A 58,244-nucleotide genomic window follows, 5' to 3' on the forward strand; every position below is an offset into this window, starting at 1 on the left:
ACAAGCCCTAAAGTGTCTTAAGCCACACAAAAGTGTCAGTATTTGCAATAAATACAAGATATCAAACCCAAGAACCATCTGCAAAAACATGTCATATTTCTCAAAAAATAACTTAACTGAGACATATTGGTGATGGTTTTCAACCAGCTTGTCCCAAGGTTAATTACAGCTGATGTATGAAGTCATTCTCCCTCTTTGACAAGCAGAAAATGTCTTGATTGAACAATAAAAATAAAATTTCTGTTCTATGAAATGAAACCTAACACACTTCCTTTGTGAGAATTTTGCTTTCATTTTTTTCAATCCCATTTGTTTCAATAATTTGGTTCATGAAGTTTGTCTCAAGTGTCCAAATATATGTGACTCTCGCTACAGAGGCTGTACCTGGCAGCATTCGCACTGCAGAGCACTTTGTGGGCTTCATGAAGCGCTTTCTTGAATACCTGAAGGCACGTTTGCGGATCCATCATGTGGTGCAGGAGAGCGCTCCTCAGTTCCTCAAAGACATCCATGAGAAGGTCTGCATTGACCGCAAACCTCTGAGGTGAATAAAAGAAAGCCGTTTCTTCTGCCGTCCCATACAGGAAGTACTGATGGTCATTAATAAATGATAAAGCATCATGTTCACCTGAGCCTAAATGTATATTTAATCCACTTCTAGATTTTGTGCCGAGAGGCTGCGCTCACTGCTGAGGACGCTAGAGATTGCAGACATTGCTGACTTCTCAGCCGTTACCCTGATCTCACACTTTGCCACACTTGTCAGCACCTACAGCAAAGGTAACAAAGCCTCGTCCTGCCCTCCTCCCACCATAAAGCTGTGGTCACATTAAATATTGTTCTGCAAATTTGCACAAGAGAAATCCAGTAATTCCGAAGAGATTCCATGTGACTGGGAATTTTGCATAAGGGCAAACAGTTTTGCAGTGGGTTGAAGTTGGTCTCAAGTATTTGCCATTGGATCTTTTTTTGGCCCGTGAAATGTTTCTGAAATTATGCTAACGTGACCACACTGAAACACCGCTAATATCTCAAACTCTTCTCAGTCTAATAATGATTTCCAACAAGAGTGAGTTTTTATGTGTAATCATTCTCTTTTAGGCTTCACCATCATCATTGAGCCCTTTGAAGATAGAACGCCAACTATAGCAAATCCTGTTCTTCACTTCAGGTGCATTAATTATGCTCTAATACAATTTGTCATGTTTTTTATGAAATGTCTTCATCATTAACTTTGGATTTGTTTCTATGCAGTTGCATGGACCCCTCTATCGCCATAAAGCCAGTGTTTGGGCGATTTCAATCAGTCATTATTACATCAGGGGTAAGCAATCCATATGCCTCATCTTTCCTTGAATATTAGATTACACACCCTGCTCACTAATCTCTTCATTATAATCCCTCTGTTAACACTCATGCCATCTGTGTAAGACACACTCCACTTTCACCTTAAGTTCAAGTCACATTTTAAATGGGTTTGCTTTAGCTTGTTTATTGGTTTAAAATGGGGAACTTTTCATTCAACATCAGTAGCCTACACATCTAGTGTTATTGCGAAACACAAATATTAGTTCAATCTTCTGCAGTTATTTGTTTTAGAAACTAGGTCATTGTTGTTTCTCTCTCTAAATAGACTCTCTCTCCGCTGGACATCTATCCACGCATCCTTGATTTCCGCCCAGTCACTATGGCATCTTTCACCATGACACTGGCACGAACCTGCCTGTGCCCTCTTGTGAGTTATGACTGGGAATGCCATCCAGCAGTGTGTAGTTCACCATTTGAAGAAAGCAGTTATGCAAATATTTGCATATTAGAGTTTTAAATGAATTTATTCTGGATTGTTATCTTTTAAAGACATTAAATCAGTGGCTTTTTTAGTCTTTTTGACTCCAAAACCCCCTGTTGTTTGGCACGATATTGGAAGCCCTGCATAAAGATTTGTTTGATATTTCTGCTGAAAGTTGCTTGTTCTTTTTTATAAACATAAACTGAGAATATTTATATGTACTTAGTGATTGTAATCATTTTATTTACTGTATTTCATGTAATAATAACAATATTGTATTAATATTGTTCTTCTTGATTATTTATTTTTTTGTTAACAAGCTTAGACAATGTTATTTTTTTCCAACTTTCAGATTGTTGGCCGAGGGAATGATCAGGTAGCGATGACCTCCAAGTTTGAGACCAGAGAAGACTTTGGCAAGCGGTTTTGTGATTTTGTTTACCGTATTTTTCGGACTATAAGTCGCATCAGTCCAAAAATACGTCATGATGAGGAAAAAAAACATATATAAGTCGCATTTATTTAGATTAGAACCAAGAACCAAGAGAAAACATTACCGTCTACAGCCGCGTGAGGGCGCTCTATGTTCTCAGGGGTAGACTACAGGAGCACTGAGCAGCATAAGGTAATGTTTTCTCTTGGTTCATATCAAATTAATTTTATAGTCCGGAAAATACGGTATATAACTGATTTTATTTTGTGAGTGCAGTTAAAAGGCAACTCATTTATTTAAAATACATCCCATAGCTGTGATCCGGAACTATGGAAACCTGCTCCTGGAAATGTCTGCCATCGTTCCTGATGGAATCGTTGCCTTTTTCACAAGCTACATCTACATGGAGAACATTGTGGCCTCATGGTATGAACAGGTATGGACAACTTGATTCTTTCTCAGATCACTGAAAGTGTTTTTAAGATAAGCATAACAAATTCTCTTCCTGGTTTTGTAGGGGATCTTAGAGAACATCCAAAGAAACAAGCTCATTTTCATAGAAACCCAGGATGCAGCTGAGACCAGCATGGCCCTGGAGAAGTATCAAGAGGTCAATAAACATTGGGGTTTTAATGCTCTCTAATGCTATTTTCTTTTATCGTGTTGTGTAATGTTGACTTTATCTTAGGTGCCCTGTATGAAATTAATCACTTTCATTATCTTTCACTTTCAGGCCTGTGAGAACGGCAGAGGAGCAATTCTGCTTTCAGTGGCAAGAGGGAAAGTGTCAGAGGGCATTGACTTTGGTGGATACTAGTTCCTTTAACAGTTTTGCAAAGTTACTTTATACAGGTTTTCTACATGGTCTTAAAAAGTATTAATTCGCCTTTGCATAAATGAAGGCCTTAGAAAGGTCTTAAATCGGAGCAGAAAGTTTTACACTCATGGCATAACATTTTTTTTTCCCTGTACAAATATTTAAATTATTCTTAAATCAAGATAAATTTACTAGAGATGCAAAATTAAGAATATGGTGCTAAACAAAAAACAATAAATCTGCTAATGGGGTCAGGAAAATAATCTTGTTCTCCCTTTTAAATTAAATTGATCTTTCTGACCCTTACGCCAATACTTTTTCTTGTTTTAATCAAAAGTTTGTTCATCAGTTTTTCTTTTCAAACACCAGTTCATCATTATGGTCGTGCCGTTATCATGTTTGGAGTGCCGTATGTTTATACCCAGAGCAGAATCCTAAAGGTTTGTAGAGCGGTTTCTTCCAGATTCTAATTTTGAAGATTTCTTAATCATTTTGTAATTAATAAAAATACCCTGTCCTGTTTTTTTTTTATTTTTTTATTTTTTTTCAGGCACGGCTGGAATACCTCCGAGACCAATTTCAAATCCGGGAAAATGACTTTCTGACATTTGATGCGATGCGTCATGCGGCTCAGTGTGTGGGGAGAGCCATTCGAGGCAAAACAGACTACGGCCTGATGATCTTTGCAGATAAGGTAAGTCAACTAGTGAGAAGGTAGCATGATTTCTTTTTTTTTCTTAGTTGTTTAATTGATGTGTTTCCCTCAGCGTTACGCACGAGCGGATAAGCGAGGAAAGCTGCCCCGCTGGATCCAGGAACACCTTACAGATGGAAGCCTAAATCTGACCATCGATGAGACTGTGCAGTTAGGCAAGCACTTTCTCCGACAGATGGCCCAGCCCTTCAGACGGGTAAGATCAACATTAACCTTCCTCAACCTGTTCAGTCATCTAAACCTCTCTTGATTAGTGTGTGTGTTAATTCAGTTAGTCAAGAGATCAATTCTTTCTAAATTTAAACCAAAGCCAGAGAAATGAAAATGATAGGTTTGGCTGGATGAGGTTTTGAGGTGATGTTGAATCAAGAGTCTTTGTGTCATGTTTGTGTGGCAGGAGGATCAGTTGGGTCTGTCTCTGCTGACTCTGGAACAACTGCAGTCTGAGGACATGCTTAAGAAAATTGCTCAGATCGCTCAACAAGCCTGAGGTCTCAAAGCGAACAAAGACTGGCAGATATGTGTATATGTGTGCATTTTTTTGTGATTCTTTAATATGGTGTTTTCTACAACAATCCCATAAGCATGAATAAATGCTGTTCTTTAGCCAGTGTCATTCTTAACTATTTAAGGAGAAACATGTTGTCTCAAAAGCAGCTGTAGAGGGCTCACGAGCACACTAAATTGAGGGAAACAACTGAAGGACACCAGGAGTTGGATACCAGCTATTGATTGGTCTGTATAAGCTGTCAAGCACCTAATTATCTGAACAAACTTTTTACACATTTTGATTGACAGAGGTAGAACAATTTTATTAAGTTCATCAGCAACATTCAGTATATAAATATTTTCCCCTAAGCTCATGGAATATGTAACATGATTCAACAACATAGCTTGTACAGCAGTTTAGATTATGTAACTGCTCATTGATTCCTAACCTCTCAGTATCTATATCCACTAGCTAGATTCAAGTCACATTCTGTGTATTAGTACCCTGAAATTCCGCTAATATAAAATCCTTCCTATTGATAAATAGAACTTAAACTAAAGCAATAGCACAGCATGTGAATATATATATATAAGGTACAACATCTGCTCGAAATTGTAAAATCAGAAGTCCCTTATTTTATAGGCACAAGTCATACCACAATTGGTTGATGAATTGGTTGATTGGTTGACAAATTAGCATGTACCACAGCATATCTTACATGCATCTTGGAATGTAACATCATGGATTACAATTAGTTGAGTTGAGTGCATTTAGAAGTGAAGATTTAAGGTGCAAATTGTTCAGTTCCAATATTATAATTATTTTGCATGTTGGTGTGAGGACATGGAATCTGTCACATATTGCTCCAATATTCTAAGTAAACTTTTGAGGTGCAGTAACATTTGCAAAATCTTGGAGAAACTTTGCAGGTCAATAATGTAGTGATAAATTATGCTCATAAAATAGAGACTTCCACTACACAAGCTTCCAGTTGAGTGAACCTGAACATGAGTGAAACCTGAGTGAAAACCTTTTTTTGTTCTCACAAGAAACTCCTGAATGCATGGATTCCTGATTAAATGACTGGATTTTGCCTGCAAAAATAGTAAAAAAAAAACTGCACAGTCGAAGTCTGTAATATTGGATAGCCTGATTATTAAATTTGGTCCCATCTTTTAAATGTAATAAATTATACATTTCTGACATTTTATATTGCAACTGGCTTTTAAAATATGTGTAGATTGGACTGAACTGATTTTACACTGTGTAAAAAATCTTTTTGTAAAGCCAAAAAGTGCTTTCCTTTTCCAGGAGCACTCTAATGGACTGCTTTAAAGTGAGTCTCAGGGAGGCCTGCATTCTTCATCACGTACTAGTCCTCATATTATGGTCAAATATGATCTTCGTCATTACTACAGACTAGTCAGATGTGTGCATTTCCCCAGAGTCCTGATGTCATGTGGCTTGACTGAAAGTTAGCCGTCTCACCACTTAGAGAGGCACGGCGAGCTAAACTCTGCGTGCTGGAACTCAGACCTCGTGCGTCTGTCAGCCTCTTGGGCTTCTGAAAGACAAAATAAACTTTCATTAGCTGTTAATCAACCTCCAACTTATTCCTGCTTACTGTAAAGTTATTCACCACCAGAAAGAAAATTGTATTCAGAAAGGATACATTAAATTGATTATTAGAAAGTTCAAAAGACCATCCTTTATTTGAAATACAAATGTTTTGTAACTTAAATGTCTTTACTATCATTTTTAATCATAGAATCCTAAAAAAAATTCCACAAAAATATTAAGCAGCACAACTGTTTTCAACATTGATAATAATAAGAAATGTGTTGTGAGCACTAAATCATCATGATAGATTTCTGAAGGATCATGTGACTCTGACTTGAAAACTCAGCTTTGCCATCAGAGATTACATTTTAAAAGATATTCAAATAGAAATCGTTTTCAATTATTTCTCAATATTATTATTCCACAATATAACATTTTACTGTTTTCACTATTAAAATAAATAATCAATTAAGAACAGCCTTGGTGAATATAAGATACTTGAGCAAATTTAAAAGGAAAGACTCAACACTTACCACAGCAGTCTCTTGACTCTCTTTGAGACTCACATTAAGAACATTTAGAGAATTGGCTCTCTTCATCCTGTTTAAAAATAAAAAAGTAGATAAAATACTGCTCTCTAATACATAAAAAGTGACAAGAGCTGAACAATTAGCAGAATATCATTACCCAGCAGCTCGAGGGGCTGTTTCCTCTGTTCCAACACCTTTCAGTTTCTGAACAAGTTTCTCGCTGCTTCGTCTTATGGATTCCCGGAGCTTGGTAAACGATCCACTGCGCTTCAGACTTCCCAGACCATCCTGCAGTGCACACACAGAAGAAAAAGTACATTAAGAAGCTCCTCCAGCTCATAAACCATACATATTTGGATCAGAAACACACCTGTCTTGAGGTTCCCTCTTCTGTATGTATCCAAACGGGCCGTCCATCCCCTTTATAGATGTGAAAATAGGAATTTACTGTTGGACAGGTATGTTTAGTAGGTCAAACTACTGTATATAGAAAATTCACTTTACCCTCTACTGAACCAAACTCCTTCTCATGAGCACGAGTCAGAATCTCTTTATAAAGAGCCTCAGCTTGCCTGTACTTGCCCTGCTTGAGGTAACAGGAGGCCTGAAGACCACATAAATAGTATATTATATAGCATGCATAATAAACTACTACTATCATTATCAAAACACTATCCTGACCAGGTTATTCTTGGTCTTGGCCACGTTGGCATCGTCTGGACCCAGCTGGCTCTGGTAAATGTGCAGTGCACGTTCATAGTACTGCTCCACCTCCTGGTATTTGCCCTGGTTCTGGCATAGGAGGGCTAAGTTATTCAGCTGTTTGGCTACATCAGGGTGATCTGTCCCAAGCACCTGTCAATAGACAAAGATAGGCAAGATATTCAGAATAGGCCAGTGGTTCTCAACCTTTTTGACTCCAAGGCCACAACAATATTTAAAGGCTCCGTGACTTTTCCAGTTGTTCTTGATTTAACGGATAAAGGTGAAGTCGTTATAAAATCAATGATACAATATGATGACTTGCTACTTAAAAAAAAAAAAATTATCATCAGTGTTGAAAACAATTGTGCTACTTAGTATTTTTGTGCAATTCAGGATTCTTTGATGAATAGAAAGTTATCTGAAACCATTTATTTAATTTTTTTTACAATTGTAATGGAAAAGCCTTATGTCACTTTTAATCACTTTAATGCATCCTTGCTAAATAAATGTACTTTCTTTCAAAAACAAATCTCACTGACCCCAAACTTTTGAACGGCTTGTGTACAGGTGATCTGATCATGATCTGATCTTACAGCTATTATGGAAAGGACACGCAGGGCTACAATTCACTCTTTTGTGGCAGTACCTTTTCTCTGATCTCCAGAGCTCTTTTACACAGCGGCTCTGCCTCTTTATACTTCCCCCTTTTTCCATACAACACAGCCAGATTATTCAGAGTAGCTGCCACCTACAAACACAAACATAAACTCAAGGAAAGGTACCTAACGGATATAGATTGCATAAAGAAAAACAACCTATAACAGTAACATACTACATCTTCAAAAAGTACATACTGCTGGATGGTCTATGCCTAGTGTCTTCTCACGGATGGCCAATGCATCATTAAGGAGATTGGCAGCTTCCTTGTATTTGTTCTGATCTCTGTAGAGCATAATATTAATGTTATTTAAGAAGATTATAATTTAATTTTACAGATTAATAATTATATTTACTTTTAAGGTAAAATGAATGTGTGACCTGTACACTAAAGCCAGAATATTGAGCATGGTAGCAACATCCGGGTGGCTGTGGCCCGAGGATTTCTCCAGGTCCTCCAGAGCTTGCTTGCAGAGGGGCACGGCCACCTCATAGCGGCCCTGAGAGGCGTACTGGATCACCAGGTTGTGGAGAGTTCGGAGTCGGGCAGGGATCTCATATCCTCCCTGCTGGGCAGCAGCAGCAGCACTACTGCGCGGCTGAGACACTGCAAATACAAGAGCTGCGATGAGACACATGCGCACATGCTCTGATAGATTGAGCTCTGGTGATCATGAGTCCAAACCAATCTTGTGACATTTCTCAATTTCCTGACCGCTACTCGTCTCTCTCACTAAAAATGTATCGAAATAATCTTTAAGAAGTTTAAATTCTAGTTGTGGTTATAGTAAATCCTAACTGTGGTTAAAACCTAACACTGCCCTAAACCTTACAAACTCTGTAAACACATGTGTAAAGGAACAGTTGTGATCGGTGAGGATTGCCGTACTGTGGGATTGCTCCTCTTCTTCACTAGGAAAGAGATCATCAAGGGACTCCTTCCCTGAATTCGAATCTTTATCCTCCTGAAAGAAACAAACAGCATGATCATGTCATAAGTGTACGATCGAATATTCTGAATAGACCAGTGCCCCCCAATCATCAGTTCGCGGCCAACAAGGGGGCTATGGCACACTTCCAAGAGGACAGGATGTCATAATTACAGTAGAAATACGGAAATATCTTTGTTTATATGGGGGTCAATTGGGGGCCTTCAAGTCAAAAAGGTGGGTGTTTTTTATTAAATGTTTTAAATCCCAAGTGTTGATTTTTCAGATCTCAACCTCTTCTTCTTCTTGTGTGAAGGTCAGACTGGCTAAATGCGATATCATGCCACACATTTATTTATCCTACTTATTTTTTAGGAGCATTGTTTTTAGATAAAATATCAAAATCCATCATGAAAATATTAATAAAATTATGTTTAAAACTATCATAATCCAAACAGAAAATGAAATAAACATAACTATACAAATACATTTAATTGATATAGATTTGACACAAATTGCGATTGTCCCCCTGCTGCGCCGTCATTTCCACAACACAATTCTACCCCTAAAAAGTTATAAAAAAATTGTGTACTTATTTATCAGAAATAACCACAGCGAAGAATATGCCTGTGATTAAATAATATATAAATAATAAATAATTAAATAAATTACAAAAAAGAACAGAAAAACAAGGTTAATGTCACTTTTGAGCAGAATATTGTTATTGTGAATCATTACCAATCAGGATGTAATTTTGTCAAATATTACTTAATTGTGTGCCATTTTCTTATAATAAAAAACCCATATCTATAAAGCTAGTCTAGAACAAATGTTTAGCTTAAGAACCTAAATGTATTAACCATATGAATGTTTTCAAGATGAACCCTTACCATAGACGGCTCTTCGTGGTCGTACTTGCGGATGCTGCTCATGAACTGCAGGTGTCTGTTCTGCTCCTCTAAAGTAACCACTTCCTGTTCCCGTTCCTGTAGCTGCAGCTGGGCCCGGGCCAGCTCGTCCCTCAGCCACTGGTTCTCCTGGCACAACCTCCGCACCTGAGCACGCAACTTCTGCTTCTCTGCCTCCAAGGAGCCCAGGTGTGCTGACAGTGCCATCATCACCTGGATGAGCAGGAAACAGACAGCCAGGGTGAGTGGAAATGCCCTCGATGGGACAGAAAGTGAATGAGGATGACGGCGTCACTCACTTGTGCCTCTCCTAGGCCCAGTTCAATCCTCTCCAGAGACTCTAAAATGATGTTGGTCTTCTCCTGCTCCAGGCTGCCGCTCTCGCTGGGTGTCTGGCTCTGGAGCGTTTCCTGCATGTTGTCCAGCAGCGTGCGGTTCTCTCCACGCAGAGCCTCCAGCCCTGCGATCACCTGCTGGGTGCTGCATAAGATTTCCTCCCCTGACAACATGTCCGACACTTAGTCCCTAAAGAGGAAGATATGCATTTGGTATTAATTAACATGCATTCAATGTGCAAACTGAGCCTTTTTCACACAGCATGCAGGAGTGCATTATAACTTTTAAAATAACACTATTTCTGCTGTGTAACTTTAGGGCTTATCAGAAAGTAACATGATTTCTGGGTTACTATATTGAGTATTATGTTGACGATGCAAATTATTATTCAAAGTTTTTATATGCATTTAAAATGGTAAAAAATTTCAAATAATTGCTGTTCTATTAAACTTTTGATTCAAAGTATCATGAAACAATTCATCATGGTTTCCTCATTAAGTTTCCATATTAAGCAGCACATCTGTTTTCAATATTGAGAATAACTGTTTCTTGAGCACCAAATCAGCACATTAGAATGATTTCTGAAGGATCATGTGACACTGAAGACTCAACTAATGACTGCTGAAAATTCCGCTTTGCCATCACAGAAATAAATTACATTTAAAATATATTAAAATCGAAAACAGTTATATACAATTTTCATAATGATTTACAATATTATGGTTTTAACTGTTTTCTGGTCAACTAAATGCAACCTTGTTGGGCATAAGAGAATTAAATTACTAGTTCAGCTACTGTATAAACTGCTTTACTGAATCTAAAGTGGTTTGTGAGCTTGTCACGGTGTTTACATTTCAGACAAACAGATATCAGACTTTTTTTCAAACAACCTGTGTAAATGGGTGTTTATGTTACTTCGATCTCACAAAAGGTTAAATAAAAACTTATACAGCATGTTTCCATACTTGCCAATCTATATTTGACAGTTTTTACTATATTATAAATACTATGTGCAGCATAAAAAGCCTCTGCATTCAAATTAGATTTGCAGAGCACCTTCTGCTTCACTTTAGCTACATAAACTCAGACATTATTATACCGGGAAATGTATAGACAAACACATCTACGAAAAAAAACAAAAAAAACTGAAAAGGGTCACAAGTAAAATTATATCACACACAGTATAGAATATCAGAAACTGACCTTAATTCACACTAAAAGGAAGATCTCATTTGGCTGCAAAAAAAAAGAGACCAATCTTCATAATAAAGATGGGAAAACAACATAAAAGTAACTCCATTAATACAAACATATCACGTGTGATGTGTTCACATTTCAGGAAGCATGAGAATATAACTGAATAAAATGGTGTAAAAGAAAAAAAAAAGGAATATGTTATTTTCTGCCAAGACATTAACCGTTAGTTTTATGAAAACTTTAAACACAGTGCAATGAAGTGCAAAATTCAAAATACAGGTAAAACACCTGTAAAAAAAAAAAAAAAATCAATACAGACAATTCCTTCATATTAATACAGGACACTGTGACCTATTTTATGGATTTTTTTTACAGTGTATTTTTAAGGGAAGAGCAGACACCCCCTTTAGCCTTAAGAGAGAAAAGTGAAGGCAAGCTCCTCTGCCGCCCCAACAGATGAGAACAAGCAGAAGGGTTGCTAGGAAAGAATCAGTTTACAGGTAAGTAACAGATATCTCTCTGGGGAGGTGAAGAGCTGAGCTAATGTTTACGCCAGATTGATGAGGTCATCAGCACAGGATAGATGCATTTAGGCTTAATTAATTGAGAAAATAAAACAATGTTAAAATGCATTAGATACCAGTTTGGCATTCTTAATGGACTAATGGCTAACTTGCATGTTTTATTTTTTATCTTTATGTTTCAAATGATATTTCTCTATTTTGGCTGTTGTTGATGGAAAAGCTTTTCAGTTCTGATCGGTTTTAAACTGCACTGAATACTCTGTCTTACAGACTCCAGTTCAACACTTAAAGGGTTCACCTTAGAAGTGTCATAAAATGTGTTCATATGACTAGTGTGCTATATTTTCCAAGTCGTCTCATTTAAAATTTCAGTGAATAACAACATAAACTTAAGTCTTTTTGTTGCAAAAGCTATTGTATGGCTTCAGAAGAATTATAATACAGAACAGCAGGAGTCACATTTTTGTCATTTTGAAACTTGACAGCTGTCAATCATTGTTTACTGTCAGTATATGGAAAAGATCGGCTAAAATATCACCTAAAATCCACAAACGTCAAAGAAGAAATAAAGTCATTCAAATCTGGAGGATTGGCTTGACATGAGGGCGAGTAAATAATGACGATAATGTCATCTAGGCCTATTTGATCTGTCAGTTGAATACTAGTGTTGAGTCTGATCAGACACTTATTGTGTAAACAAATAATTGTTTTAAGTACAGAGATATATTTGCAGATAAATATAAGAGACAAATATATAGAATTACAGAGGGGGGAAATATTAGGTAGCACGAAAATAAAACACGTTTGAATAAAATATTAATTCTGACAATTGCGCTGGCCAACCTTAAATAAATGAACATTTCTTTATAATAAACAATGACACTCTATACAACAGGTAACGTTAGACCCCTTAAAAAGTGATTTTATGAGAGGATAATAGTCCACTTAACAAATAACACTTTTATCAGCTTAGCAGTTGTAACGAAAGCGAATTCAGTAAAAACAAACACTGTTAACTAAACGAGAGTGTAAGTTAATAGTCCTCTAAACCGTCCTGTAAAGCTGTTTACTCTCCCAGGTCACATCAAGAGACGGTTGAGCAGTGAGAGTCAACAGCTGATGTTTATTTACCTGCAGAAGTGAACGCGACGCGTCCCAACTTACAGCCAGACAATTCCGACTAAAGTAACTCACATCACATCTTTATTCCCTTGATGTCGTCGCGATAAATAGATGTAACAGCCAAGTAGATAGATCCTCGGTGGCGGACATTCATTCACCTGTTGTGGCGTCGCAGACAGGCTGACTTAACAGCGCTTACCTGATCCGTCAGCCGCGCGACTGCGCCGTGTGGAGCGAGCTCGAGCTCGAGCTCAGGCCACCTACCTGCCACTGCTCTGAACTGCGTCCAACATCATCAACAAACAAACACAGGAGGGTGGCACCATGACTAGTTACAAATCTACTTGAATCACATATGCAGTTCAAATGAGGCTCATTCTTAATCATTTCAGCTGGCTCAAATTTGGCTTTGGGTTTGGCATAATTTAACTTTACTGTCAAATACTGTCAAATGTATTGCTTTGTAAGTAAAATCTCTGAATTACCATATCTGATCTTTACAGACTGTCACCCTGTGGGACTCCTAAGGTTACGTTACTATTTTACAATGAAGTCCTAATCTACTCATAACAAACTATATATCTTTGGAAAGGTAGGAAAAGTAATAGATTAATATCTGACAAGTGCGCAGCTAAAAAAAAAAAAAAAAAAAAATCAACATAATAACAGGAGTTCTGACCATTTTTTTCTATCACGGTTTAGAAATCATAAAAAAAGGATCTATCCGTTGAAAACTTTAAATGTCAAAATGCATCTTTTAAAGCCCATTTTAAAATCAGACATTGGATAACCATGGAAATGGTCAAAATCATGTAAACCAAATGTTTTCGTTCATGAATTATAAACATTTTAATTTGGATAATGCTCTTTCACTATCTATGTACCAAAATGTGAGTGACAGTTAAGGGGTTAAGGTTTGTTAATCAAGTTTAAATATGCAATATATATGGCCTACGTATTAAAAACGATATAAAATATATTAAACTGTAAATATGATAAGCAAAATAAAGGAAGTTATCATGCAAACCGGTGGTTGGGTGGAGTATTTGACAAACGTTCACTTGTAAACATTAATTCATGCATGAAGTAAAATATAAGTTAGAATAATAAAAAGAATCATCATTATGCTGGGTTAAATAAACAACCCAATTTGATGGGTAAAATCAACCCAACGTCTTCTGTACTATTTAAGGAGCCTTACTCAAATTGCGCTATTTTAACTCAGTTTTTATTAGAGTGAAATGTACATTATCATGTTTCATTTTATGTTATTTAGTGCATTATTTCAGTGCAATTTGTGTTGTTTTCTCACCATCTTTTACGGACATAATGGTATTAACATGAACTCTTCATGTGCTATTCTATTTTTCCACCTGTATTATCATCATGGATACTATATATTATATTTTATGGTAAAAAGCAGATTCCAGATTGTTATATTGAAATTGTATAACTAACAGACATATACAGCTATAATTTGTAAAATGTAAAGACATCAATGTGTCATATCTCATAATAGCCTACTGAAAACATTAGCAAAGTATTTTATTTATTTATTTATTTATTTATTTTTTACAGTGAATATAATAATTGAGTGAGTCAATATATGTAAATATTTCAGTAAAGATTCCAAAGCCTCACATTTCAAGTAATATTTAAATAGAACAACTGCCTGCTTCATTATTGACAGCATTAGTGAGGCAGCCTACTGTTGTGAAAATAAAGAACCAAAAATAAAAGTTGCCTACTTAGCATTTTTGGACATTATAGTTACATGTAATGATAATAAGCCATTGACCTGAGTTGATTCTATTATCAATGCTTAGCAACAAAAACATTACACATTACTTCCCGCAAATGCAAAGTAAATGCTAATCTGTTTGTTACATCAGACAGTAAAAAATCACTAGATGGACTCTGTATTGGACATGTACAGGGAGGATTCTCTCTGTGACACCAGGCTGGTATATATAAAGCTGCTTAGGGTGAGTTGGGGTAAGAGGGGGGTTGTTGTCTGGGTGTGTAAAATAAGCAGCATTAGCTTCGGACCCATCAGACAGGCTTAACTTAATGATAGGATCCCTGCAGATAAGGATGCATCTAGGAATCGTCTTTGGTTTAACATATACAGACAAAATCAGAGCGTGGAGAACTGAGGAAAGGGAGGGTTCTGTTGCAGAATGACACTGTGACACTGGCACACTTTGCTGCATGGAAAGAGTAAAACCAGTGTGCAATTTAGGACGAAAAATTAGTCAAGGGATATAAAGTGGAAGAAGAATGAAAGCAATAGAGCAACTGTGGGCAGAAATGTGAGACTGGAGTGATTAATGGTTCAGCTGCTCGAGGAGCCAGGGGCAGATCTGCTCCCAATAAGGGCAGCTTGGCTGGGCCAGTGCAGGGCGATGTTCTCAAACAGTGAGAGAGTTAATCTATATCTCTAAATGTGATGAGACCAAAGTCAATAGAACCACTAAAACCCCATTTTTATACCTCCCTCTCTCTGTTGTCTCTGCTCATCCTCACTTAAGAGTTCATGTGGTATTTGTAGGTCAGGGCACTCCTGTCTAAAGCAAATTCAGTGAGTTGTTAATTGCAATGCCTTTGCATTTATAACTCTCCAACAAAATAATTAAACTATTACCCTCAAACACTGCTAAATTGTGATCATTTCACTTAGTTCCACTGTGCCTTATGATAAAAGACACACTATTGAAAAAAAAAACACATTTTGTGGCTGCAAAAAATAGCTAATAACAGCAGTTACACAAAATAGAATATATTCACATTTATGTGTAATAATATATAATATTAGAATGCATACTACATGTATTCATTTGGTTAAATATAGCTCAAGGCATTTAGTTGCCTGTTATACAACAAAACAATATGCAGACAGGTATCGACAAGTACAACAACCTAATGTCAAAATCTCATTCGCAAGGCATTTGTTATTTTTGAGGTTCATTAACATTTACAGTCAGAGATAAAAAGAATAATTGCTCTCGTAACCATTTTGAAGACTTAACAGGGTCAACAGAGCATGTTAAGTGTGACTGTATTTTTGCCACAGCTTTCAGAGGACATTTCCGAGGTCCAAAGAAAGTGACTTTATAACCCCTCATTCCTTCTGTCCAAACAGCTGTAGACAACTCTAGATCTAATGTTTAAAAGGTCCTCAGATTACAGTGCATGTAGATGTGATGCTTTGCATGTAGACTCTGCAGCAGCCCCCCACCCCCTATTAATTCCTAAAAGACATATGTGTATGCTGTTATGAGATAAGGGGGTTTTCTCTGTTCATGGGGACCCCCACACACCCCACTCTCTGGCAACTGTTCTGTGACTGTCCTCTCTCATTGCTAGGCATGATGTGATGTTGAATGCGTGATGAATAATTTTGGAGCAGTCTGTGGGCTTTTAGCCCTGGATTGCTCCACCAAATACAAAGGCTGTCTGCACTATAGTATACACAATTCAGTGTTTTGGTCATCACCAAAATAGGACTTTGATGTAACATTTTGATCTGTCTTTGTACTTATTTACATATCAAGTAATCCTAAGGCAAAAACTAGTGAAACTAGTTCAGATCATATCCGTATCTATATACAGTTATGATCTGTTATAATCTGGCACATAAGAAGGAAGTGGATAATGGTTAAACTTGTCACATTGGGAAACATAGACAGGGTGTAATGTAAAATTGGACCCTGGGTATTAATATAGAGTAAGTGGTTCAGTTGTCCTCGTCCATCTTTTTGTACTGTACACAAACTTTTACAAACTTGTCCCTTCACTGATGTTATGGGATTTGCCAAATGTCATGTCATGCTCTTGAAACATTTCAAGAACCAATAATGAACCAGTGGATGCACACTTGAGTTTTACTTATTCAAAATAAAACTGTAATGTGTTTCCTTGGGATTGTAGGGTTGAATGAAACAAATAATTATTCCTTCTCATGGATGTTTCTATTTTTGCTATAGTTCCAAAGGCCGTCAGGCTGTATATATGTCCAAAGGCAGCTGTGTTCCTGTTTCTCTGCAATGAAGACACTGGTAGCAGATTGACAATTCTCTCAGGTATAATAAAAATATGTCAGATTTATAATTTGTACATTGCATGCAGTGGTTTTAAGCAGCACAGCTCCCTGACTGGACACTGAGAACACTACAGTCTTTACCTCAGGGACACATGATGCCTTCTCTTATACAAAGTATGTCTTACAAAAAATGGATGAAAACAGGGTCCACTACTACCACAGTGAGAACAGTAATTTATACTATTTAATTAGTTAACTATTTCATATTTTAAGCATAAAAAGTTATTATGCCGTTATTCTGGTTATTCTGACTTTTATACATTCACAACACTGAATATTATGACTTTATGTGGGCTTTGTTTAAATTTGAGTCTTTTTTTCACAATTTCACTTAGAAAAGATTAAAGTAGCAAAGAAAGTTTTAGGCCTCAACACAATAGTACTATACAATTAATAACTGAATGCATTATAGTTCTTAAAATGAAGAAATGAAACTTCTTTGTGCTTCTGCAGTGTCTTTGAGTTATTTCATAACCGAGCAAGAGGAAAATGCCATTGTGGGGGGTGGGGACAGCTGTCTACCCATCTTGGGTGGTGTGATGTAGCTTCTTTCCTTTTAGAACCCGAAACCCCTATCAAGAAGTGCAGCTGTCCAATGAGGTTCAAGCATGTGCGGGCCGAGTAACCAATAGGCAGCAAACATCAAAGTATATAAACCAAGGCATGACATCTTGCAAAGTTGGGCAACCCCTACATTGGCTTGGTGGACAGGATCTGATCCCAAGGACTGTTACCCTTTCTTCTGTACAGGTAAACTAAAGGGTGGGAATAAGAAAAACTTGAGCAAAAAAAAAAGGGTGTAATACACTGTGGCTTTACGTGTGGTTGATCCAAAGTATTTCCACATACAAATGAATCAAACCTCATTGGTGTTAATGACTGGATCCCTGATGCACAATATCTGGATTCTTATGGAAGCACTCTAGATTGTTGGAGTATTAGAAATGCACAGTTTCAAATTTTTTAAGCTTTTTTGTTCATGGTAGATCTATAGAAAGCTTGTCATTGCATTTGAAATGCATTGGAAAACTTGTGAGAGAACAGTCTGGAGAAGATTTGCAGTCCATGGCAGGAATGATCTGGGTGTGTGTGACATACTTTGGTGCAAGGTCATGGTATCTTGGGGAATTTATAGCTGATGTATTTTACTCAAGTCTATTTATAATACTTAAGATATTGCATTTGTTTTGCATCCAACTGTGTGCCAAAAGCTGTGAATATGTGGACAAATAGATTATTAATGATTCATTACTCCTAAACTGTAAACATTTGATATTTCTTATATTTTGTTAATTCAATTTTGCTATTAAGCAATTAAGCTAAATTGGGGTGGACATAATACCAACTATGGGGCAAGTGTACATTCTCCACCCCCAGCAGAAATTAGAGAGGTGAATGTGCTCTTTGCTTTGAGTGACAGGAGTGAGTTTGGCAGGCATGCTAAAAATATCACCTGCAGTCTGATGCATATAAGCATGCGAGCTATTCAATCATCCAAGACATAGCATCATATTTTGTTACTAAGAGACTGAAGTTTACTTGGGACACAAAATATGCATTAACTTTGTCTGCAACTGCTGGCATTTTATTCGGGAAACTAGCGCTGCTTGTTCTTGACCAAACGCAAATGGGTAGTCATTTATAATTTTCTATATCAATGGCAGCGATGAGGAACGTTGGTTTCCCTCTTTCCTGTGTCTAAGCTACACCTTAGTAGGCCTGGGACAATGTTCCTGGTTGTCCACTGTGACAACAACTCTGCAGACAAGATTTGCAGACTAATCTGAGTCTCCAAAGCACATTGTAAATACTTTGCCAACTTGCCTTACTACTCGTCTTTCGGCAGATCTCTGGAAAAGTGCAATCATGACTAAGAACTGCAACAACGATTACAAGATGAAGTTCTCTCTAGAGCAGGAGTTCCCTGACCTCTCCCAGCACAACAACCACATGTCCAAAGTCCTGAATAAGGACATCTACGACAAACTCAGGAGCAAGTCAACCCCCAGTGGATTCACCCTGGATGACTGCATCCAGACTGGCGTGGACAACCCTGGTACGTAGAACACATTTGAATACATTCTCCAACAGCAGCCGATCTTTCGCGATACCACAAACAATGTTTTAGTTGTTCTAGAAGATATATAAAGCACTACCTTTCGATCCCAATTCAAGGCCATCCCTTCATCATGACTGTCGGCTGTGTGGCTGGTGATGAGGAGTCCTACGAAGTCTTCAAGGACTTGTTTGACCCCATCATTTCTGACCGTCACGGTGGCTACAAGCCCACCGACAAGCACCAGACTGATCTGAACTGGGAGAACCTGAAGGTATGTTAAAGTTCTTTACACCATCATGGCTGTTTTACTCTACTGTGGCTGATGTTGACCTGTGCGCAGGGTGGTGATGACCTTGACCCCAACTACGTTCTGAGCAGTCGTGTGCGTACCGGCCGCAGCATCAAGGGATTCACCCTGCCTCCCCACAACAGCCGTGGTGAGCGTAGAGCTGTGGAGAAGCTGTCCATTGAAGGTGAGCTTCACTTACGTTATGTTCTCACATCCACAAAGGAACATGCATGATCTTACTGACGTTCACATTGCTCCTCTCACAGCTCTGAACAGCCTGGACGGCGAGTTCAAGGGCAAGTACTACCCCCTGAAGGACATGACTGATAAGGAACAGGAGCAGCTCATTGCTGACCACTTCCTGTTTGACAAGCCCGTGTCCCCTTTACTGTTGGCTGCTGGCATGGCTCGTGACTGGCCTGACGCAAGAGGCATCTGGCACAATGACAACAAGTCCTTCCTGGTGTGGGTGAATGAAGAGGATCACCTGCGTGTCATCTCCATGCAGCAGGGTGGTAACATGAAGGAAGTCTTCAGGAGGTTCTGCATTGGCCTGCAGAAGGTAAACCCCATTATTCACTACCTAATTATGGTGTCTGTTTAATCCTTTGGTCATCTAATGCAAAGATAAGCCACCGAAGGCCTGACTCCTTGTTGTGTATTGAAGATTGAGGATGTCTTCAAGAAGCACAACCATGGGTTCATGTGGAACGAGCATCTTGGTTTCATCCTGACCTGCCCCTCTAACTTGGGTACCGGCCTGCGCGGTGGTGTGCACGTCAAGCTGCCCAAACTCAGCACACATGCCAAATTTGAGGAGATCCTGACCAGACTGCGTCTTCAGAAGCGGGGCACAGGTGGGCTTGAAATCACCGAATGTATGAAGTGGCAGAGTTACACTGTGATCATTATTTTGAGACTCTTTGTACTTCCGTTATTCAGGTGGTGTTGACACTGCATCTGTCGGCGGTGTGTTCGACATCTCCAACGCTGACCGTCTGGGCTCCTCCGAGGTGCAGCAGGTACAGCTGGTGGTTGATGGTGTGAAGCTCATGGTCGAAATGGAAAAGAAAATGGAGAAGGGCGAGTCCATTGATGATATGATCCCTGCCCAGAAGTAAAATGGTGCTTTTCTTTTTTTTATTTGTTCTTTCATGCGGTCATGACGTGTTGATTTTTCCAAGAGACACTCCACCCTGCTCACTTTTTTCCAACTTTTTTCCTTTTTTTTCCTGCACTTTTCCTTCTTATCTTTATGTTCCTCCGGTAACGTCCTGGGATCAAACCTTCACATAGCTAGAAAACCTTAGCTATGTTGTATTCACCGAAACAATCTTTTTTTTTTTGGTTGTACAAAGTTAATAAATGGCCCCATGTAACAATCACCCTTTGTTTTAAGCCTTTATATTCTTGACAAGTCTTGATTTGTACCTCCAGACACAGCTGTTAATTACTTAATGTATATATATTTAATGTAGAACACAATTGTGGAGGATCCATTCAGAATTCTCAAAGCTGAACATCAATACACATTTTCATGAATACAGTCTAAGCTGACCCGAAAGTCATTGTGAGCACTAAAAGATGAGTCATTTGTGGAGAATAGCACAATGACGTCAACAATAGTTCAAGCATGGTTTGCCATTTCTTTCAGTTATTATGAAGCCAGATCATGTTGGTTTGAATTATAACTAGTTCGAATGCTTGCAAATCATACACAATATATTTAAACCGGAAATGCAATATAGCAATAGAAATAGCTGGAAAAAAGGTTTAGACTAACACACTTACAGCAAAAAAAAAATCCTAACCCTAACCCTAGCCAAATGAGTACTATTTGTATAATTTGGCTTCTGTAAATAAAATAAAAAATTACTCTAGATAAGATATCTATTGTTATATATTCTCTTTATATATCTCATAAAAAATCCATTAAGCAAAATTGTTACATTTTGAACTGAACACAATAAAGACACACAAATCACTGGATTTCAGACAAATGCTGTATTAATCATTCTTGCATTTTCACACATTGCACAGCTCAGACATCTTCCAACCTTTACCGAGGAGGACTTACTATTTCAAATCGGAGATAAACAAAGTCAACAGTCTGTTTGTGGTCATTCAGCAGAGTGCACTTACGGCAAGATAACAGAGGTTTCTCATCAGCGGAACACATACAAAAGCAACACAAAGAGCACTGTGTATTGACTTGGCTCAACAGGATAAATTGCACCATTTGAAGGGAGAACTGCTTCTAAACAGGCGATGTTGCTCACTCAGCCCTAAAGTGCTATGGTGTGACCATGTAATGTGACGGATCTAAAAACAATGAGGCTCAGGAACGCAGACATCACCTACTCAACCTGCATCACTGGCAGGTTTGACAACCAAACAAGATCGTTAATAAATGAGGAGAAATTGCTATCACTTTCAGCGGCTCTGCATGTTGTCTACTGTATGAAATAGTGTGGCTTTCATACGTTTTTTTTTTGTGAATATGGTAAAATAAAACATATTCTTCTCGCTGACAAAGCAGAGGAATAGAAATAAAAATGAGTTAAATAGCAGCAGTTAAAAAGGAATGACAATGTGAAGAGTGAACATAAATGGGTGTTAAAAAAAAAAACATGGATAAGATACCAGGTGAAATCACTGGTGAAACAGACCTGGTAAAGGGAGTTCCTTCAGCAGGGCTTTTGTGTGAGCAGGTGCCCAGTTCTCAATTTATGTGTGCCAGTCTTTGTAGGCTTAGAGGGGGCGGGGGTGTGGGCGGGGCTATGTCCACTCATCTTATCTTTCTGTCCAATGCTTTTGTCCCTGCCCTCCACCCCCTGTTGCCCTCAGAGTTCGATATCTTTGGACACTTTGGTGGCAATGTCCCGAAAGGCAAGCGGTGCCCCCCACAGGCGCTTAAATCGGACACCGCTGATCTCGGCGGGGCCGTTGGGCAGATGGCACACCTCTGCTTCGAAAGCAACGCGGGCGCCAGCTGCTCCGTGGGTGCAGGAGAGGAGGAAGGGCCCGGCCTGGTGGACCTGGCAACCGCAGCTCTGCGCTGCCTCCCGCAGTGCCAAAATCACCTCAGCCGGGTCCCGCGGGCTCCGCACCCTCATATCCCAGCCGAATCGGGGGGTCCGGGGCTCTGCCGCTTTTTGATACCCAGGTAGATAGCGACTGTGGAGTGAGGAGGAGGTGAAATGAGGAAGAAATGGGGGGTGGGCGTTGACGTGAATGAGCGGATGGGGGATGGAAGGGGGACAAGAGAGAAATATATTAGAATTATGTAAGAACAAAAATCCAGACTAGTAGTCTAGTAGTCTGTGATATTATTTAAATGAACTGATCATCACTATATAGCAAGGTAACACTTTATAGAAAAGATCCATTTGTTAACATTAGGTAGAGCATTGGGTAACTAATAAGAAACAACTTTTTTTTTTTTGATGGTTTATGTAATGTATTTAATGTTTATGTGAACTTCGTGGTAAAGTGTTGCCAACAAAATCATCGTAAACAGTTTGAAACAAGCATCCTAAAAAAAGTCTGAAACCCTTCTGCAATCAGAAAAGAGAAGGAATGTTTAGATAAACACCTGTTACCTTTCAGGAGACACTGGAGTTCTTCAGGATAATAAAACCATTTTCAAAAATCTGAGCATTATTTCAACTCCGTGTGACTATCGAAAAAAGCTGCGGAACATTTTGGAAGGTCTGCATAAAATGTGAATGCCATTCATTTTGTTTTTTAAACTGTCGAGAAATACACCACCATTTAAAAATGTTGGGTCTGCAATGCATGTATTCAATCAAAAGCACAGTAATATTGTTATTATTCAAAATCTTTTTACATGTAATTTAATGTGATTTATTCCTGTGATGGCAAAGCAGAATATTCAGCAGCCATTACTATAATATACATTTATATCAAATATAAAATTCAAAAGAACAGCATTTATTTGAAATAGAAAATGTAATTTTAAAGACATTGAAAAAGTCTTTACAGTCAGTTTTTTTTTTATCTTACGGACCCCAAACCTTTAAACAGTAGTGTATAAAAACATCCATACTTAAATAAATGGCCACATACAAATATAGGGATAAAATATAGTAACATAAGAATCAAGCAAAAAATATTTGGCAGAGCACTCTTGTATGTTTATGCTGAAATGAAAACTCAGATCAGATTCCTGTGCAGTCATACATCACCTGTCATGCACTACATAAACATACATTATTCCTACATGAAAATCTCAACCGAATATATACTGCATTCAAGGTACATACACTTGGCAGCTTTTAACAATAACATATGTTGAGATTGACAATTAAAAAATGTCATTCAAACATCCATGTTAAAAAACTGAAAAGTGACTTTCCAAATGCAAGTCAACCACTGTCAGAGAATATGGGAAGGGTAAAGGGAAGGACAAGTACGGGTCTAAACAAAACCTGAAAACAAAATCTAATCTAGTTTTGATGCACACAGTACACAGTTCTATAAAATTAACAAAATGCAGTCACATTCTGAACAGTCTGATCTGCCACGGCACGGATCACATGCTAGAAATTACCTGTATTTTTTAGTCTGACTTTTTGTAGTTGTATCTGTAGCTAAGGAGAAGTAAGAGAGAGTTACAGTCGTATGTGATGTTTTAGTCTTTTTTTTTACTGAGCAAATAATATTAATTTATCTATCTAGATGATTGTTTTATGGTATTATTGCTCATTTTCCTCTACCTATTTTCTGTCTTTCTTCTGTTTGATTGGTTTGCTTGTTTTCTGCAATGAAGAAGATGATCTAGAATTGGAGGATGGATGGCTTATGTCACGTCCTCGGTCATATTTGTGTATTAAAAAGATAACGGAAACACTCACCTTGTGACCGGAGATCTGCAGACTCTCTCAGGTTCGTCTGTGACCCTCAAGAAGAAAACAAAGGTCCATGTTAGGAATAAATCAGTCTTCTTCCCGCCCTCCACAAACAACCAATCGCATGATTTCACATCTAACACCACAGACTTGCACGGTTACATTGACGTCACCTTCAGCAATCCACAATAATCACCACTGACAACAAAAGACAGTGACGACAGCGATGGATTTATAGAGTAGGATTATGTATTTAATATATTAATTACGTTTTCAAATGTCACCACGAGGTGCTTAATGTCAGTGTAACACAAATTACAAAAACATTCACAAAATATTAATTAATTCATTTCCTGTGTGTCTGGTTATTTGCTTTTAAGTCTATTAATCTACTATTCTACATGAGATGTTAGAACAATATTAGTAGTTATTAATATAGCGTTAAACAAAGAAAGCGCTAGTTGAGACTGATGTCCACATGGGGGCGCTATGGTCCAAGGCTGCTTTCATGAGTATTTGTGAAATTTTCCATTCACATGATGTGGTAAATGAGGTGGCCAGTGGATTCCCTCTTAAAGGAACAGTACATGGGCTTCTTCCTTAAATATTAGAGTGAAAATGGAGGACTCTGTTGGGTGTAAATAAACCATATCTGGACAGAAAAATTATGTTGTAGGCAGAGGAGGCAAATGAGCTTGGCCAACGGTGAGAGGGATTTGGCATGAAAGGATGAAATACATGTTACGTAACTAATCTAGGTTTAAAATGGAGAGAGGAAGCCCCTGCCTTGTTCAAAAATTGTCCAGATGAAATTGTTATAAACAGCTGCTTCTGAATTGTATTCACTGATAAAGGCACACAGTATCCCTTGAACCAAGCGAAATGCTATTCCCTTGAATGAGTAAATGCATGAATGAATACATGAAAAAGCTGATACATGGATGGTGCTATGGTGTAAAAGACCCCTTGAGCATCAAACACAAATACAGTACTTTTTAAAATATCCACAAAAATGTAGTTTTACAAAACAATAACCAAAATGGTGTGGTTCAGTCAAAACTGAAATCATTTACTCGCTCTGTCATCTCAAACATGTATAATTATTTTCTTCTTATTACAAGCAAAATACTTTGCATAATACACAAACTGGCTGTCATGTTGTGGAAATGACAAATAAAGCAGTGTAAAACTGGTCCAAATGACTTCCAATAATATAAAATAAAAAAATTCTAATAAAAAAATAAGTCAAACATGTTGACTTTTTACTAAGTGTTCCGTTGCAGCTGAATAACATCAGCAAATATCACTTAGGCCTAAAAGAGGAACATTTGCCTATGGTTTTAACAAAAATACCACAGCAAAAACAACTAGACTAACATACTTTTCAAACGTTAAATTGTTAAATACAAGTAAAAAGTCAGTAATGAAACAGAAACAGTTGGAGCCCGTGGTTCTCCGTGCTCGCGCTTCAGATGTGTGCCGTGTGCCATTTCTGTGCTCAAATCTTAAAATCTCATTAAAATGCGTATGCGGGAATCGAAATGTTAACCCAATTAGTCATAAGATACATGGTTTTTGGAGCTTGACAGCTCTCAAAACATCTTACGTGTATTCCACAGAAGAAAGAATACCATACAGGTTTGGAATGACATGATGGTGAGTATGACTATCCAAAATGTATATTTTGGGGTGAATTGTTCCTTTAAAAAGCAAATAAATATATGTGTACAAGCTCAAGGTGGTGTTCTGACACTCAGCGCCAACACAGGTGCTAAAGAGAGCGGTGAGACTGTGAGTATTTGGACAGACTGAGAGATGGAAAACAGGCCACAAACAGGAAGAAAACTTACTAACTGTTTTTGATCCCTGTGGCAGAGTGCAGCCCGAGACGGACTTGTTTGAGTTCTGGCGCTTAGAGGGGTCAAGATTGACCCTAAGAGTTGATGAAGGGAAGGAAAGAAGACAGTTTGGTAGACAGAGAGAAAAAGGGGAACAGGAAGAGCGAGATAGAAATAAGATTGCAGCAAGGAGAAAAGGCAAAGAAACAAATAAACAAAACAGAAACACAGAGCACCCAACAATAGCCAAGAACAAGAGATAGAAGGACACACTAGGGGGAGCAGCTGCCTGAAGCTGTCGGTTAATAACAGAGGAGGCTTGAGGAAGAGTTAATGCAAAGAGTATATAACTTATGCAGAAAAAAGCTTTATCCATTGGGTTTCAACCTAGGTAGGTTAATCTAATCGGGAAGTTTCTTTAAGAGATAGAAGTGTTGCTCTAATCTAATTAAGAGCTTCTAGATGCGTACCCCTGCACAAGTCATTCTTTTTGGCTTACAGCCCAGAGAGGCACATAAACAATTTGACTGAGGATGCTGAAGAGCAAAGCGCCCCATCAGCGTTCCTACACACTACTGAACATCTCTATTACATTACAGACTGCAAAAGCTCCCATATCTAACTCCATTACCTCCTCAGATTCCACAGGACAATGTGCACCAAACCAAAGAATCATTGTTCTTAGTTGTTTTATTTATTAGTTAGCATCCACGTTAATGTTGAAGTTGTCGTTCTTGGTGTAGATATTAATGTGCATATCTTTACAGTTAAATTTATAGTTATTCTCTGGTGTGAACAGGCCTCAAACGTCCTCAGACGTTTCTCATTGTTACTCTAAACAGTGGAATATCTGGAGAGAGCAAACTGATGATGTGGAACTTATTTGGTTCTATTTTTATCTATAATATTCAAAAGTGTACTCTTTCAAAAGTTATTCTGGTTTAGAAGAATCTGTCGTTCTCTTCTTACCTGCGGGTAAGTTTTGAGGTCAGCTTAGTGAACAGGTTTGAGGTGGCACGGCTACGGGAGTGGGGCAGAGGGCTGGCTTCGTGGGAGAGGGTGGGTGAGGTGGGGGGTGCGTGGGTGGGGGGCCGGTGGTCCCGGAGCTGGCCCCCGTGGAAGGTGCTGCGGATGGTGGAGCCCCTCGTCAACCGAGAACGCTCGGACGATGTGGAGCTGGAGGCCCCGCCCCCGGAGATGCTGTGGGTGGACGGGGAGGCTGGAGGTAATCGATGAGACAAGGAGCTGAGGAAAGAGACAAGAAAAATGCAAAAATCTAATTATAAGGGACAGTGCAATGATACAGTATGCAATTAATCCTGCTTATTAGCAGTTATCAGGGATCTAACTGGAAACTACTTTTGGTAACAGAACTTAATCCATAAGACAAAGTCCAAAACGAAACACAGTAGCAGTTCTGTAGCGATACGATTAAACCCGCATCAGATCTCGAGGGCTGGGTTTACTTGAGTGTAAATGTGAGGCAGGATGCTGAGTCACTGAGGCACGAGCTCTCGTGTTCTTACTCCCATCTCAGAAACAGCCACTTACGGCAAATTAAAACTGAACCCCTAGTGGAAAAAATCTTGCACACGACTGCACATCTGAATCCTGGAGACGCCGAGGATGATGAAGGCGAGAGAAATCTCTTTATTTTCTGTTTATTAAACTAATCCCGACCAGGGAAACAGGAGAGAAAGTCATAAGACAAAGAGAGGAGAGAAAAGGAGAGCAAGAAGAAAAATGATGATCCACAACTCAGCATTCCTAAGGTGTTCATGGTGGTGGTTAACAGGGTGATGTTACCAAGGACCCCTTGAACACTTCAGGAATCGCTTAGATAAGCAGTAGCACACCTCTCCCCTCTTGAATAGGAATAGAGATGCTGTACATAGCAACTAGCCCCACTAATGTCTCAGTTCACATGGGTTCACGTCACAGACGTGCAGCTCTTGGCACCGGACTGCCTCTGTCCCCTCCGTCTCACACAGTTTTGGCAGAAATCTAACAGATCTCACATGCTGCCTCAGTTTGCCCACTGGCCCGGGGCCACTTCACTTAATGCTCTAAATAACCCTGTGCTGATGGACCTTACACACACACACACACACAGGATTTCCTGTAACAGAGTTTCACATATTAGTTTCTACTGGTCGGAAACACTGCAGTCATAAATTGCAGTTCTGGGCAGAACATTTGTGTGATGAAGGGGTTTGAAATGGCTTGGCTGGGTCGAGTGTATTCAGTGTGTATATGGGGTCCAATAAACTTGAGGCTAGTCTGGGTTTTGACATCTCAGAATTTAGGTTTGATGAATTTACACAGTAATTCTATTGAAACATTCTTCATTATTTCACATGAAATATGAATATCTGTGACTTATTTATATTCATTGTAAAATATAAATATCATTAAAATCATTACCCTGATAATACCATTTACAATTAAAAAAAACCCACACACATTTTGGTGGCGGTGATTCTGCTTGTGTGGACACGTGTGCTGTACTAGCTGGGAGGCTTTCTTTAGGTCAAACAGTCAAGCAGCCTTGTGACCCAGACAATCCCATGCCTCCTCTCGTTCTCTTTAAGTCACATGACACCCAGTCTCAGAGCCTCCCCCGAAGATAAGGAAAGACAGAGAGGAGGGTGACAGAAGGACAGTTAAGCAGTCACTATCTGCCACTGCTGAAGCAAATCCATCTCAATAATCAAGCACACAGAAAAAAAAATTCGGCTTCGGTATGCACCTTAATTCTGAAACTTCAATGCATATAAACAAAATTCAAATACAGATTCACATACACAGAGACACGTTTTACCTGTTCTCTTTCCCGTTCTGTAGTACGGAGTGTCTGTCAGCGCTCGTACGGTCCGTACATACATAAGTGTTCCTACGGCTCATGGCACTGACAGGGGTGTTGTTCTAAAGCATGAAACAGGAAGCAGGTATTGAAAACCAAAAACTATGGATTTTACACAGATTTACTATTGCAGCTATCCAAATATGACGAGCTTTTCTGACACTGCTGTCCTCAGAAATTCATGAGTGCAAGGAAACATCACTTTATGACCAGAGAATGCCGATAACGAATGTGAACATGTGCCATTATATATCTCAGGGAATAATTCTTGTTATTGACGTATTTGGCTTACAGGAAGTTGTGTAACATTTTAATGGATGTCACTTGAACTGCAATTAGCTTGATTTTTAGTTTCTACTCTATTAAAGGGTGCATCTTAAAATGAAATATCCAGCATCGTTTACTTATGTCTTTGGGAACTTTCTTCATTCTTCTTTGGAACACAAAAGAAGTTATTTATAGCAGACTATCAAGCTTCCCCTTTCCATAGACTGAAAGTCAACAGTGACCATGGCTGTAACGAATGGCTTAATTTTCCGTTGGCTCCTTGCATAAATCTATCATAAGGCTTCAAAAGTCTTGGAATATAATGCACAAAACTATTTGTGAACTATTGAGAATAATCTCCTGAACACTGATAATATTTGAATTGATATTTCCTGCAACGGGATGTCTCTGATTTTGTGTGCTTGATTACCGGTGTTACATTGACGTCTTTGCGGCGGTCAGGGATCTCAGCCTTGTTGGGGTTGTGGGCTGTGCTGACCATGGGGCTCGACGGGGGGATGCTACGACTGCCCACCACACTGCAGCTGGTCTTCCTCGAGGGCAGACGTTCCTCTTTTAGTTCCCCCTCTCCTGTACTGGTGGGGCTGCGCTTGGGTTGGGTTACTGGCACCGACGGCCCACCTGACAGACATTATAAATAATGACCATTATAAATCCTATTAATAATAACAACAACAACAACAAAAATAAAATAGTTGCTTTTAATAACTATTATTATTACTGGTATTTAATAATTAAGCTTTCAATAATACCGAACTATAAAAATGAAATGATCAGTGAGGGGTGTGGGGGCTCACAGAAGTCGCTGTGCCTCCTCTGGCGGTGGCAGGTGGAGGCACTGCGCTGGGGTTTAGTGTGACTGGAGGCAGAGGTGGAGCTGGACGAGGAAGTGGAGGAGTGTTTGCTGGTGCCATTCGTGATGGGACTGGGCCGCACCCGTGCTAGGGACAAACTGCTGCTCGATCGTGACTCAATGCCATCCTGTATGGGAAACACACACTGTAAGATATTACACACTTGCACAGGCTGTTCTCAGGTCAGCGGCACTCTCTGTCTCACCTCGTTCTTGCGGCCTAGCAGCAGATACATGGCAAATATCTCATTGTACTTCTGTGTGCTCAAGGCATCTTTGATTTCATCACGAGAGTAACCCATTCCTACCATTACATCTGTATGACCAGAGAGAGAGAGAGAGCAAAAATACTTAAAAGAAAATAAGCAAGTAAACAAATCAACACATTTGAGCAATCTGGTTTTAAGTGCCTTGCTAGTAAGGTTTAAAACCACAACCTTTTGGTTACTACAATGCAAAAAATGTTTTATCGTTATCTTTTTTTATCTCAAAAACAAGATACATTTTACTTTGATAAGTAAAATTGTGGAATAAGCTTTTCTTCACAGAATATACACTCCAGGATTTTATTAAAGAAATGAATACTTTATTGAGCAAGGATGCATTAAATTGATAATAAAGCTTTTACAATGTTACAAAAGATTCCCTAGAATGTTTTCTGAAAGATCATGTGACACTCAAGACTGGAGTAATGAGTACTGAAAATGTAGCTTTGCATCACACAAATAAATTACATAGAAAACAGTTATTCTAAATTGTGATAATATTTCACAATATTACGGTTTTTATCAAATAAATGCAATCGTGGTAAACATAAGATACTAACTGTATTTACACCATAAGTTCTGCACAGTTATAATTGTTTATTTTTCTTACTTTATTTGCAAATTGTTTCAATCATATATCTAGAGAAATAACATTTCGGCAATGGGGTAAAAATTTAAAAAAATGTAAATTTATTACTTAAATATTATAAAAATATAAATATAAAATAAAAAATAATGACACCTTAAGCATACATGTGCAAGATACATCTTTTTATGAGTATGTTTATAAATTGAAAAGCCAAAAAAAAAAAAAAAAAAAATAATAATAATAATAATAATTTTCAGAAAAATCATGTAAAAGGGCCAAAAGGGGAAGCTTTCTTACCTATACGGCTGCTGTCATTATAATCCTCCACAGGCTCTATATGAGGCTTCAGCTCGTCCTTTTCGTACCCGAGATTCATCCACTTATCCTTCATGATTTGCTGAAAGGGAAGAACAGAGAGTCAGATAGAGTGAGCAAAAGGCCACAAGATCCATGCAAACTCAATAAGACGTGTTATCAGCTGTGGTGGTGGATTGCGGGTCGCAGTTGCTCCTCCTCACCTCCAGGGTGCAGCGCTTGGTGGGGTTGAGCACGAGGAACCGGCGCAGGATGCTCTCACAGTCAGTAGACATGTAGAATGGCACACGGTATTTCCCCCTCAACACACGCTCACGCAGCTCCTGAGGGGAAAACAGACTTCTATTCAACACCGAATTCAAATCTGAACCCATCGGCCATTGAATCACCCCCACGGCACAAAGAAACAATCACCGCTCACTTGACCTACATTACTTGAGAGCAAAGCTCTTCATAAGAGCAACTGCTGCACGTGTGCTGCCTTAGAAAATGTCTCAAACTGTTGTCATATGACTGTTCAGAACGACACAAGATTGTACACTGAATATTAGCTGTGACTTAACATATTAAAAAGTTTACTACAAAATTTAAAAAAAAAAGTCTTTGAAATAAAAGTTTAATGTTTCTAATAAAAAAACACACTGTGGCACTTATTTAATGTTTTTGAGAATGAGAAAAATATCATAATCACATATGATCAAATATGTTTTTACTGAAATATAGACAATACATGCAGCCCTTAAACAGAGTAACAGAGTAATAGACAACAAATAAATAAATAATAATAGACCAGGGCTATCATAGTGCTCACAAATAATGGAAATATATAAATGTTGCATAATAATAAGACATTACAAATTTTTACTCAATATATCTGCTGATAATGGACATATATTGGCCAATGTGGATTGTTTTTGCCCTCATTTAATCCTCTCTTAATATATATATATATATATATATATGTATATATATATATATATATATATATATATATATATGAAAATCTACTTTCCATACTGTACATTCTAATGTTGTAATATTAAATTCACTTGTAGCATTAAAAATTATTGATAGTGATCGTTTATTTTATCCTTTATTTTAATTAGTATAAACAAAATAGTGCAGAATATTAATTGCCAGCATTTATCAATTATCGCCCAATAGTATAAAAATACTTTAACATAGAATTTTAATATCAGTGCATTCCAACCTACCACTGGAAAAAAAATATTAAAATTAAAACATATCTAGATAAACATAGTCGTTGGATGATTTCTTCTTGACCGGCATCCCTCTACTCTTTTACAAGGCTGAGTTGAGTAATTTACCTTGAGGTTTTGTCCATCAAAGGGCAGTGATCCACTGACCAGCGTGTACAGTATAACCCCCAGACTCCAGATGTCCACCTCTGGCCCATCATACTTCTTCCCCTGAAAGAGCTCTGGCGCAGCGTAAGGGGGGCTGCCGCAGAACGTGTCCAGTTTACTGCCCAACATAAATTCATTACTGAAGCCAAAGTCGGCAATCTTGATATTGGAGTCTGCATCAAGCAGGAGGTTTTCCGCCTGAGTGAGGTAAAAGATGGGATATATGACCATGAGAAGGAATTTAATAGTTTTGCGCTTTGGGGTTATTTTAAAAGGGAGCAAAGTGTGTAATGGTAAAGCCTTTACTGTTTTATGAAAGCCACAGATGCAATAAAATGACAAGTCATGTGAAAGAACAATAACCTTCAGGTCCCTGTGAACAATATTCTTCTGATGACAGTAATGAACCGCAGACACGATCTGAAAGGGAAACACAGACAATGATGTCTCTGAAACAGGAAACAGAAATTAAACAGGGCAATAGGAATAAAAATGTATAATGTTTAACACATTAAAAACAGAAAATACCACTCGGCTTTGATCTTTTTAAATTTTTATTTAAATCAAAGATGAACAAGTTTCAAGTTGCATTGATTATGATATGTCTTACCTGCCGGAATTTAGCACGCGCCTCCTTTTCCTTCATTCTCCCGTGGGATACGAGGTAGTCAAATACTTCACCTACCATAGAAGAAACATTTAGCAAACTTAAAATTAATAATATTTTCCAAAATTTTACCTTCAAGGAAATAGTTAGAAATAAGATAATTATTTATTTGAATTTATTTTGGTCGATAACTGATACTGCTAAGAGCGAGATATATACAATATAATATTTCAACTGCTTGATCTGTGGCATCATTGCAAAATGTTAACTATATTATCGCCCAGCTCTGATCTGCTAAATACAACTATAACCCATGAAGATATTAAGATACTATAAACATTAACATCATCAATTTCCATGAAGCTGCTTTGAAACAATGTGCATTATGAAAAGCACTATACAAATAAATTTGACTAAATTCCTCCTGATAAACAGTCGATATAAAAATTTTACAATACAGTCTAAAATTCAATAATAAAAAACTGCAAAAGTAAAAATCAAAGTGAATCTAATGGAATTAGGCATTAACAAGATTATAATGTACAGTGTGAAAAATTTATATTTTTAGATTCGCTAAAAAAAAAATATTTAAAAGTTATTAAATTATTCATATTATTTAAAGAAATTTAAGTCAGTATATTATTTAATGTATCGTTTGTAGGAAATTCTGTAATATTAATCAACAATCCATATGGTACAAATATATTGCACATTGGATGGGTAATGGAGGTCACTAATACAACTCATCTAGTTATGGACAATCGATTGGGAATTTCCTGACTAATGAAGTTAGCTACTTAATCCCCAATGACTGGATGCAATATTTCATTCTGCGACGTGTTCACCGATGACAGAATGTGATTCATTAGAGGAAGGAATGGACAATGAATTGGCTTCCAGTAAGATGCCATTGCTAATGTGTAGTATAAGTTAGCGCTGTACTCTCGCACGTGCATCAGCCTCATCAGATAGACGTGGAGTGGAAACGTGTGATTCATTAAGAGAGCAGACCATTCAAGCTCCACAAACAGGATGGGCTAAAGTTAAATTAAGCCTGATTTGACTATGAGCATCTTTACTAGAGGCAAATCACTATAATTGCTGAGCTGTGTGGGCCTGGCTTCAGTGAATGCACATGAAACTTATAGAAGGAGGAAGGAAGGGAAAGATAAGAAGAGGGATAAAGAACGAGGCATGTGCAGCTGTGCTCAGTGCAGAGTCTGAGTGATGTGACAGTCCCGCACATGCATGTTTATGTGTGAGTGCGTGCAAAGACTGGGGACACGTGTGATTATACATGTAGAAAGTTATCAAAGCTAGACAATATATTTGGTATTAATGAGAAAGAGAGCAAAGCAGAAACATAGTAATATGCTACATTGAAGTAACTTTTTCTAGCTTAGTGCATTAAAGTGTGTACATGTAGGATGCATGTATGTATGTATGTTGAATTTCGGAGGAATCGTACCACCACTGGCATATTCCATCACAAGGTAAAGCGTCTTCTCCGTCTCGATCACTTCAAAGAGCTGAACTGTAGATATAAGAAAAAAATTCACAATCAGAAGATCATTGTACCATGTGCAAAAACGTAATAAGTAAACTGAGCAATAGAGAATATGAGCCGGTTGTTCATTGCAAAGAAATCCTCAGCCAAAAATGAAAATTCACTCAATAATTTACCCAATAATAAAAAAAATATATTCACTGAAAATGGTTTCCTCAAATGTAGCTCTTTAACCTCATTGCACTGACATATATTCAAATATGACACCGCATATTTGACCACTTTTTTAATTTTTTAGTTGAACAGTCCGACAACAAAGCTGAATAAAATAGAATTATTCAATGAAAAACTTAGAAATGTTGCAACTAACTGTAACTGTAAGACAAGTTAAAGCACTTAAATCACTAAAATGTAAATAAAAATATTTAGAAAAAGACATAAGAGACTAAAGCACATAAATTACTAAGTAAAATAAAATTAAAATGTAAGGAATAAAAATAAAAGCCAATTCAAAATACTAATGAATTGTACATAAGAGTATATAAATAATACTAATATAACACTGCTAGAGATGCGGATAATATTAACCGAATTAATTTTAGGAGAAGGTCAGTGTGTTTTGAGAGTTCTCAGATGTTGACATTTTGGCAAATAAACTTTCACGCAAAAGCATCTAAAACACTCACCTATGTTTGGGTGATTGAGGCCCTTCATGATTCGAACCTCTCGAAAGAGCTGAGAAGAAATACAGAGAGAAAGTGATCAGTAAAATTAGATAAAACCTCTGTTTACACACGACAACATGGGAATATAGAGTATTATAATTCGTAATATATAATTAGAAATGAATATACTATAATTAAATCTTAATATAATTAGAAAATAAATACAAGTAACAATTACATACAGTACATATAATTTATATTAACTTTTAAATAATAATTACTATATACCCAAATGCTGATAATATTATTTGATAATATAATCAAAACAATTTCACTATTGGTCTCAGACTTTCAGATCCTCTTTTCAGTCGCGTTTAGTGGTTGATAAAATGATCTCTGTCAGAAACGTTTCAGTGATTAAATCAATAAAACATCAGAATCCACAATGACCCTGCAGAGACTGATGGATGAGGATTCATGCAAATCCATAAACAGCATTCAGACCTAAGCCCGGGATAAATACAAAACAGCTCACACGCTCTGACTCAACCACGGTGCCACCTGCTCAGCCTGTCCTTTCTTACGGCAGTTAAATTGAATGTAAAAGGGATCAAGCCAAAAAAAGCCCCATCTTGTGACCAATCTTTGGTTCTGTTGTCTAATGCATCAGAGCTACGCTGCAGCTTGTCTGCTGCTGAGAATCACAGTCTTGTGGTACAAAACTGAATCGCTGTTACACACAAAGTATCCTTCGAATTTCCTTCTTCCAACATTTCCTCCCATTCGAAAAAAAAAATGAAAAAATGAAAAAATGATAATAATTCTGGCCAAAACATATTTTAATTATATGCTAAATAAAGTTGCGAAACTTTGAAATTTAAAAAATATATAGTTACAACCTTCATATAACAAAATGTATTTCAAAGGCATGACATTTTTAATCTTAGATTAGCCTATATTTAGGCTAAACGCAAATGTGCATGGAACTCAATAAAATTGATTTCAATAAAATTTTCTTTGAAAGACTGTAAAATATTTGTCTTTTTGGATTTTATATGTTCCCATGATTTATGGACAACAAAAAAAGCTCTTCAAATGTAACATACATCAATTAATTTTCTCAGAGTGAATTATATGAAAAATAAAAAGCTTAAAAAAATACATTTTATATTTAAAAAATATATTTTCAAAAACAAAATTTTATTATTCTATATATATATACATATATAAAATAAAGTATGTTTAAAAATGCATTTAATGTTTATTTATTTCTATTTTATTATTAAGGTTTTTCTTTTTTTTTCGTGTGGGCTTGTATGAAGGAAAATCATGACATTATTTCCACTTTTTAAAACTAGCTGTTAGGAGATTCAACCTAATGGCCATGATGAAACGACAAACCGTCTGTCTCCTGTTTGAAAGCAGAATTTGATTGCTGCAAGGACCTTGTTTGACAAAAGGAGAGGGGCGGAGAGATGGAGTCAAAGAGAGAAGTGACAGACCCAGAAAAAGAGAGAGTGTGACTGAAAGACAAAGAGTCACAGAGACTGTGAGTGTACACGTGAGTCGGACAAATAGAAAGGAAAGGGAAAGGTAAAGGAGAGAGAGAGAGTGAAAACGCATAATAAGTGTCGAAGGTTGAAGACACTTGAAGACAGGACACTATTTGAGCTAATTCTTCCCAAACGTAGTCAGTCACCCTGAGAGAACATCTGAAAATGAAATAAAAGAGAGAGGCCATGCTTTCATTTGTCCTGTTTTTGTCCTCACTCGCTGCCGTCTGTGTGTCCCATCAGTTAGTTTCCATCTACCATTCATTTTCATTTCAGGAGCCTGTGCAGCTTCACTTTCTCACCACTGCGCCAAAATCATAGGTTGACAAAAAGCATCACAACACAAAGCTTGACAAACTGATAGGGAATGAGGGCCAAGTTTACTTTCTAAACACAGTATAAACAGAATGACATGAACGCGATGGCTTTTTTCCAAATCAACATGCCAACATCAACCTCTAATGAAACCAAAACATTCTCCTTCACACCTCATTCAACGATAATTCAGCCAAACTATTTATTTATATATATCTTGTTATTTAACAATGTGATGACGTTATCATAAAAATACATAGCACGCAAATATTAGGTGATATATTTTTTTTTGTTTGGCTGAATTAGCTTTGAATGAGGTGTGAAGGAGAATATTTTGATTTCATTAGAGATTGATGGTGGCATGTTGATCTGGATATATGTATATATATATATTCTTCACTGAAATCAATTTCCAATCAAGTTATATATGTGCCGTGCAGTTTCATTCAGCTCAGTAGGTTTTGGAACAAAGCTAATGATTAACTACATTTCTTGATTGCTAGCAGCAGAGCATGAGAATGAGGAAGGCCTTTTTTTGCTGACATCATTTCCAAAACGTTTGAGTTTCTGTCTCTCCTGCAAGGCCGTTTGAAGACAAATGACCTCATGCGTCTTTATATTCGTTTGCTTTAAAGAGCAGGAAGGAATTCCAGTGCATTTCTCTCAAGATTTATACTGTCTGCATGCTGACGCTCCCCGAGGAGTACAGGAGCAAAACCGGTACAGGAGCAGGTTTGCCCTTTATTTACATCAGACACTGCAGATAACATTATGATCGAATTGTCATTGCATGTATTTTGAGAAACATGGGGCCTTATCAGTAAGTCAAAGAGATAAGAGATCTCAACATGGTGTCATAAGCAAGTAGGACTAGATTTCACACGTTGCAGCTCTGAAAATATATTTTTAAGGATTGACAACATCAATTGCACAGATTAGGATCACTGTTATACGGATTTTTCTCATGTGCACTTACAGTCAATCTTTCAGAAATTCAGAAAAATTTGTCAAACACTTCACATTTAACACTTCACCATGAAATTTAGTAGCTAACACGGTTCTGGTGGGACACACCAACAGCAGGCGTCGGTTTGAGGTCACTAATCTGTTTGTTTTACGCATGTACGGCTGGCACACACAAACACAGATGCTCACAAATGCGAACTGAACTGATCAAGGCAGACAGGTTACATAATGACGCCCGCTAATGCGACAGACTCCGAGCCAGCAGCACAATCACTGTACACAGAAAGGAAATCGAATCCACTTTCACATCCCTTCTGTTACAGAGACCAAGTGCTGCAACTAAACAGAGCTGTTATATCACTAGTTTACTCCGGTAAGTTGTCTCTAATCAACTCTAGTGCGCTTCTGTATTCACATGTGTTTTCAGTGTTCAATATATCCCATGAATCAGCTGATCTGCACAGCAAAAAATCCTATCTTTGTCTTGTTTTATAGAAAAATATCAACAATTAATGTAAAGTAACCATGTCCAATTGATCCATTTAACACAATAAGACTGGGAATGTGCATTAAGGAAGTAAAACGTTTTACATATATATCTATAATCTAATCTGTTTCTATATTATACTCTTATGCTCACGAAGCCTGCATTTATTTGACTGAAAATACAGTAAACTAAGTAATATTGTGAAATAACTTTACAATTTCTGCTGCTTATATTTTTATTACATATATAATATAATATATAATATTTGTCTTTGCTGCATAATATTTTTTGTAGAAACAGTTTTCAAGATTTTTTGAAATCTTCTGTAACAATATAAAAATCTTTACTGTCACTTTCCATCAATTTAATGCATTTTGACTGAATAAAATAAATACATTTAACAGGTACATTTATATTGATTATTTTTTTGCTATTTTATTTTATTTTTTTACTGGAAAAACACAAAGACCTGGTATTTTCAATCTGAAATGTGGAAGTGCATTTCTTTGGCTTTTATGAGCAGTCATACAAACTGAATAATCACATAACATCAGGGGGATCCTAAGACAACATCAAAACTCATCTGGCACATACATATACGACGGCCCCTTGAGAGCGGCTCTAATTGAATTGCACATCAGCTGTTCACCTGAGCCCTAAAGATAACCATCAGATAATCCAGCCCTTCCATCATGTATCTCTCCTGCTTTTCCTCAAAGACGGGACTTCCTGGTTCATTTCCCAGCTTTGGCCTCACGTCACCATTGCTATAGTGACCTGGTATTAAAGCAGGGACTTATCTCACCCCCTCAGTCAGGCAACACTGTGCTGCTCCCTCAGCACCTGATGGAAAACCTGCCTCTGCCCGCACGATTCGCTTTAGATAGTATTACTGCTCCATTTCTCCCCTTCTCTCCTGTTTCTGCTGTCCATTTTTCGTGTTACTGACTTCCAGACATAGTTAATCAAACCCTGAGTTAACCAACTTTCTTTAGAGAGGTAAATTTGCCTATAAAATATGCTTATAATGGTCTCTTTCTTTCTTGTGTTGGTATTCCTGGACGGAAACGTTTGTCGAGCCTAGAGTGATGTTTGCGAAAGACCTCATCACCTTGACCCCAATGCATGCCTCCCGTCAGTTAATCCAGGCTTTGTGCTCAGAGCCTGAATGAGCCACATTTACAGATGAAAAAGTGAAAAATAAAAGTAGATTTGCCATTCAGTTATTATGCTTAGAAATAAACAGACAAAAAAATATATAGGAGCGCCCAAAACACAAAAATTCAATTACAAATTTGTATGCCTTGACCTAAAAAGTGCGATTGCATAATTGCGAGTTAAAATAAGAAATAGTCACATTGTGAAATAGGAAGAGAACATGAAATAAAGTCAAATGAAATTATGAGAGAAGTCTCTGAGATGTTATTTTATTTTAGTATTATTTATTATTATAGTATTTATTAATATTTTTTTTCGTTTTCATTTTAATTTCAATTAGTTTTAATACTTTTACATGTTTTGTCATTTTTTCCACTTTTTTTCTAGATTAATATTTAGCTTTAGTAATCTCAACTAAAAAATTTCATCATATATTGTATTTTATTATTATTTCATTTTTGTTTTAAGATAAAAATATAACAATACATAAAAAATAAATCAATAAAAAATTAATAGGTTATCCGAATATATTTAAATATATTTGAAAGATTTCATTAAGAGACGCAACAGAAATCGAAACCAACAACTGACATAATGTCTAGATGCCAGTTGCTTGTCACATACAAAAATCCAAATTTACATGGAAGAGATATCATATATGGTGTTAAAGGTACAATTTGTAAGATATTTGCAGTAAAATATCCAAAACCCATTAGGCTAGTGTTATATATTTTGTCCAGCTGATTACTAACAATATCTCTAATGTTTTCAACTACTTGTAAAATTCCCATTCTAAACAGTGACACGGGGCAGTGCAGTCGCCTGTCAATGACGTTAGTTACCCTTTGTTACTGCCTTTACTGACGTAGAAACCCCACACGTGTCGTCTGTGGAAGTAGCTTCACGACAAACTTCAACTAGAAAGAGATACCAATCTCGCTGGTGTTTTACTCGACAGGTGAGTTGTTTTGATTCGTATCTTTACAGAAAACGTATGCTATTATAACGATCAACAAGATTAGTATTATGGGGCATACACGCCAAATGCGGGGCATCGCGTCTCTAGACCTATGCGAGAACGCATTTGATCCATAGTCTGAACTCGTCTTTGCATTGACTTTGTATGTAATCTACTTGCGCAAATCATTGAGCACGCAATAAATTCATGATTTATCTTTCCGTCTGATTGATGGCCGTCAGCGGTTGGGTAGAAGACAACAAATCCCATCATTCCACGCTCCTTCGTAGTGTCATCAAACCAAGCGATTGTTATTGTTTTGATAGTGTGCCCTCTAGTGGCAGGTCCTACAACCTGTACCTTTAAGACAAGGTGTGACACTTTACACTGGGGCTATCCTTCAGCATTAGGCATATTTCTTCCTTCGACAGATCTCTGAAAGTGTGTAATAACCTCTGTTCACCCTTATCAAACTCATCATTCAGACATCAGCATATCACAGCCGTCCACATCCCATGGGAACCATTTTTCATCTGCGTCTGGTTCTGTCCAGGCCTTCCACACCGTTTCACACTGCTCCACGGAAAGGGGGTGAAATATGCAAATCAGAGGCTTGTCATTTTTGCATGTCTGAACAAGAGAACAAAAACACTCACGAAACACTTCTGACATCAAATAATAGCTATGACAATGAAAATTAGCATGTGAATGATATTTTGCCTCTAATCACGTTACATAATTCCACAATTAAAGGGATAATTTCCCCAAAAATGAAAATTCTGTCACCATTTAATCACCCTCATATCGATCAAACCTGTATGACTTTATTATGTGGAACATAAAATAAGACATTTTGATGAACATTGGAGTCCAAACAGTATTGTTCCTGCCATACAAGTTTGAAATAGCCTTACTATTGTTAACTAAAACTAAAATGAAAACTATTAAAAAAAGAAAAATTTCTGTTACTTTAATTAAAATACGTTAACTGAATTACAATATAAAAAACTTATAACTGGTTTTATTTCAGCTAGTTGCCAAGGGAACATTTTTAATTAGCATTTAGTTTAAATGGAAGTACTAAAATAACTAAATAAACTAAACCAAATAAATAAAAATGGATAATAAAAAAACTATATGGACACATTAAAAACAACTACAAAAAGTAAAATAACAAAAACACAACAAAAAATTACATCTAATTCAAAATATTAACAAAACAGTGGTTTATCAAAGATACTAAAATTTGGTTGGGAAGGACACAAGAGTGTGAAGGTTATGTAGTAGATCTGAATTATGGGTGAATTATCCTTTTAAACATTATGGAAATATACAACACAGCAGTTAATTGAATCTTCCATTTATCCAGATGAGGCAGATCATATTCTTCAAACTTTATCACATTATGGGAGGCGTTGACAAGGAGCTTTACATGGGTGCCACATTGTATCAAAATATATCCGAAGACATTGTAAGTGCCTCTCAAGAGGGTAAGAACGGTTCTGCATTGCCGCATAATATTCTACTAAAAATCTGCAAGACTTAGAGGAATAACGTCAGTCTGACTGACAATTATTATAATAACTTCCCAGCAGTGGCTCAATGTCATAATGATAATCCGTGATTCTACATCATTGGCTCATTCTGTTCCCAAAGGGAAGGTTTTTTTCAGTCTGATTTTCAGGAAGCTAATGGCATCCTCATATGACCGTAGTCGCCTGTCTTTTTACTCCATCTCGTTCACACCAAAAGAGGTCTAACGTGCACATGCACAGCCAGCTGAAGCCTGGAGAATGTATCATTCAGATGTGAAAACAAAACAGTGAGAGTATTGAGAAATACTGCAAATAGACAACATGTTAGTTAACCATTTAAAGTGAATTGTTCACATATATAAGTGATGTTACCAAAGGAGGACCCTGTGGGATTTCAAAGTGCTTCTGTCCTCGGCAGGCATTGGTCCATGCCCTTGCCATTTCCCCTAGCATTGATCTGGAGCCCAGTGAGTGACAGAGAGAGAAAGAGAGCGGGATCACCACAGAGACCAAAGCAGATGGTCTGGTCTCACTCTCATCAGGCCACAGCAACAGCTCAGGTCAAAGCTGCCTCTGGGGGGCCGAACATCAGGACAGGACACCTCTGGCTTACCCAGAAGCCTCATGGACGCTTGAGCACATCCCAGACGAACATTGTATAGCTCAGTGCTCTTTTAAAGCTCTGGAGATTTATTGGAGATCCCAGATGTGCTTTTTATGCAGGATGTTGGTCTGAATTTCTTTAGGAAATTAAAATATGCTGTAAAATATATGAACATTTGGAGTTTGATCTTTTTTGATGACAAATTTGATGAGAAATATGTTTAAGACATTACTGGGATCTCTTATGGCACTGTAGGGCTCTTTTTTCTCAGCAGAAACATCTGAGATTCAGACAATAAAGAGATCTCTTTTGTGACATTTATGTCCTATGGGATGTTCCCTACATCTTTTTTTAATAATAATATAGTGAATTATTATTACAATTTTAAATAACTGTTCTCTATTTTATTATATTGTAAAATGTTATTTATTCCTGAGATGACAAATCTGTATTTTCAGCATCATTACTCCAGTCTTCAGTATCACATTATCATTCAGAAATCATTCTAATATGCTGATTTGGTGCTCAAGAAATGTTTCTTTCTATTATCAACAGTTCTGCTTTAATATTTTTTGGCAACTGTAAAAATATGTTAGGATTCTTTGATGAATATAAAGTTCAAAATAACTGCATTTATTCAAAAAACAAATATTTTGTAACATTATTAGTATATTTAATGTCACTTTTGAGCAATTTGACACATTCTTGATGAATCAAAGTATTAATTTCTTTATTTCAAAGAAATTAAAATAAAAATGTTCCTATCCCCAAACTTTTGAACAGTTAGTATTTGAACCCGGATTCATTTGCTCAATATTATACCAAGTTTTAAGAGAATAAGAGAACAGCTACTTAGTTAAAAGTTATATTTGCCTTCATGTTGTCATCAAGTGAGTCAGGACTGCCATTGGTGTCCCCTCAAAAAACAAAACTGGTGCATGATGCCCCTGGGTTTACCCAACACAATCAGTCTCCTAGATACATGCAACACACAATGCCATACAGTTCCAGAAATAGTGATAATCTCATAATTGATGGTGCTTACATAAGTAATCCAAGAGTGTTTGGAGTTGATCAGAAATAATCTTAAAGCGTTAGGCAATCTCCAATGTGACTCATAAATGTCAAGTTCACTTCATCTTCTTTTCTCTTTGGAGTTTATCTGGCTCTGCCTGTTAGTGCTCTTCCAGCAGCAATTGCTCTAACAGTTGATTTAAAGTTGAAATAGGTGATTTCACAGATACACAAGTATAATCTACACTAAACTTAAAAGGTTTTGCACTTTAAAGACATTGAGGTTACCTAGAATCCCAGAATTTGGGGGACTGAGGAGTTACATTTTCAAACTGAAACACGTTAACCAACTTGCCCTAAAGGGACAGCCTAGTTCACCCAAAAATAAAAATTCTGTCACAGAATAAAAAAAAAAAAAAAAAAAAATATATATATATTTAGAATATATTCTAAATATCTATAATTTCCACAAAAAGAAAGTCATTCAAATATTGGAATTACATGAGGGTGAGTAAATGATGACAAATATATAATTTTTGGGAGAACTAATGGAAATGAAACTAAATGGAAATTTCATACCAGCAGTGGTATTAATATATCATCAGCAGTCATATATCAATACATTTCTACAACTTTAAGACTATTTAATGCTCTTAAATTCACACATTCAACTAAAACATTTAAAATTTGGGATTTTGATTTTCTGATATCATGTTTTAGACACTCCTCACATCTCTTGAATAAAAGCTTGCTTTCTCAGGATCTCGGTTTCTGTGCTACGGCCCCCCTGGAGTCCCCCACTCCCTCCGGGTTCAGTTGCCTCCATTGTTCGTCTGTCTGGAACGGCACTCCTGGCTTCAAGAGACTTGAATGAGGGACACCCAACCCCCTCTACCCTTCTTTACCCACGGTCCAACTCCATCGTCCTGCCCAAAGGTTTTTTTTTTTTCAACAAAGTAGCACCATGCTCTAATGATGGGGCCCCACACCTCCATGATCACGCCCCCCACCCTCACACACATGTCGATAAAGGCAAAATCCATGTCTTTCCCAACCCTTCTGAAATCCAGCTGCTGGGAAAGTTCATGGTCAGCTGATTGTGCTCCCCCCTCCATCTCTGAACAGGATTAAACAGAGAGGAGATCAGAGAAGAAGAGGAGAATGAGGCTGCTGGCAGATCTCCAGAAACAAGGCTGTGGCCACATCAGACTAACAAAACGTCTGGATCTCCAGTAAACATGACACCGCAAGTTAGGAGCAGGCCTGTAACTATCATAGACATTAAGAGGCACACACAATTTTTAGATTTGGTTCCCAATCTTAAGTATATGATTCCTTCCTTGGAGTGTGTCATAGTTTGAGACATCATGCAGGCTTAAGATCATGAATTATTTATTAGATACTACTGTTTAAAAGTACAATATGTCTCTATTTTATAAATCAGTGTATAATTCTAATCAGCAAGGGTACATTAAATTAATCAAAAGTGACAAAACAGACATTTGTAATGTTTTGCTGTGCAAATAAACATCTTTTGAATTTTCTATACATTGAAGAATCCTGTAAAAAATGTTTCATGGTTTCCACGAAAATACAGCATTGGTGATATTAAGTAATGGTTCTTAAGCACCAAATCAGCTTAACATAATGATTTTTGAAAAATCATGTGACACTGAAGACTGGAGTTATGCCATCACTGGAATAAATTTCATTTTAGAATACATTAAAACAGAAAAGTTATGTTAAACTGAAATGATAGCATATCATATCGATATTTCCACTATATTACTGTATTTTTGAACATTAACAAAAATCTTACAGATCCTAAAATATAATACATACATACAATTTGAAAGAACTCCTTTCACATCTGTCATTGTTAATCATGGCAATTTATAGGCCAGATGAAACCGACAGTTAAACAAAAGTTGGGAGCGATACGATCTGCATGTGAGTGAGTGAGAAAACAAAGAAAGAAAGAAGAGGTACAAAAATATTGTACTGGGAAAGGTCACCTGGGGTGTTTTAATAATACTGACAGGAGAGGTCTGCATTTCTGCTGCAGAGTTTAACACACCCCTGCAGAGACCACCATCACCATCACCCTCTCCTAGCACATTATACTACACTACACAAGGCATCTGACCCAACATTTGCATTTGGTTTCGACCATATGATATCACTCACCTCTTTATCACCAATAAACTGTTAGCGACAAATATAACTCTTTCTATAAGTGTGCCATTGCATCATCTAACTAAAAACTGCTGTTACATACTTATTGATCTTCAAACTGCATTATATGTGGATATCCTGGAACAACTTTTAGAGCTAATCATAATCTTTAATTTTGAAATGCTGTATTAGCAATCACAAAACCTCTGAGTGAAGAAGCACGCCATATTTCTCACATTCGAGGTGTGATTATCACCCAGACTCTCACAGAAAGACAATATTCTCCAGTCATCTTACCATATGCACAAAAGCTAGGAATATTTAGCACTTCATAAATGCATTTTTTTTTCCATTTTCACTTAAGATTAATCAATTCTAATCATGATTTAATTCATGCAATACACATCAGACAACACTAAACATAAAAACAAATACTAAAGATGAAGTTATAATACAACATATAATGCCTATGATACAACAAAAACAACAACACCATAGTTACCTCATTTTCAACAGCTTTCTCTTTTTTGAATTGCTTATCTAATCTTTCCCGCCATTTTCTGGTGAAATACACTTAGCTAAGAACCAAACCAAGGACTAAAACAGCTCACGGTTTTATTTTCCAGATTTCACACAGATAAAGTGCTCAGACAGCTCCAGATATATTACAACAGCATCAGTGCACAGTCCATAAGAGCACAAAGGGGGCAAATCAAAATCATTGGGTCAAAGTTCACATTTCAACTGACCACTGCTAAACAGTGTCTAATCAAACACCATTCGACCAAAACAAGCTCCTCGATATGACCTTGTGTCTGAGTTCAGACAGACATTAGCACCCAAAGACATAATTAGGATCACAAGCTTACAAGAGCGCATTGGTTATGACCTAGTTCCTACCTTCTGCAGGCTTGTAGGGTTGAGTTGGGTTTTGTCAATGATTTTTATGGCAACCTGAGAAGACACAAAGTTTTAAAAAATCATCAAAATATAGCTGACACATTGACTTGACAACTAAATTGCCTATAAAAGAAGCAGTCACCTGGAAAATTATGCTAATTCTGCGCACCTCAGTAGGTTGATGACATAATTGCTTTTGGTCAAAGTGTAAAAAAAGCTGGATGAGCATATGTAGATTTTTATATAGATTTGTTTTTTATATATATGACATCTGGTTCAAAAACTATGGCACAGATTAGTGTGCACTTTGTTTAGACCATTACATGACTGACAACTTGAGAAGATTTACTTAAATGCCAATCAGAAAAGCCTGATATAAATCTTTATTTAATTTCCTAACATAATACCGTCATCTCTCTGTACTTCTTACCTCCCTGCCGGTCAAAATATGGCGTGCCAACTTCACTTTTGCGAAATTGCCCTTGCCGATGGTCTTGAGCAGCCGGTAGTTGCCGATGTGAGGTTGTTCGTCCGAACAGGAGGCAATGGAATTCCGGCAACGGGCTCCGAGTGAGCGACTCGACCATCCCGTGCCCTTCTCTGAACGACTGGCTGAGAGAGAGGCATGCTGCGCGTTGAAGAGAAAATGTTCATTGTTAATACATTATAGTTCAAAACATGACCAAGAGTTGTTTTACTTAGATTTCATGAATATTTAAAACTGAAACATTCAGATATAGTGTAGAACATTCAGCACAGCAATTCATAATCCTGCAAAAGTCATGTTCACAATGTGCAACTGAAGGGGTAATTCCCCCCAAAATAAATATTTTCTCAGTATTTATATGTTATTCCCAACCTATATGACTCACATATTGTGGAATATAAAAAACATATTTTGAAGCACTGTTGTCCATACAATGTCAGTCAATGGGGACCAAAACTACATTCACTTTAAAAAAAAAAATATCTTTTGTGTGTGTGTTCCACAAACGAACTGTTACTCAGGTTTAGAAAGACATGAGGGCGATTAAATGGTTTTGATGTATACGATTAACAGTGCTGTTACAGTTAAATCAAATTATTACAAATAATTTTCATTAATTGAAATAAAGCTGAAATAAAATAAAACAACATAATATTAGATGAAAAAATGGAACCGTGTAAAACTTTGTGATTTCTCCAAGGACAGCTTATCTCTGCTTAGCTATACATTGCTGACAAGTTTCATGTCTGGCTGTTCCAAGATCTTAAATCTTAAATCTAATCTATCCAGGAATGCATTGCAACACTACATGGCACTCACACCTTGGCGCGACATGACGCATGTGGCATTCTTAGCTGGATGCTAACTCTAGAATTCTGTTTGGATACAGGACCCCATATAAATCACAAAGCAAATGCAGATGGTCAATATTACATTTTGAAAAAAAATATTCATTGCATGTACATGCTATAAGGATATATTATATACAGTATACCAATGATGATCTTTATCTTCTATAGTCACATGATGAATCACAAATGTTAATCACAGAGGATGGGAGAATATTTCTTCACACCAATAAGACGTTTTAATGTCTCTAATGCAACATCCCTACACTCACTATTCCCAGCAGTTTAACCATTTCTTGCTGAGATAGACCTCATCGTATGTCATCCACCCATCCTCCTCCACCACCGCACACTGCTTCAACCTTTCCAAACCATAGGCATTAATTGTTCCACCGCTGCTCTCTGTCTGATTGGCCTTGCAATTTATATGAGAAAGGTGGGGGTGGGGGTATAAACGAAGGGGGGTTTCTCAGTGAAAGCAATATGCCACTGAAATAGATGGTTTAGATGGTGGAAGAAAGCTTCAGGACCTAATGTCCACAGAACAATAAAGGATGATGCATTTAGACAATCAGTTTCCTAATATCCTAAAGTGCATAAGAGTATATGCACTTTAAAAGTTTGATTTCAGTCTGAATAAAGTAATAATTTGTTTGTTTCTTTTTTAAAATGCCATGCTTCATTCCAAGCCCAAATCACACCAGTCTGATTTATGCAGTCACATAACCGAATTTTCAATGAAATTCTGTGGGGCAAATCAGGTCCATTATCAGCAATGCACCGCTCACACAGAAGTCACTTTCAAACCAAGCAGCTTTCTGTTGGTCAACATGGCGAATTTACACACTTACACACATCCAAAAATCTGTGGTGAACTTTTTCATCCTCACACAAAACCCTCGATTTTCCACTAAAATGACTGTATTTGTAAATGTGAGTGTATCTTAACAGTGTACTCATGCTCCAAAAGGGATTCTTATTTAGTGATGATGTAGAAGGATCTATGCAGTTAATAAAGATCTCAAAACATTATTCCACATAACATAATTCTAGAGACCCACCGCAGACTGAGACAATAGACCGCCTATCTGGGTGGTGCCCTGCTCAGGGTAGGATATGAGCACATGTGAAGGGGGTAGAGAGGGGTCCTGCTGCTGCATCTTATGACTTACTCCCAAAATCCATTTACAGGGACCTATGTCCTGGCCTGTCTTGTCCTAAAGCATTGTATTTGGCACTGCTGGTGCACCAGTTTCCTCTGTGCTGATTTCTTTCACAGCGTTTCCTTTAAATGAATTTTTATAGGCTTATGTTCACTTATATGGAAATAAAACAAACAATACAGTATATTGACTTCTAAAGTTACTTTTTCTAATGTCTATTCCACAATTTACTTATCAGCCACAATAAAGGAGCCTGCATGCAAAAACAAACATACAAAGTGATCAGTGTAGTTGAATTCACAAGCAAATTAATCTTACATAGCGGTTCTTTTTAGTGAAAAAAAAAAACATACAATGTGATCAATGTAGCCCGATTCCCAAAATGAATGATTCATTAGCCAGTTCTTTTAACAAATAGTTCAAAAGGAGAGTTTTAATCAGTCTGAAACAATGCTCCGCATGATTTACAGCATTAGCAGAAAGAGAAATTCTTTCGCACATTAATAAAATGGACATTTTAATCAAAATATTACTGAATCAGAATCAAGATCTAACTGAATCCAAAAATCTGTATCAATACCCAGTACTGGCAAACAAATTGGATTAATTATTTAGCATCTCATGCAATTAATTCAGTTATATTTTAACTGAATGACAGTCTTAATTTTTCATTAATTGTAACATTGAAAATTCATATACATATTGTGAGTTCATCAAACAAGAGCTTGCGAATCTGAATCAAAATGAATCTGGAAATATGTATCAATAACCAGACATCGCAAATTACTGATTCATTATTCCAATTCATGTAACAGCCCTATTTGACAGATTCATTTTAACACGACTAATTCACACAGATATTGCGAGAAATTAACATGTAATCTTCCTCTGTTAAACAGATGACCCAATTCTATGTCACTGCTGTTACATTGGCTCATGCCTTTTGACTGAAATGCCATAACCCCTCTGCTACTTGTTGTTACCCTTTAGTAACGGTCTCTGCCATGAACGAAACCATCTGAATAACTAATGGTGCAGCAGTCACAGACAGGCAGCGATCCTCATGACTACAGAGCAAAAGTCTCACCTTGGCATCAGATGAGAGGACCAAACAAAAAAGCCCCAGCTGAGGACCATCTGCTAACTGCACTTTGCAAACCCCCTCCCCACCAACTAGTAACATAACCCTCTCATACACACACACACACACACAAACACATTAGCCAAATACACAAGGAGACAGCATCAATATCAGTTGTCAAGAGCAACCATCATTGTGGCAATGAGACAGGGGTTGGTGCAATACTTCCACAATGACAAGCACAAATACATGCTCATTTTGTGATTGTCACTCATGGTCTAAACACACCCTCTTGATTAAACATGCTCAGAATTACAGGTTAGATAAACATGTTTACCTGTAGTGGCCGGTCAAACTAAAAGATAACTACTTTTGACAACAAAATGTGTAAATTTACACTGACTCATAGACAGCACCTAACACCACTGATGTTACCACAATAACATCACAACAAAAAACTACTGCCACTATGAACAAGACAACCCCTTCAACTTCATTGCTTTTCCACATACAACAGACACAAGGACCTCTTTTATTAATGTATAGGCCTAGGTTTCACTAGTTCCTCAGAAACAAGCCACTAAGCTTGTGGTCCACATTGGATCAGCTTCCCTGCTTTACCAAGGAACAATTAAAAAAACAATCCTCTTAGTGAATTTCTTTTGGCTGAACGTGGAGGCATAATGTCCAGTCACAACCATTGTTAAGAGTGAAGGTGATATGGTGTTCCTGTTTCTTTTGACATACATATTTTGATCGTTTTATATTTTGACAAACTTTAACAATAGGATGGGCATATGCGCCGTTCATATGGGCCACGTCCTGGCCAGGATTTTAATATTGCTTAAATAGGCCTATCCAGGTTTAGGCTGTTTGCAATGTGCGGGTCTACAGTTGTGTGACAGTCATGAGAGCAGAACAGACAGCTCCTTATGCTTTTGAATCGCTCTCACACCTACTTTGGTGTCTTTTTTATGATCGGTGCAAAGTGACGCTTCAAGTCAAACAAATGAAAAAACACATGCACATATTTGCATGTTGTGATCATTCCCTGTAGATCTCACCTTCTCATAAGCAGAACCAACCAAGATTGGTCGATTATGTACAATATCTGCATGCTATTGGTCAAACAAACTTCTTTGGATATTTTAGGCAATATTAAAATCCTGGCCAGTACGTGTCCCATATGAACAGCTCATATGGCCACCCTATTTAACAACGATTTCCACCCCCTCTCTGACCCTTAGCATTAAAAAAGCGATTTGTTGCTGCTGTGCTTTGAGACGTGTGTGAAATAAGACACAGTGCTCACATGCAATCTACCAATTTGTTTATTGTGTGTTATAGTTTGTGTTGCCAAATCTTCAATAGAAACTTCTTTGCAAATTCTGTATTCAATTATGACAAGTAAAAAAAAAAAAAACATTAAAATGTCATAATCAGACTAAAACAATGAGAGGCTTTGTTGAGAACCTCCTCCACTCTCTCTAAATGCCGGGATCCTTCAGAAGGAAATGCAGAGTTGTAGGTGTTACATTCAGGTGCCGAGAACACTTTAGATGAAGTAGTCAAAGTAGAAAAATTTTACTAGAAAAAAAAAAATATTGTCTGTACTGAACATATAAAATATATTTATTTCTTACAAGTTCTTCATCATGCAGTTCCAACAAAAATGGTTGGAATTTACCTGTGAAATTCTGTTGAGCAAAGGTAAATTTTTACTAAGTATGCACAATATATTGCTAATTATCAGCTGATATTAGAGATTTTACATTTTTAAAAGTATCGGTCAATATTGGATATTTAATAGGGCTCATATCCCTGATTTTATATATTTAGATGACCTTTGTCATCATCTAACATTTACTAAAGTTAAGACCTACAAACACTAATAATTTTACAGCACTGTTAAATGTAATCTTCAGCAAATCTCAAATTAGATAAACATTCATATTCTACACTACAAATTCACTTCTAGAATTTTAAACAACTGATTTTAGTTTTTAGGGTTTTATTTTACATTTATTTTAATTAAAAAGTGCTATGTAATAGAACTCCGTTCCCTTTATTGGCTCATTTGAATTTTAAACATCATCTTATAACTAGCTCTTACGTGTATTAAAGAATAATGGTATTCAAGCTTTTTTCTCATTACCTCGCCGTGGAGGGTCAAATTTCTAAACACAAATAGATGTTATTTATATGTAAATGACATGTAAAAACTTGATCAGCAATGAGGAAGTACAGGAGGAAGTCAAATGTGTGAACACTTACTGACTTACTTTACCAATCAATTTCCTGATGTTTCGACACTTCAATGTCCACAGTAGCCAACACACATACATAGTTATAGTTCCACACCAGAATTTTTTGCCTGATATAAACATCATTCAAAGTGTCTGCTTTGCTGTAAATGCTGCAAAACAGTAGTGCGACTTTAGAGAGACAAGTTCAAGTTAAAGAGGATGACGCAATTCTAACCTCTTATTTTCCATCCTTGTCCACCTATTCCTATGCCACATGACGCTTTTCGCAAATGATGGGTGTAACTTCTGTTAAGCTGTAAACAATCAGTGAAAGGCTTGCTCTGTGAATGCAATAATACATTTTTGGTTTTGTTTTTTTTAACTAGGTACAATGAGATTACATTACTACTCACCTTTTAAACAATCGAACATTAAAATTACATTTAAAAGTGTAAAAGCATAAACAAGTTTTTTCAATAGACCATGAATAACCCCAAAAGTGTGATTGTTTCCACATAATGGACAGGTGAAATATCACTGTAGTAATATTATATATATATATATATATATATATATATATATATATATATATATATATATATATATATATATATATATATATCTGTATTGTGTAACATACGCTGCCTTAAATCAAAAAAAGTTCATTAACTTGATACTATTTCAAAGTGATTTCCTTCATTTTGACAGATAATAAATTGTATTTACCTGTAAAGACAATCAAACCTAAAAAGAGACGTGAGGATTTGAGGAGAACAATGAGAGATTCTTTGTGCATTCCAGTGTATTATTAATGGGACATGTCATAAATTAAATCGGGGGACCAGACCACTAATGTATACGTTGTCCTTTTTCATACTACATACTACAGCAGAATGCCAAGGGAAAAATGTAAATAATCATGAGGAAACTAATGAGGCGACTGACAAGTGATCTTACCATAGATATTCTTGTTATAACGTGAGGTTAAAATAACAAATGTTACGTTATTCTCTTGATGTCTGAAAATAAAACATGGGAAATCGACAGCTCATTCAGTCAAACAGACAGCTAAGCTTTATTTGAAGGACAACCTTATAATTTGAAATGATTCATTTCAGGCTTTTTGAATGGAAGATCCCCAAACCAAAAGAGACACTCATAATTCAAAACACAGCAGGCTCATCGGGAATAAGGTGGATAGCATTTTCTTCTGTAAAGCTGTTACAATATGATGATTATCAAGATGGCTGCCATTTACACCTAATTTAACCTTGCAAGGGAAACACTTTCATAAATGTCCTTTAACATGTACAGGACGTCCCGGGATTTCTTCTTCAGTTGACCCAATCCTCTAGACTAGCTTTGAGCAACTTCTATCTGACAGACAACACAATGTTTCTCTGGCCTACATGCAATCTGTGGATTCACTTGCAGGCTCTTTATTTTGACATCTTTGTTCCACTCTTAACCCATAGCTAGACAGAGAGTTTCCATAACCTCCCAGATTGGTAGATGCATTTCCTATTGTGTTTGCTTTGTGTTCTTGCTCGCTCTCATCTCATCTGCTCTCATCATTCTTGAAGCTCTCGCCGTGCCTCTATGTGGCATGCCATATTTCTGTGTCTGTGCTTGCAAATGTGCTGGATAACTGAAGCACAAACTATGCAGACTTTTCATCATCTTTCATTCACATAGCCAACCACTCCTTTTTCTTTATGTATACTCCTTTATTTTTCAATCTATGACGTTCTCCACTAAGTCGCGGAGTTTAGGAATCTCTTTGTGGGTCAATAGTTTTTGTATAACACATAATCCGATTTCCGATTACAGTAGCAATAAATACAAGCAATCAAATTTCTTTCAAGCGATCAGATTATGGCACATGACGTAAAAATGTGGAAAGCGGATGTCCATTACATCTCCTTACGAACTATTCAAGAAGTAAACTGACACCTGACATTCCACTCACATAATAAAGAGCTTTGGTTAAAGTAAGTACACCAACCACAAGTTATGACAGTTTGAAGTGGAAACAGAGACAGCACTTCTTAACTGTTAATTACATTATTATGAGTGAAACCCATATTTGCAACGGTCTACTAAAAACTATAGCCACAATCTGCCTGTGGGCCAAAGTTTGCTTGTGATCACCTTTGATTTTTCCTTTTGGTCCATGGCCCTCAATCAAGTTTGGTTCTTGGCATTTAAGTAAAAGTTTGGGCATTTCTATCTTAAAGGGACAGTTGAACCAAAACAAATGAAAATTATGCCACCACTGACTCACTTCCAAAACTATGTGCATTTCTACCTCCTTAAAATTCAGTCTATTCACCTTAAAGCAATTAAATGAATAAAATATACAATAGTTATTTTGACTACTTATATTTTGGTAATATTTTAATTTTAAACCCTGTAGTCCACATCCATTGGTTTTTAATGGAAAAGAAAAATCAGTACAAAAATCATAGGTTTGGAACTCCATGAGGGTGTCTAAATGATAACAAATGTTTTGGGTAAACTACTCTTTTAATGCTAATATTTACTATTAACAAATCATGAGGTACATAGGCCTTTAGTAAGATACACTAATATACAACTTTGCAAGTAAAAGACAGCCCAATTTCTAAGTTATTAACTGTGTGTGTGTGTGTGTGTGTGTGTGTGTGTCTGTGTGTGTGTGCGCGCAAAAACAAGGGCAAGCCTTGCTACCACGAGAAGAAAACGTATTTTTGTATTGTCTGAAATACTTTACATGGTCTTCAAAATGTTATAACAAGCTGTCCGCCAGACATCTGTTTACTTACACGTGTACATCATTAACAAAGCAGACTTTTTATGTTTTTCATTAAGATACGGCAAAAGGGAAGAATAAATATGCCACTGAATACTAAAAAAAATGCATTAAATGATATTGCAGTTTGGCATATGCAAAATGGTGTAACCAAACATCTCAGATTGGGGGAAGGGAACAGTAAAAATACATTGAATGGCTATATTGATCAACCACTAATCTGAATAATGATGCTTATGGCCCTGTCTATGAACACAAAGCATAGCTTGGCCTTAGTAGCTGAATTTACACAATACTGACCACGAAAAGAAGTGGTTTTAAGCCTACTTCACGTAGGCCTGAGGTTTACAAGAACATTTTGCATGGGGACATACCTAAAACCCCCCACAAATTACTGCATACTAATCATCCAAAAATGTAATGTTATAGATAGACTTTAAAAGAGTCCCTTACTCCATGAGTTAAATGACAACAAAGACAGACATGTAAACATACTCTTACTCTTTAATTCTCAAATTAGTTGAGACCGCTGAGATATATATATATATATTATAGATCAGTGGTTGAGACACATTTTTAGATAACAGTACCAAATGTTTCTGACATATCCATAAAACTAAAATAAACCCCCAAAAATCTGATTGTATGTCAGTGCTCCTGATTAACAAAATGTTCTTTTGAATCGAGTCTTTTCAATGAATCGCAAAATCGCTTCGCGTGGTTCTTACAAGAATCGGTTTTTGAGCCATATCCAATTCACAATGAACCGAACTGACTGAACTGATGAGACCATTTGAATTGAATCAATTAATTGTTATTAATTGAATTAATAATTGGCCAATAGATACTTTATTAGCTGATAAAAGAAATATCACAAATGGAAATATGACATAAATTTGAGTAGGCGTATGTCTAACAGCAGTTTTATTAACACACATCATTTGAGAATAAGTTTTTTTTTGTTTAGTTTTTTAACGATTTGTTTTACTATATTTGTTTTACTATTATCAATACAAATTTGAGGCCTATTTAGTTTTTCAAATACTTTTTCATGAGCAGAATAGCGGCTGCAACAAACTAAACTAGGACAAGTGAAACAACAATAACCACCCTTAATATCAATAATAATAAGTAAAACAGCGGAGAATGTAAATGTAAAAAACACAGATGTAATGTCATCCTACGATGTCTTAATAATAACGTGATGACGTAAAGGATGCATGTGTTATTTTGAAACGTTTCGTTATGTTTCGAAAGAACCGATCCGCGAGTCTCACTTCCCTTCACCTCTACTTTTGACGCAAAGTGGAATTAAATGACGTGAGAAAGCGTTAGACTTACGTGGTCTACATTCCTTTCGTTCCCCGGCTGCAGCGGCGCGCGTGAAGACATCGTCCCTGGAGCTTCGGCCAACAGCAACCCTGCGGTTATTTCAGCAGTCCGTCTACAGTTTCTAATTGAATCGGCCCAGGCAGGAGAAACAGCCAGCAGCCGAGCCAGTATCGCGAGGCTATCGCTGCCCTCTCCGACCACCAGTACAGCGTTTCCCCTTAAACAATCCTCATTCTCGGTCAAGTTTACTGGATGCTACGTGCAGTACTGATGGGATGAGAACAAATATAAAATAAAAGCTATATGATGCTCATGTCTGTGGTAGTTTGGCTAGCCGGAACAATAGATCATTTTGTCCTTCGCTAGATGAAAACGTCTCACTCAGCTGTCCTCATAACATGTCCATATACAGAAATGTATGTTGAAACCTCAAGGATCAGTCGTCAGCGATTGCATATCACGAGACTGACAGAAAGAAAACAGAAGCAGAAGAGAACAAGGGAGAGAGAAAAAAAGCTACCACAGCATCAAATCGAGGAAAACGGCCTCATTTTTTTTTTCAATGAACCACGGTTGTCCAGAGAAAATAAACCACTCCCACGGACGCAGTGTCCCCTTCAAATAGTCGTCTGTGTGCATTTGCAGGAAAACAATATACTAATAAATAAACAACAGCAGGCACAATACGAAATCCAAACAATTACGCGTATCTCGAGCACACTCCCGTCCCAACGAAGACTGATGAACAATATCCTTTTCGAAGAGGCAGGGTATGTCAGAGCTCCCAAACATAAAATCTGTACAGTGGCTGTAAAACATTGATCCCCAGCAGCGTTTGACACTGGCATCAAGGAAGGACGTCAGAAGAAAGACTAGGCTGGGCAGGGCTGCGGCGGACGCGCGCGCACAAACCCTTCCCCCCATGGTCCTAAACACTGACTCTTCATTCATTCATGTAGCAAGACCCATCGACAGACAGACAGAGATGCCAAAATAAATGTGTACCACTCCTCCAACTGGTCACTGTACGCAAGTGCATCCTGCCAAAATAAATGTGTACCACTCCCCCAGCTGGTCACTGTGCGTTAGTGCATCCTGGTTCTGGGAACGTGATTCGCGTTGTACCTGCGTGATATAATATTTTGTCAGTGAATGATGACGGATCTTATGCTTTGCTGAATTAAAAAGACTGTATACGAACATTACTACATAGAAATGTCATTAATCACATCTAATATAATTTAATCTAATCTAATAGCATTCACATGTTTGGGCAAGTAAGATTTGTTTGGAAAGAAAATAATGCTTTTATTTAGCAAGGACATTACATTGATTAAAAAGTTACAGTAAAGTTATTTAGCTTATAATGTTACAAAATTTTTATATTTCAAATAAATGCTGTTTTATTGAATATTCTGTCCTGATCCAAATGCAAAGTGG

The 58,244-nt window shown here is 37.2% G+C and overlaps 4 protein-coding genes across 11 annotated transcripts in view; 2 read left to right on the top strand and 2 right to left on the bottom strand.

Annotated features, from left to right (window-relative positions):
• The window catches only part of LOC128029218 (general transcription and DNA repair factor IIH helicase subunit XPD-like), a 12,246-nt gene extending 2,480 nt beyond the window's left edge, over positions 1-9,766 (top strand). Inside the window, exons 11-25 of one of the 3 annotated variants that reach the window (XR_008187314.1) lie at positions 376-544; positions 662-780; positions 1,102-1,171; positions 1,255-1,324; positions 1,634-1,735; positions 2,142-2,205; positions 2,537-2,658; positions 2,740-2,832; positions 2,956-3,028; positions 3,409-3,479; positions 3,590-3,733; positions 3,807-3,950; positions 4,152-4,245; positions 4,387-4,489; positions 9,618-9,766. Coding sequence is in view for 1 of the 3 variants with exons in the window: in XM_052616850.1 (XP_052472810.1) it covers positions 376-544; positions 662-780; positions 1,102-1,171; positions 1,255-1,324; positions 1,634-1,735; positions 2,142-2,205; positions 2,537-2,658; positions 2,740-2,832; positions 2,956-3,028; positions 3,409-3,479; positions 3,590-3,733; positions 3,807-3,950; positions 4,152-4,244 (1,334 nt within the window). In the remaining 2 variants the exon portion in view is untranslated. Of the gene's footprint in view, positions 1-375; positions 545-661; positions 781-1,101; positions 1,172-1,254; positions 1,325-1,633; positions 1,736-2,141; positions 2,206-2,536; positions 2,659-2,739; positions 2,833-2,955; positions 3,029-3,408; positions 3,480-3,589; positions 3,734-3,806; positions 3,951-4,151; positions 4,361-4,386; positions 4,490-9,617 lie in introns of those variants that run through there. The other 2 variants (XR_008187313.1, XM_052616850.1) reach the window with 2 other exon arrangements.
• LOC128029220 (kinesin light chain 1) lies at positions 4,540-10,042 on the bottom strand. Its single transcript, XM_052616851.1, has 12 exons — positions 9,833-10,042; positions 9,516-9,746; positions 8,586-8,661; positions 8,078-8,303; positions 7,894-7,981; positions 7,686-7,787; positions 7,016-7,189; positions 6,839-6,938; positions 6,705-6,754; positions 6,492-6,622; positions 6,338-6,404; positions 4,540-5,808 (listed from the first exon to the last, which is right to left on the bottom strand). Exons 1-12 carry the CDS (start codon positions 10,040-10,042, stop codon positions 5,668-5,670), a joined length of 1,596 nt encoding a protein of 531 aa, XP_052472811.1. The 3' UTR covers positions 4,540-5,667.
• Positions 10,043-17,406: 7,364 nt separating this feature from the next.
• LOC128029222 (creatine kinase M-type-like) lies at positions 17,407-20,547 on the top strand. The gene is made up of 7 exons (XM_052616859.1): positions 17,407-17,564; positions 18,661-18,870; positions 18,990-19,144; positions 19,214-19,346; positions 19,429-19,724; positions 19,830-20,019; positions 20,105-20,547. Exons 2-7 carry the CDS (start codon positions 18,681-18,683, stop codon positions 20,281-20,283), a joined length of 1,143 nt encoding a protein of 380 aa, XP_052472819.1. The 5' UTR covers positions 17,407-17,564; positions 18,661-18,680; the 3' UTR covers positions 20,284-20,547.
• A 600-nt stretch (positions 20,548-21,147) lies between these two features.
• LOC128029221 (MAP/microtubule affinity-regulating kinase 4-like) lies at positions 21,148-57,710 on the bottom strand. Of its 6 annotated transcripts, XM_052616857.1 has the most exons (19): positions 56,814-57,710; positions 47,287-47,484; positions 46,857-46,910; positions 35,213-35,261; positions 34,488-34,553; positions 33,023-33,093; positions 32,776-32,832; positions 32,374-32,610; positions 31,249-31,368; positions 31,028-31,127; positions 30,082-30,191; positions 29,820-30,003; positions 29,432-29,643; positions 28,693-28,796; positions 26,841-27,116; positions 25,884-25,966; positions 24,040-24,084; positions 23,736-23,775; positions 21,148-22,339 (listed from the first exon to the last, which is right to left on the bottom strand). In XM_052616857.1, exons 1-19 carry the CDS (start codon positions 56,862-56,864, stop codon positions 22,006-22,008), a joined length of 2,391 nt encoding a protein of 796 aa, XP_052472817.1. In that variant the 5' UTR covers positions 56,865-57,710; the 3' UTR covers positions 21,148-22,005. The 6 variants fall into 6 exon arrangements, with proteins under 6 accessions (XP_052472817.1, XP_052472818.1, XP_052472812.1 ...); XM_052616858.1 differs by lacking the exon at positions 23,736-23,775 and having other exon boundaries at positions 24,040-24,076; positions 56,814-57,709; XM_052616853.1 differs by lacking the exon at positions 23,736-23,775 and having other exon boundaries at positions 22,128-22,339; positions 56,814-57,709.
• Between the last annotated feature and the right edge of the window lie 534 nt (positions 57,711-58,244).

The sequence above is a fragment of the Carassius gibelio genome, chromosome A15, assembly GCF_023724105.1.
Source record: "Carassius gibelio isolate Cgi1373 ecotype wild population from Czech Republic chromosome A15, carGib1.2-hapl.c, whole genome shotgun sequence".
Lineage (NCBI taxonomy): Eukaryota > Metazoa > Chordata > Actinopteri > Cypriniformes > Cyprinidae > Carassius > Carassius gibelio.

Bases quoted from the DNA above. Each gene is read 5' to 3' on its own strand.
- LOC128029222 (XM_052616859.1), top strand. From the start codon at position 18,681: ATGACTAAGAACTGCAACAACGATTACAAGATGAAGTTCTCTCTAGAG. The intron at 18,871-18,989 runs GTACGTAGAACA...TCCCAATTCAAG, and splicing joins GACTGGCGTGGACAACCCTG to GCCATCCCTTCATCATGACT. The intron at 19,145-19,213 runs GTATGTTAAAGT...ACCTGTGCGCAG, and splicing joins TGAACTGGGAGAACCTGAAG to GGTGGTGATGACCTTGACCC.
- LOC128029221 (XM_052616857.1), bottom strand. From the start codon at position 56,864: ATGTCTTCACGCGCGCCGCTGCAGCCGGGGAACGAAAGGAATGTAGAC. The intron at 32,611-32,775 runs GTTATTGTTCTT...TACCTCACTCAG, and splicing joins TTGTTCACAGGGACCTGAAG to GCGGAAAACCTCCTGCTTGA. The intron at 25,967-26,840 runs GTAAGAAGAGAA...ATCAACTCTTAG, and splicing joins ACCTCAAAACTTACCCGCAG to GGTCAATCTTGACCCCTCTA.
- LOC128029220 (XM_052616851.1), bottom strand. From the start codon at position 10,042: ATGTTGTCAGGGGAGGAAATCTTATGCAGCACCCAGCAGGTGATCGCA. The intron at 8,304-8,585 runs GTACGGCAATCC...TTGTATTTGCAG, and splicing joins AGAAGAGGAGCAATCCCACA to TGTCTCAGCCGCGCAGTAGT. The intron at 5,809-6,337 runs GTAAGTGTTGAG...TTTGTCTTTCAG, and splicing joins AGAGTCAAGAGACTGCTGTG to AAGCCCAAGAGGCTGACAGA.